Source organism: Malus domestica, chromosome 05, assembly GCF_042453785.1.
Source record: "Malus domestica chromosome 05, GDT2T_hap1".
In the NCBI taxonomy this organism is placed as follows: domain Eukaryota; kingdom Viridiplantae; phylum Streptophyta; class Magnoliopsida; order Rosales; family Rosaceae; genus Malus; species Malus domestica.
Window position 1 is genome coordinate 31951185 of NC_091665.1, and position 71137 is coordinate 32022321.

The 71137-nt window shown below is 35.8% G+C and overlaps 7 protein-coding genes, 1 long non-coding RNA gene and 2 other non-coding genes across 13 annotated transcripts; 5 read left to right on the forward strand and 5 right to left on the reverse strand.

Moving 5' to 3' along the window:
- Positions 1–4482: 4482 nt before the first annotated feature.
- On the reverse strand, positions 4483–7905 carry LOC114824911 (uncharacterized). 2 transcript variants are annotated; one of them, XR_011581499.1, is made up of 3 exons: positions 7004–7312; positions 5129–5295; positions 4483–4913 (listed from the first exon to the last, which is right to left on the reverse strand). It is a non-coding gene; the product is annotated as an uncharacterized lncRNA (long non-coding RNA). The 2 variants fall into 2 exon arrangements; XR_003773493.2 differs by having other exon boundaries at positions 4483–5295; positions 7004–7905.
- A 7847-nt stretch (positions 7906–15752) lies between these two features.
- Positions 15753–21647, forward strand: LOC114824912 (transcription factor bHLH155-like). Of its 2 annotated transcripts, XM_029102618.2 has the most exons (11): positions 15753–16016; positions 16523–17007; positions 17433–17594; positions 17838–17922; positions 18621–18680; positions 18984–19103; positions 19267–20433; positions 20526–20627; positions 20753–20893; positions 21096–21221; positions 21308–21647. In XM_029102618.2, exons 2-11 carry the CDS (start codon positions 16913–16915, stop codon positions 21395–21397), a joined length of 2148 nt encoding a protein of 715 aa, XP_028958451.1. In that variant the 5' UTR covers positions 15753–16016; positions 16523–16912; the 3' UTR covers positions 21398–21647. The 2 variants fall into 2 exon arrangements, with proteins under 2 accessions (XP_028958451.1, XP_028958450.1); XM_029102617.2 differs by lacking the exon at positions 15753–16016 and having other exon boundaries at positions 16057–17007.
- Positions 21648–23226: 1579 nt separating this feature from the next.
- On the reverse strand, positions 23227–25227 carry LOC114824913 (pentatricopeptide repeat-containing protein At1g06143). Its single transcript, XM_029102619.2, has one exon. It carries the CDS (start codon positions 25159–25161, stop codon positions 23413–23415), a length of 1749 nt encoding a protein of 582 aa, XP_028958452.1. The 5' UTR covers positions 25162–25227; the 3' UTR covers positions 23227–23412.
- Positions 25228–27427: 2200 nt separating this feature from the next.
- Positions 27428–28402, forward strand: LOC114824916 (early nodulin-like protein 2). Its single transcript, XM_029102623.2, has 2 exons — positions 27428–27644; positions 27896–28402. Exons 1-2 carry the CDS (start codon positions 27470–27472, stop codon positions 28153–28155), a joined length of 435 nt encoding a protein of 144 aa, XP_028958456.1. The 5' UTR covers positions 27428–27469; the 3' UTR covers positions 28156–28402.
- LOC114824915 (1-aminocyclopropane-1-carboxylate oxidase homolog 3-like) lies at positions 28287–32410 on the reverse strand. The gene is made up of 3 exons (XM_029102622.2): positions 29404–32410; positions 28960–29278; positions 28287–28861 (listed from the first exon to the last, which is right to left on the reverse strand). Exons 1-3 carry the CDS (start codon positions 29910–29912, stop codon positions 28655–28657), a joined length of 1035 nt encoding a protein of 344 aa, XP_028958455.2. The 5' UTR covers positions 29913–32410; the 3' UTR covers positions 28287–28654.
- On the reverse strand, positions 31872–31960 carry LOC114825309 (small nucleolar RNA Z102/R77). Its single transcript, XR_003773951.1, has one exon. It is a non-coding gene; the product is annotated as a small nucleolar RNA Z102/R77 (small nucleolar RNA).
- Positions 32107–32194, reverse strand: LOC114825310 (small nucleolar RNA Z102/R77). Its single transcript, XR_003773952.1, has one exon. It is a non-coding gene; the product is annotated as a small nucleolar RNA Z102/R77 (small nucleolar RNA).
- LOC108174283 (uncharacterized) lies at positions 32336–36458 on the forward strand. 2 transcript variants are annotated; one of them, XM_029102620.2, is made up of 8 exons: positions 32336–32732; positions 32839–33129; positions 33431–33645; positions 33783–34133; positions 34274–34474; positions 34621–34691; positions 35391–35530; positions 35991–36458. In XM_029102620.2, the coding sequence occupies exons 1-8, from the start codon at positions 32687–32689 to the stop codon at positions 36344–36346; spliced, it is 1671 nt and encodes a 556-aa protein (XP_028958453.1). In that variant the 5' UTR covers positions 32336–32686; the 3' UTR covers positions 36347–36458. The 2 variants fall into 2 exon arrangements, with proteins under 2 accessions (XP_028958453.1, XP_028958454.1); XM_029102621.2 differs by having other exon boundaries at positions 33446–33645.
- A 6561-nt stretch (positions 36459–43019) lies between these two features.
- Positions 43020–44186, forward strand: LOC114825240 (LOB domain-containing protein CRL1-like). The gene is made up of 2 exons (XM_029103659.2): positions 43020–43381; positions 43498–44186. The coding sequence occupies exons 1-2, from the start codon at positions 43103–43105 to the stop codon at positions 43801–43803; spliced, it is 585 nt and encodes a 194-aa protein (XP_028959492.1). The 5' UTR covers positions 43020–43102; the 3' UTR covers positions 43804–44186.
- Positions 44187–69884: 25698 nt separating this feature from the next.
- Positions 69885–71035, forward strand: LOC114825241 (LOB domain-containing protein 29-like). Its single transcript, XM_029103660.2, has 2 exons — positions 69885–70205; positions 70332–71035. The coding sequence occupies exons 1-2, from the start codon at positions 69927–69929 to the stop codon at positions 70770–70772; spliced, it is 720 nt and encodes a 239-aa protein (XP_028959493.1). The 5' UTR covers positions 69885–69926; the 3' UTR covers positions 70773–71035.
- The last annotated feature ends 102 nt before the right edge of the window (positions 71036–71137 follow it).

The following is a 71137-nucleotide window of genomic DNA, read 5'->3' on the forward strand; positions in this document are numbered from 1 at the left end:
CTATGAGGCAAAGAGAGATGCTGGAATTTAGGGCACCCCAACACCCGTCGTCATCGGGCTTGGGCACAAACACATGGGGTGGTGCTTCTCCTTTGTTAGCACGAAACATACCGAAAGAGTCGCTTGAACAGAAGTATCTGAGGCTCAACATGATTCGAGTGCGCGACGAGATATTCTCGGCTGAGGATGAGAGCTTCGACAGCTTGCCTAAGACTCCTGTGCATAAACAAGAATGTCCTCCAACGCCGAGCAGAAACAGAAAAGAAAATATAATGAAGCTTTTGTTCACACCAATGAGGAAGAAGAGTACTACTACTACGACGATGACGACGACAAATACTGCTACACTGGGTCGAAATTCGAAGAAGAAGTCGTGGTTTCCTCGAATGGATCCTCAAAAGAGGTGGCCTCAAGGTTGGTGATGATTCCGCCTCAGTCGCGCATGGCAAAGTTGGGAAGAGAAAAATGGAGCGCGGAGGCAAGGCATGTTTATGGTCGGCTGGATTTACTTAAATTATTGTACTTACTAAACAGGTTATTGAATGTGATTTGCATTAAACCTCTATATTTTGGTCCATAGCCGCATAGCTGAGTGAGATCTTACAGTTCCAGTTTATATTTTCTTATTTTTTCAGTGAGGGGGTCACTTGATTGTGTGGTGGATTGCTGAGTAAATGTAAATTGTGATTGTGTAAGGAGACGGCAATTTTCCAGTTAATTTTTGTAGATATCCATATAATCTAATTTAAAGCTCGGTTTTGCTTATGATATCTACTTTGAAAGCAATTTAGAGAACGATTTTAAAAGCTCTTGCCGGAAGTCATTATACAAAGTCCAATCTTCAATAACGTGATATTTTTTTGTTACATTAGAAAGCATCAAATCTGTGACAAATGTAATTTTAACTAGTGTAATTCCAAATCCATTATCCCACATCGATCAAGTCGAGAAGTTTCACACAGTTTATAACATCTTGTTCATCATACAAAGTAAATGGAAAGATAGACCATTTGAAGTAAAATTGAGCTTGAACCTTGAGTTTAAACTTGAGTGTGTGATAGTTAAATATATAAATAATATAAAAATATATCTAACTGTCAAACAATGGCACCAGGCTTGGGCTTTAAAAATTAAATCCATTAATTAATATTTTAATTTTGGAATAATTTTTTTCAGGTTTAAAACTCAATAGTCTCATCATTTCAAATGAAGTTTTAAAATGAGAAATGTTGAAGCCACACATCCTTTTACGTTGAACAGTCACCTCCCAAAATGATACATGTTGTGAATAGGCATATTAGTATTATAAATACATGCATCTGCATATCAACCAAATCACTGAAAATCATCCATCCTTCCATACAAAGCATAGAGAACCACATTGATATTCGCCAGAAATTAAGTTTTCCGGTGCTAGAATTCTAGTTTAGATCGTTGAATCCTAGTAAAGCAGACATCTACAGATCTACAAGCCTAAACCAAGGGTGAATTTCTGTTTTGAGGACATTGCGGTGCGCAAGCCTCAATCTTCATTTTTATCTGTTTAATATTACTTTCGTCAATACAAATTTCTTCCTCCTTATTCTTAGACAAAATTGCACCTACAAAACAAACAACAAAGTCAAGGCCAAGAACCTCACGCACCCACGATGAATAGGGAGGGGGAGATGGCTTTGGCTGAAAAACCTCTTATGCCAAAGTTATAATTTTAAGGGAAAAGTGTTTGGAGAATTTAGAGAATTTAGTAAGAGTGTAGAACTTCGATTTTGGAGAGAACGAGGGTGTTTATATAGGGGTGTGGCCGACCCCTTTGGGAGGAGATGGACCGGCCACTTGGATGGTTTTTTAGGTGAGATTCATGATTTGTTGCTAATTAATAAATTAATTGAATAATAAATCAATTAATTAGCTAATTAATATAATTTGAAGGGAAAGATTTGTAGGTTATCTTGTGGAGAATATTTGATGAGGATGGATGAAATATGTTTTGAATAAATACTTATTTTGGGCACTTTTGACTTGATTGAGGGATGATTGTCCATCACTCATGCGTAGGAGTTTCGGTGTTCCTCGAGAGTAATTTTGTCCTTTTTACCCTAGAATCACGTGTCACCCCTATATTCTCCTTGATTATTTTTGGCTCCACAAATGCCCCCACACCTATTGGGCTGCTCGCTGGAAAAGGCAATAGGTAAAGAGATCTTCATGGTTTAGGAAACATAAAATTGTTTCCTATTTTGATGTACATTCCCTCTTTAATAGGAAATTAGACCCTTCTAGGAAAGGGAAATAAATTTCTCTCAAAGCCTATTTAAGTCCACCTTAAGTGGATTATTAAATCAACTTTGGAGAGTGTTTTATTCTACCCTACAAGAAAGAAAGAGCTTAGAGGATATTTGTATTGGAATAAGTCAATATTTAGAAGAAAAGGAATGTAGATATCTTGTAATCATTAAAGTCATGTTTTAGGAAGAATATTGTGTCCTTTACTTTGTTTCCTTTTGTAACAATGATTGTATGTACTATTTATTCAAAATATGCAATACATGAAAACTAAGCCGTAAAATTCTATTTGGCATCAGAACCTGTGTTGCTGAAACCCTAGTTTTTTCCGCTGTGCTTGGTTGACTGTTTTTCTGCAAATCTTCCGCAGAAAACAGTGTTGTCGTGTGTGTAATCTTGCTGCATGTGCAGCAATGTGGGTGATGCTGTGTTTGGTGGACTATTTTCTGCACATTTTGTCGTGTGTGTGGTATTGATGTGTGTGCAGCAGTGTGGCTGCTGCTGTTTTTTGGTTGACTGGTTCCTGCACTGTTTGTTGCAAAAATTAGTCAAACTGTGTACCCTGTGATTGCAGCACAATATTCTGCTGCTGCCGTGTGTCTTTATTGCAATTGTGTGGGCTGTTTGAGCTCTGTGTGTGTGATAGTGCTGTGTGTGAATAGAAGTATTGATGTGATGAAATATCCCGTGGGTGTGTTGTGCTGCTGTGCTTGCCGATTGACATATTTATGCAACTTCTGCGACAATAAGCCGTGCTGCTTTGTGGAGTGCAATTGTAGAGCCTTGTAGAATATGATTTGTTAGGCAATTGTTGTTGTGCTTAAGAAATTGAAGGAATATTATATTGAAAAGTAGGCCCTGTGTAGGTGCAGTGTGTTAGTGTCGTATATCATATTCTTTCCGTGGGAGTACAAGCCAGATTCTGGCCGTGTATTGGGTTTCTGCTGCTTGTTTTTCTTGTAGTGTGTGGTTCTATAATTGGTGTATTTTTGTGATTGTCGTGTATCAGTGTCTCGTGAGTTATTACAATGGTGAATATAGGTTAGATTTTGGATTCCAGTGCAACCGATCATATGACTTTTGATAAGAATTTATTTACTAGTATGACAACTAGTTCCCGGAAGTGTATTGCAACTGCTAATGGAACAACAACACCAGTTTTGGGGGTTGGCACTGTGAACCTCACGCCAGCCATTCCCTTTCATCACTGCCTGCTTGTTCCCTCGTTGTCTCATAATTTGTTATCTATACCTCAAGTTATTGAGCAATTAGATTGTGTTGTACTTATGTATCCAGTGTTTTGTTTACTTCTATCTATTCAGACCAAGGAGATAATTGGGCGTGGCACTAAGAGAGAGGGGTTATATTATATGGATGACGTCGTTCCTGGCAGAGCTAATGCAGTTCGAGCATCCCGTACCAATAATTTACAGGAAGTTTGATTATTGCATCGTCGGTTAGGACATGCTTCGTTTGGTTATTGCATCGTCGTTCCTGGCAGAGCTAAATGTTGATGTCTTGCATTGTGCATAAATGAGTTTCTTATTGGTATTGGAACTGGTACTATCACAAAAGATGTAGTGAATACCTATTCAGTTGGATGAGAACTAGGCTTTTAAGAGTGTACAAGTTTTGCAGGAAACACTAACTTATCAAACAACACATGTCTTGAAATGATGCACTTCTTTATTCGTAAATTGTAACATATAACCCCTTTGTATCCCATTGCACATCCCAGAAATACACACATGGTAGATCTTGGTTGAAGCTTATGAGCATTATAAGGTCTCAACCATGGAAATACAGCATAACCAAAAATCCTCAAATGTTGTATATCAGGAGCCTTGTTATATAACAACTGATATGGAGATTTGTATGCCAGTGTTTTGCAAGGCATTTTGTTGATTAAAAACACAAAATGAGCACAAGCAAAGTACCAAAACTCAGTTGACAATCCAACAGCATTAAGAATGGTCAAAACAGTTTCAATAATATGTCTATGTTTCCTTTATGCCACTCCATTTTGTTAGGGAGTATAGGGGCATGAAATTAACTGCATAGCACCTTTACTAGCCAGAAATGAAGTGAAACACTTGCTTGTATACTCTCCTACCCCATATGTTTATAAACTCTTGATTGATATCCCAAATTGATGAAGTCAAAGTTGTAAAACTTCACAAATATGGTATACACATCTGATTTATTACTCATGGGAAATATCCACACAAACTTTATATATTCATCCACAAAAGTTACATAGTTTCTATATCCTTCTAAGGACTTTACAGAAGATGAACCCAAATATTAGTGTGTACTTTCTCAAATAGAGACACACACCTATCACTCTTAACTAGAAATGAAATCCTAGACATTTTGCCCTGAATACAAGAACTACAAATAATATATGTATTAGCTGGACTAGATACAATCCCAGATTGTTTTAACATAGAAGACATAATTTCAGTAACAGGGTGTCCTAACCTTTGATGCCAAATGCTAGACTTCACAACCTTGCCCAAGTAAGCTTCTAGAACATTTGAAGTAAACTGTAAACCCCTTGTATGATGCTTTACTGGAATCTGGAATAGTTCTTTAGGTCTACTCTTTCCTTGATACACTATCTCCCTTGTCTTCTTGTCATGCACATAAAACTCAGACTCATCACATATAAACCAACTTTTATTGTCAACACATAACTGTTTCATTGAAAGTAAGCTTCTGGCAATGTTGGGAACATGTAGCACTTTATTGAGAACAAGAGAGTGGTTGTTGTGTTTCAATGTAGTAGAACCAATATTTTGAATTGGCAAACTTGAACCATTACCAATAGTGATTTTCTCAGTACCTTCAAATGGAGTGACTTGTGCCAAAGCATTAATATCAGCTGTCGTGTGATAAGATGCACCATAGTCCACTATCTAAGCATCATGTGGTGTAAACTGGGTTGTTTGTTGTGCATTTATGAAAGAGAGAGATGCTGGTGGTGCCTGACCTTGAAAAGCATAGTTGGCTCTATGAAAACAGTCAAGAGCAACATGTCATCTATTTCCACATATTTGACATTCAACAGCAAAAGCAAGAGTATAAGAGTTTGAGTTTCTATGAAAGTAATTTGCAGTAGTATGGCCTTGTTTGTTGCATATCTGGTATTCAATGACAATATTGGACCTTGTGTTAGTGTTACCAAACCATGAACCATTACCATTTTGAATTTGTATTGATGCCCCAGAGTAATATATTGCAGAATTGTCACCAAATTGATAAGATTTGCCTTTATAGCAACCACTGTTGTTTATGTTATTACCATTATTTTTGAAATTGTTCCCATTATATGGTATATACCCTGCACTATGTTATTGAGGCCTAAAATTTTGCTGATTAGAGAGACTAGTTTGGCCAACAAAACCATATCCATAGTAATCTGGGGGTGATGAAAGATAAGGATAAAACACATGAGGCTGTAACTGAGTGAAATTTTGATGTTGAACACTACTTCCATTAACTGTTAATGAAGGAGTGCCATAAGGTACATGAGTAGGTACACCACCAGTTGTTGCAGGTATATGACTATGACCTTGAGAATTAGAAAATGATGTTGCAGTCATTGAAGCTTCACTAGAATAGCTAGAACCTTGCATATAAAGAGCTCACAAAATATGTGACAGCAAGTTAACTTCCCCTTCAATTTCTTTTTCTGCACCCAACAGTTGTTCTCTGAATTCTTTAAGAGTAATGGTGGATTCTCTAGCCAGAATCACAGTTCTAATCACAAAATATTCCTTAGGCAACCCAGCAAGACCATCAATCATAATGTCATTATCAAAAATAGATTCCCCAACAGCCATCAATTGATCTCTAATGTTTTTAAGCTTTAACAAATACTTGTCAATAATGTCTATCCCTTTCTGAGTATTGTGTAATTCAGTTTTCAAATGATTAACTCTGGACTTAGACACAGATGCATATCGCAAGATTAAACCATGCTTCACTTGCAGTTCTACATCCAAGGACATACTTCATGGCCTCATTAGTCAAGGTTGCAAGAAGTAAACTCAAAATAGCCATATTTGTGGCTTCCCACTCAGTGTATGCAACAGTGACCTCATTTGTTACTCCTGTTTCAGTACTAATAATAAATCTTGGTGGACAGACATTTGTACAATCAAAAAATTCAAACAACTTATATCCCTTGAGAACAGATTGAAACTGAAATGCCCATTTGGAAAAATTATCATCTCTCAGCTTTATTATCAATGTACCCAACAAATTTTCGGACTTTGAATTGAGAAGCCATGGTAGCAACTCAATGTATATCCAAGGATTACAGAGAATTATAGCAAGAATCACAAATCAACTAAGGAGAATATAACACTCCAGCACAAAAAATTTCCCAATGAAAGAATAACACTTTCTAAATCTTTGCACAGACTCCTGAAATCTTGAAAGATTGACACTTTCTTGAACTATAACTACCCTTGATCTTGAATAATCCAAAACACATCAGTTCATCTAAGAAAGAGTGATACTTTCTTTAGCCAAGAAAGATTGACACTTTCTTGAAACTTCAACAATGTAGCCAGAAATGGCAAGAAACTTCAATAATGTAGCCAGAAATGGCAAGAAACTTCAACATATATCTCAAATTGCAGACTAAACCCACCAATTCACAGTTTGCAAGAAACCAAAAAACTTTAGAACGAATATATGATATATGAATCACCTGATAGCAAACCACAAATACGAACACCCGTTCTTCAAAGAACAATCCCGTCTTCAATCTCCGAAGCCCCAAATTGTAGAAACAAAACAGCAATCGCACATAGAAGTGCCCACAGCTTCAGCAGATCGTCAAAGTAGCGAAAGATCACCAGAATCGATGGCAGCAAGCCAAAGACAACGATGATACCATATTAAATAGAAAGACTAAAAGGAATTCTGGAGAAGTCAGAAAGGGTTGAAGAACATCAATGGTAGACAAGAGATAGAATTGTATTGCTTAGAATTTGAATTATTACACAATGAATGATTTAATGAAGGCTACTATAGCTATATGGATAGCCCTCCATACACTTGTCTGAATTACACTTCTACCCCTCTAACTAGATTGATCAATACTAGTTAACTCACTCAATCATCAAGTGACAAATGACATTTCTGTTATCACTGTTATTACCATGATCACTTCATCGTAACCCTTCAAGACATTTATTTTAAGTCACCATTGCAATTCAAAGATAGTTAAAGATGTATTTTCATTTTTGTTTCTGATCTAAATTTCAGAGAAGAGATGGGAAATTATTCGGTGGAGGTGAGGAAACTGGGGCTGTGTCTTCTGGATCTAATTTGTGAAGGGTTAGGACTCGAAACTGGATTTTTTGACGGTGAACTGAGCCAAGTGCAGTTGATGGCTGCAAATTATTACCCACCATGTCCAGAGCCAAGTTTAACCTTGGGATTACCTAACACAGTGATATTAATCTCATAACTATTCTTCTCCAAGAACAAGTTCATGGCCTTCAAGTTTTGAAAGATGATCAATGGCTGGCTGTTGAGCCTGTCCCCATGATGCATTTGTGGTCAATGTAGGTCACATGTTACAGGTACTTCACCCACATATATATACATATGTTTTTCTTAGAAATCTATACAGCAGGTTCTTTCATTATTAAAAACGGATGGTCTGCCGAAAATGTATATGATAACCTGTTGATGCCTTTTGTTTGAGGACAACGATATATATATATATATATATATATATATATATATATATATATATCAACTTACCATCGTTGGCACATCGATAATATAAATAAATAAAAATGAACACCTAATATTAAGATCGCATGCATATTTCATAGCCATATTATATCTAACCAGACTTATATATATATTCTATTCTTAGTAGGAAGTTTCTTTATTAAAAAAATTAGTGTGCATCAATGCCTCGGAAGGTGCATTAATAATATGTTGATATGCTTTGTTGACAATAATATATATACATACACACACATACTATTAATAACATATCAATAGTCCGTTCTTTAACAAACATCTCCTGCATTTTTGCTATGAACACATATTATCAGTAACGGGAATCTGAGCAGTGTTGACCATAGAGTTGTGACAGACAGCAAGGTTTCAAGGACAACAGTCGCAAGCTTCATACATCCTTCTAGCACCTGCCATATTGAACCTGCAAAAGCACTTGTTAAGGACAGTTGCCCACTCCACCCAGCTTTTATATATAAAGATTTTATTAGCACCTACATACAAGATACTCTTGAGAGAGTACCGCCGCTCGATCGTTATAAGCTCCAACCTTAAAGCAACCAACGTCCATTTGGTCTACCGTCATTTAGTTTCCAATTTGTTGACAGAAGTGAAGTCTTTGGATTGGAATCTAATGGACTGGAGTTTGTTATGTCAACTAAAATCAAAGCTCTCCAAGGCTGAAGTGTGCTGTGGTTACAAATTTTCTGTAACGGATCCTTTAAGCACTTTTTCTGATCTTGCGTCAATGCTAATGTCATATCTATTGTTGGAGCAATATTAGAAAACATGATAAATAACAATATAATTCCAATGATAATAATCATAAAGAAATTCATAATATCAATAGTATACAAAATTCATAAACTAGAGATAAAGTTAGAAAAACCGACAAACTTGGAGATTGAGGCTTGCATAAATGCAATGTCCTAAAGATAGAATTTCGCCCATACTCTTGTGCTTGTAGTTCGATAGGCGTCCATCTCCCAGAATTCAACAATCTATAATCCGAAGTTAAAGCACTTCAATCTTTAGACTCTGGCAAACGTTATATATTCCGTACTCTCAAGACACGACTCGGAATTTGGCACACGAAACATGAGAGAAACAAGGTGGGGAAACACTATTTCTCAAGAGTAAAAATTAACTCTAATTTTTCTATATAATACCAATGGTTTCATGGGTTTATATAGAATCCAACTTCTACTTATTAAAGAGATGTAACTTTTCATCTATAAGTATACATCACTTATCAAGAGAATACACCTAAACAACATAACCTTTCTAAGAAATTGATTAACACTATTTTTCATTCAATTATTAAAATTATATTTTACAATATTTTATACTATAATAGGGTTGCATTTATGCAAGCCTCAATCTTCAAGTTTGTCAGTTTTTTTTTAACTTTATCTCTAGTTGTTTACATGAATTTTGTATACTATTGATGTTGTGATTTTCTTTATGATTTTCAAATTTTCTAATATTGCTCCAACATCTTATGCTTAGTGCATCACAACAGTAGAATCTCAGTTTTTTTTTATAACCAAATTCGTCTTTGAAATTGGCATAACTCTTCACTTTGGTTCCTGTCAATGAAAATCGATAGAAATGGTCCATGAGTTCGTCCAATGTAAATCATTTTGATAATTTCATTAAAACCTATCAGTGTCATCGTTATATAGAAGGTTGGTTTTACAAAAATACTCTTGAAAAGGTGATCACGTGGTCGTTCGTGTGACCACGTAACGAAGATATTGACAAATTTTTCACTGTAAAAACTGAAATAATTTACGGTGGACAAACTCAATGACCACTGTTGTTGATTTTCATTTTTAAAATCAAAGTGAGAAGTTATGTCAATTTTAAGAGCTTTTTTAGCTAAAAAATCTTGATGCAAAGACATATATATGCTGTAAAATCTAAATGTAAAGATAAACACTCTTAACCACCTGAAGTACAAGTTGCTTACAAACTTTAGGCCTTAATGAATGACAAATGCCACTAAATCCACCTTATCTTTCAAGTTTCTAAGTGCACAAGTTGGAAAGTTGGATATATCTTTCAAGTCCTAATCTTACCAAAATTTGCTTGTGGTTTGAAGCATTTTGTACCTTCCTTTGGTGAGTGGGAAGTTACTTTTTTAGTACGTAATTACTTATATTTTATTTTACACAAATCGTGTTTGACTGTCCCATATACTAGTATGCTTTAGAATTGCATGATGCCGATATATGCATCTGGTCAATACATCTTTGCTCTTATAATTGGATTTCGAAATATCATTGTCATTTTATTCTTTGAAAGTAACTTTTCCAATATAGGGACTCGATCAAAAATACTTTTAAAATGACTGAAAGTGTTTTTTGGTGAAAAAAATTTTGGATTTCAAAAGTGCTTTTACAAGATCCACTTAAATTTTTACTTAAAATTTGTTTCAAAACTATTTTTACAAAAAGATGATTTCAATCATTTCAAAAACACTTCCAAACGATTCCAATAACTTAAGGTTGGGACTCTACCAATCTTGCTAATTATTTTATTGAATTGTTTTAATGTTCATGTTTATGATCATTGAAATACAGAACAGAACTTCAAAATTTTCAGTAGCAAAAAAAAATATACGCTTTTCAAAGTATGGGGTGTTATGTTCAATAATGAAGAAAAATTATGTCATAACATAATATGATATGTTTCTAAAAAATGACGTGAAGAGAAAATTAAATATATGTTACTATTTTGCATGCTGCTATTCTTTTTTCTTAATCGTTTGGCTTTTAAAAAGTTCAGTTTGATCTATGTAATTATGAATATCCTATTAAAAATATGAAAAATTGATAAATCAAAACGCAAAAATATAAATCGTGATCATCATTGGATTCTCTATCACTTGATTTGTTTGGTCCACAAAGGGTCCACTGGGAGTTTTGCAAATAGAAAAAGATGAACACACATTTCTTTTATCTAGCTGCTCTTGCTTTTTTATTTTTGGAAAATGAAACATTAAATTACGTGGAATATCATGTAATTTATTTATGTAATGGCCACTAGTGTCACACATCCATAATGTAAACATTGAATTCAAATGGATGTTCCACAATCGCCCGTCGATATTGACTTGAGGGGGAGAAGGAAGATCTCAAACTAGTACTCATGACAAGGGAGACTAAGGAGTCACCTTGTTAAGATTACATGTTAGTAAAAAGCTGAGCTACAAGATCTACTTGGGATGATCTTGGTTCCCAACTATGTCGAGTGAGATAAAGAAAGCAATTAAAAGGTCCCTCTTGGAATCTACATATGTATGCAATTTGAAAATTCTAAACACCGCCTCTTCTTTATAATGGCGTGTTTACTTATCAGGGATAAAAAGAGAGAGTAGGAAATCGAGAAACTAAGGAATATGGAATGTAATGAATGAGAATTTGTGAGTATTTGATTACTGATTTTAAGGTGGAATCGACAAATTTTTTTCTCTTAGATTTTATTAAAAAGATGGGAAAGGATTTAGAATGGTCTTCTTTCTTCTGGTACTCATTCATGATAAGATAATGTAATGTCAGTTTCATTATATTATTTGGTTTATAGTCTAATCGAGCAGGTTTTAAGTTTGACTAACACTGTAATATTATTAGAAAATTTATATTAGGATGGTACACAAGCTCTTGGGCACCCTTCCTTATAAGTTGGTCTCTAGTAGCAATGAACACATGAATATGTGGTATCATAGATTGGTTACACCACACAACTATGTCCAAATTTTGGATGATGGTCCGATCTATATGCTGAAGTACGATGACGCATAAATAAAAAGAGAAAAGAATTCGAACTTGACTAAACGTGAATGTAAATACTCTTGACTGTAGAACTACCGAAATCCTATGACATCATAATCTATATGGGATGAGAAAGCAAATAATCATTCTCTTTTGTCTCTTTGTACTCATGATTCTACTCTTTCCTTTCACTATTCTCTATACATGGGAAAATGATATATCCTTTGCATCACTAACTAGAAAAAAAATTTAGTTGTGATTGGAACAAAGGTATTGCATCATATGTTTTTATGTAAATGGTAAAAAAAATTAATTTTTAAGTTATTAACCTTTTAACACACATAATCCACCATTTATATAGTGACACGTGGTATACTATCTCGTGTGACAGTCACATTAAAAAATCTCTCTATTAACTGCGCTTATTCATGCATAAGCTGGCTTAATTAGCTGGTTGACTTGATTATTTCCTTAAATAAATTAATTAATTCATAAAAAATACTTTCATTAAAATCAAGATTTAAATAAGTTAAAAAACCATGATTAAATGGCCATTATATTGTTAGTGAATTAGGTAGGTTAAACCCCCTTTGGATAACTTCCGACAAATTAAATCTGTTGGATTAAAGCGATAAAAAGATAATGTGATTTGATTAGGGAGGGAAAATAAAAAAGGAATTTCAATTGTTAATGATTGATTAGGCAAAAAAAAAAAAAAAAAAACAACCTAGTGAATCATTTTGCTCCTTTATTTTATTTTGTTTGTTTGTCTTCATGACTAGTAAATACAGATTAATTAAATATAATCAAAGCAAAAAATATACAAATTATATATAAAAATTGAGAGAATGATTATAAATCGATGACAAAAATAATCACTGAAGATGGCACTGTTAAAACACAAATCATGGGATTCGAAAATGATGTCCTGCTGGTGCAGTGCAAGAAAGGTTACTTCATGAATATGTCATGAAAACCAAGGAGCTAGCCAACACCTGACCACACCTCCTTAAATCGAAATAAATTGTAGTTCTATCTCTAGATTTATGGAAGCATTATCATCATGCTTGAATGGCACTCGATGAGCATCCAATGGCAATTTTCCCTTTTACTTTTATGTTTCCAATAATACTCGAGTCACAATTTTTATAAATCAATATTTAAGAGTAGATAACGTTTTACCGCACAGGCAGAAAGAAATAATGTATATGCATCTTGGTGTAGGTGAGAAGAAAAATGTATATCCCTATATATTTAACGATTTAATCTATTAACGCTATTACTTGTAAAATTAAAAGTCAATACTTGAGAAGAAAAATCAAACTTAAGACGTTGAGTGCAATAAACATATTGTTAACTACTTGAGCTACAAATTTTTTGTATCATACAAATCTTCTTTACGAACAAATAATAAATTTTCATTTTGATTATTGAAAAAGGTTATTCTGAGTTTTCGGAGGAATGGGACGGAAAGTAAATTGAGCATTTTTCATACACTCGTTTCACATGAAAATAAAGAATAATTTTTTTCTTGTTCATACACTTTTATGACTTCAAAATAGTACGTATAGATGTGTGACTATATAGAACTCACAATTCACACGTGAAGATCAAAATTATATGTGGACTTGTAAGTTTTGAACTGAAGCTCAAATTCATACACCAGAATGTGTGTATGATAAGAGTCACTTAGGGGAAAACGAATGAGGAGAGTAAGGTCATCTCCAACCGAAGGATCCAGAGGACTAAAGGGCTGAAAATAGTCTGAAAACCGTCTCCAACCAAGGGTTAGGCCAGATGGCTCATGGGCCCCACAGAATCTAAAAGGGGCTGGCCATATGCAGCCAGCCAGCCAGCCCGGCTGGCCAGAAAATCAAAGTATAACCGACAGGAATGCTTAAACAAAAATTTAATTGCAATAGCTAGCTGGCTAGCAGTTGTATTCAAATTTTTTTTTTTGGGCCAATTTTTTTTTTAAATTCTTAAAAATTCTAATTTTTGTTTCCTATAAATACCTAAACCATTCATTAAATTTAAGTTCTAATTTTTTGGGTTTTTTGGGCCCGTTATCGTTGTAGCTTTTTAATTTAAGTTGTTGTTGGATTTGAATTTAAGTTGTTGTAGTTTTTAAATTTAAATAATAAATTATGTTTGGCCTTATGACCATTTGGCCCTCGGTTAGAGACGGTTTTTTGTGATAGGGCTAAAACGAGCCCTATGACCCTTTGGCCCTTGGTTGGAGACGGAGGCAAATATGGTCATGTACTGTTCATTAAAATATTAATATCTTGGCGGGCAGAGAGCTAAAACGAGCCATCTGGCAAGCCTTCGGTTGGAGATGGCCTAATGGTGTGGAACAAGAAACAAGTAGAAGATGACCAATATTTTCTTAAGAAAACTAATGAAAATGGTTTGAAAACTTTGAGTTTTAACGAAAATGACAAAATAAAGGGTAAAGTGCATAGTACTATGATTGACTTTTTAGTGTAAAAATGTAGTTTTTCGTTAAAATGAAAAGTACCAGATACTTTCGTTAAAGCTCATTTTTTTTCTCTGGTAGATTAGGAAGAAAGTTTCTTGTGTACAAACTACAAACCGATGTGACCTGTGTATATGAAATGTCAATTAAAGATTTGATCTCATTAAGCTTTAAAAAAGTAACTTTTGTTATTTTATTTGTAATCATTAATAAATTGGGCCTCATGCAAGTAGGAGTTAGGGCAGTTGGCCACAATATTGTGTACTCTTGTATATTTGAAATGTCTTCCCACAAATTAAATTGTTTAAAAAAAAAATCGGGATTGTGAGTCCGCAATCAATTTATTTTCACATCTTTTAGTTGTATCTTAAAAATCTAATAAATTAAACTTCATTTGAGTTAAAAGAAGTTGAGGTTTTACTATAAAACCAAGTGGAATATAGAAAGTAATTTAACTACTTATAAGCACATGCAAGATCTCTCATTTTTTTATGTTCACTCTTAAACGCCCATTTACGTGTGACAAATTTTCAAGCCTAACACGCGGACAACATTAATTGGATGGCGTGGAGCACATGTGACCATTGGCCTTCACATATGGGACAACTTGCTCTAATACTACGAAGAAAATTGAGGTTTCACCATAAAATCAATTGACAATATAAGGAGTATCCCAATTACTTATAAGCACACGCAATATCTCTTATTTCCCTATGTGTGATTCACTTTCCGTCTTTTTCCCGGAAATGAGTTCAATCAGCAAGCTAAGTGCTTAAGCGTGTTTCTTCTCATATCAAAGGATTCTTTCTCTGTAGGGTCAATCCTAATATGGGTGAGGGAGAAATTAGGACCTAAGTTATCTCTCTGCTTGTTGTGTGCTAAGGTTGGGCATGCTAAAACACGTTTGGTTGCTATATCTTTTTCATTAAACATTTTTTACAACGATATTTGGGATCCGACTTTCAGTTGAGTCATGTAGCCACAAAATGGGTTAAGCATAATTAAGTATTGAAGTCATCAATTATGAGAATCAAACTTAAAACCTCCAACTTATATGAATACCAATAAATCGTAAGCTACTAAAATTATTGACTTTTATCGTAATGTTAGAAATAGTATCGAATTCGAATGTTGAAATTCACAAAGATGATTGGCCAGTAACTTAATAAATGTAAGAAAGGGCACATTGGAAAATGAGGGGGTGTAAATTTTCACAACTTAGGGGCAAAAAGATCAAGTTGAGAAAAAAAAGGAGTAGGGAGAGAGGGTAAGTTCATTTGATTTTGTTGTTTTGTTTGGAAAAGAGGTGGGGATTGTTTGTACCCTTGAAAATGGAGGGCAAATTTCCTCACATGGGCATCATGTTGTTTGCCATCAAAGGACACTACCTAGAAAGTGTACTCATACCCCCAAATTTAAGATTAATTTGATTTCAATATAAATATAAAAGAAATCAATGATAAACTCCCCAATTGCTCATCACTCTTCTCTTCCTCCTACGCCTTGAGCCACTATTTTTCCTTAACCCTATCCCATCACTCTCAGAACACAAAGGTGGTACGTGCTAAAGTGCGCAGGATGCGCAGAGTACGATCACATAAAGGGAGATTTTACAGTTTTAGTGGCGAGCGGTCAGTGATCGCAGAAGGATGCGCACTGTAGCTCATCTGGCGCACTGTAAGAAAAGCTAAGATGAACAGCGTGCGAAGGTAACTCCTTATATTAAACAAGTCGCAATTCGCACCAAAAGTGCCTTCTTTTTCACACACACACTCTCTCTCTCACTCTGAAAGAAAAAAAGCCATTGAAGCTTCTCCCTCTCTCTACTTTTTCTCTCTCTAGAAAAAGGAAAAAGCTGCATTATCGTTAAAAATGGCAGCCAATGCAGCTCAAAGCTTTCAAATTTGCTACACTTGATTCATTTCGCAGCTAAAGCTTCAAGCTTTCAGAGCTACTCCACTCTCTCTCTCTCTCTCTCTCTCTCTTCAGCGAGCTGCTGCTGAACTCTCAGATCTTCAGTCTGAACAGTTCAATTGCACAATTCCGAGAAATTAAAATTTTCAAAATTTCTCACCCTTTTAGTTGTTGCTGTGAGAGATCCATGTCGTCGGATATAAGCTAGGTTCAAATCGATCGCGTCTCGTTGAAGTTTCGTCAGGAAGCTGCGGGGGGAGTTTTCAATTTCTCTAATTGTTTGTTCGATTTTATTTTGTAGAATTTTCGAGGTTTCCGTACAAGTTCATGGCTGAATGCAGAGACTGTAACGAGACCTCTGACTCTGTATTTATAGGGTTTGGGATTGAGAGTCTGTGAAGGGGGTTGAGGAAAGCGTGGTGTATTGGCAGCGGAGCACGGAGGTTGCGGTTAAAGAGTGAGGGGGGATGGGGCCGGATCGGTTGCTGTTAGCGGCGGTAGGACCACCGATAAAGCGGCGAGCGGGGCTACGGAGGAAGCAGGCGGGTAGAGGGTCGTATAGGGGAAGTTAGAGCACGAAATTAGGCGCCAAAATTAAAATTTTGGGTTGGGGTTTTGTTTGTTTGGGTGTTTTTTGTTTAGAGGCTGATTAGGAATACAAAAAAAAAAGCTTTGGAGTTGGGAGGAGGAGATGGGGACTGACTTGCACCATATTCTGAGAAGCCTCTGCTTCAATACAGAGTGGAACTTTGCCATTTTCTGGAAACTCAAGCATCGAGCTCGAATGTGAGTTTTCCTACTTGTTTTCTTCTTGTTAGTGATGCACTTTCATTTCAATTCTAATTGTTTGTGTGCGTGTGTGTGTGTGTGTGTTATATGGTTCTTGAATTAAATCCCTTTTGTCTCTGTTTTTTGGTTGAGAGTAAGTGAATTTAGTTCAAACCGAAAAGCGAAAACAAAATAATAGTACTGGAGGAAAGGAACGTCTGAGGAGAAGTAGTTCCTAAGTCATATTATTTTCTCCCATATCTGGTCTTCAGTATAATAAAGTATGGATCTTGCTATCCGTTTCGGCGTGTAATAATTGAATTAGAACTGTGGTTACTGAGAAAATTTTCACTTGCATGTAGATGTCTAGCTCCTTTTAATGAATTATAAGCAGTTACATGTCCCTCGTAATATTTTGACATGGGGTGTGCTGCATTATGCAGGGTACTGACTTGTGAAGATGCTTACTATGACAACTATGAGCAACATGATTCTTCCGAGAATAGGAAGACTCTGGATAAATTGCATGATAGCGATTATTCCCACGATCCCCTTGGGCTAGCTGTGGCAAAAATGTCGAATCACGTATATACTCTGGGGGAAGGGTAATTACTCTTGTCACTTTCTAGTTACCATAATGCCTATTCTCAAAGCTTTGGTTGAAGAACTGTAAATTCATAAACCATTGCCAGTATTTTTGTACTAAGCTTATCCTCAACTTCTGTCTTTCCTGTTTACATCTATCTGATTACTGTAGCTGATACTGATAGCATGAAGAAAAAAACAAAAGGAAAAGAATAAAAACTTCATAATTTGCATTAATCCTTTCCTTTATTCTTTCCCTTCAGGATTGTTGGACAAGTGGCGGTTACTGGGGAGCATCAGTGGATTTATGCTGATAATCTTGTGAAGAATAACTATTCACCATTTCAGGTAAATGGTTTATTACTTTTCAGTAATGGTACTGATTAGCATAGTTTTACTTTGAAATGTGTGCATCGATTAACCGTTGCAGTCGTTTATTGTTTATCAATTTTATGTTTTCGGCAATTTCCAGCTGGCATAAGGGTATGCCTGTTCTCTCTCTCTCTCTCTCTCTCTCTCTCTCTCTCTCTCTCTCTCACTCTGTGTTTTGATTTGTTTGAAGTTGTGATAATTGATGAGATACTATACTACAAAGAAGATAAAATGGAAACAAATTAAGGATAGATGAGGGTATTGTTTATGTGATACACTTGGTAATTACTGTTATTTCTTCTGGGCCTATCCATATTAAGAGAAAAGATGAAAATTATGGCACTGCCTGCAATATTGTTTTATTTGTTTATTAGTTTGATTTAGGCTTCCGTTTCACACATAGAAACCTTATGCTCCGTTCTTGACCAGAATGATAATAGTCATAAACTTTCGTTTCTGGTAAGTTCTTTCTTAGGAAAGAGATGGATTTAAATTTGTCTTGATGTACGCGACTGGTAGATTGATGGCTGGATGCAAGTTTGTTTGGGGTTTTGACACTTTCACTGACAAATTCTTTTCTTATATAAGCATTTTACTTTGATATGATTATATAAACATTTCTACCAGATATTCTGGATGTCATGCTGAATTAAACCGTTTTCTATATCCTGTAGACCATTGTTGTTGTGGCTGTTGTTCCGCATGGAGTTATACAGCTTGGTTCTTTAAATAAAGTAAGTTCTTTGTTTTTGGTGAATAATGAATACTCAATCGTTCTAGTCCACAGGATAGCATGTGGTTGTTTCTTAATTCTGTTGGGGTGTTATAACTATGAAGATAATGTTGTGTACTTTACCGTTCTAGTCTATGCAACTTTGTTATTTAATTCTGTGGTGACCATAGTGGTTGACATTTTGAAACTCTGTGCATAATAATTATGGTTTGCATTTCGACCACCACAAATAAGTTATTTATGGTTGCAAATTATATATTTCAAATTTATACTCATTTTCCCTTCCTTTGTTTGAGAGGTGCAGGTGGCTGAAAATGTGAAGCTGATTTCTCAAATCACAGATGTTTTTAGGACTCTTCAAGATTCCCCAGTAGAGGATATCCGTAATCCAAAGCAATCTAGCATAAACAGTTCAGTATGCTCGGTAACTCTCTATCTCTCTCTCTCTCTCTCTCTCTGTGTTGTGTGTGCATGCAGCGATCTGGTTTATACGTGTACACATGTGAAGCAATTTATTTTTGAATTTTTTTGTGCACAGATAGGTTAGGTCATTGACACCTGGTATCCTTTTTTTCCCTTTTTCTCAGACAAATATATCTCCGGAAGGTTTGGCTTCAGGGGTTCTTGATTGCGTAAATAATTTAGATACAGCCACAAACAGAGAAAGCTCAGATATTTGGTCGTCCATTTTTCCACATCTTGGGAAAGACAGTGATAGTTCTTACGTTTTTCCACTGCCTGAAAATTGTCTGAAAAAGGCAGTTGAATTGGCTAATAACCATGGAGGACTTGAGTCTTCGAACTTAGGGTGTCGGTCAAAATCAAGCACTCTCAGTATGGAGCATTGCAAACTAGTAGGTGTAGAATTACTTGATAGCAGGAAGCGTAAAGGGGAGACTAGTGGCTGCAAAGATACTGGAATGGCCTCGATGATCTATGCCCATCCATTATCACATGATCCTGTCAAAGAAATTGTTAATTTAGGTGATTTTGCAGACTTACCCACAACATTTCTCAACACTGCTGGACATGAAAGGAGTAATGTGGACATGGTAGATCTTCACCATAATGAGGTGTTGCATGTAAGTGAACCCTCAGTCGTTAAGTTTCAGAAGGGCCTGGAAAACTTGGAGTTTCAAACTGAATCAGGTCACATGGACACATCTAGTACATCAATGACCTTCCCTGCTGGCTGTGAGCTGCATGAAGCACTTGGACCAGGTTTTCTGAATAAGGGTAACTATTTTGATTGGGTAGCGGGGAAGAATGGAGATAGAATTACTCCTGAGATGCCTGAGGGGATGAACACTAGCCAGTTGACATCTGATGCTTGTCAAGAGCACCTTCTTGAAGCAGTAGTGGCTAATGTTAGCCAAAGTGGCAGTGTTCAAAATGAAAAACCATTCTGTAAATCAATGCAGTCTCTTTTGACAACTGAAAAATATCCTGAGCCTTCTAGCCGTACCACCCATACAGTTGATTCAGAAAACTATTCCGTTGATCAGCCCTCTCTTATGGCAGAGGACACACAACAATGCTTGAGCTCTTCAGGGGTATGCGGGGTGATATCCCCAAAATGGTTTTCATCACCTTGTCCTAGTGCTTGTAGTGAGCAGCTGGAAAGGTCTTCTGGACCATCTAAAAATAGCAAGAGGGCAAGACCTGGTGAGAATTCTAGACCTAGGCCAAGGGACAGGCAATTGATCCAAGATCGTATTAAGGAACTGCGGGAGATAATACCTGCTGGAGCAAAGGTGACTTTCCAAACTGTTGTCTGGCTTCTGGCCTTGTAAAAGTTGTCCTTATTCATTCTATATGTGCTAAACGTTTCATGTTAACCATACAGTGTAGTATTGATTCACTGCTGGAGCGCACAATCAAGCACATGGTCTTTCTACAAAGCGTCACTAAGCATGCAGACAAACTGAATAAATGTACTGATGCAAAGGTAAATGTTTTGGTTAAAAGTATATTATGGCCTGGCATTATTTGTCAACTTGCAACCATCATTTTTGTTTACCAAGCATTACCAAGAATATACAATGTTTATTGATCGTCATGCTTAATTCACAGATGTGTCCAAAGGAAACAAGCATGCTAGGATCCTCCAATTATGAACATGGATCAAGCTGGGCAGTGGAGGTGGGTGGCAATCTGAAAGTTTGTTCAATAATAGTGGAGAATCTCAACAGGAATGGCCAGATGGTTGTAGAGGTATGTAATACTTCAGAGTGAGTGTTATACATAAACTCCTGGAGATGTGCTTGATCATGTCTAGTTCAGTCCGATTATGGATGTGCTTGATCGTGTCTAGTTCAGTCCGATTATGAAGCTTATTGATGTGTTTCTTTTTCCGACATGATTTTTTTGTCTTTATCAAATTCTTAGTATCCTAAAGAAATTCTTCCCTGTGCAGCTGATGTGCGAAGAATGCAGTCATTTTCTAGAGATAGCTGAAGCTATCAGGAGCTTAGGTCTGACGATCTTAAAAGGCGTGACAGAAGCCCGTGGTGACAAGACATGGATATGTTTTGTGGTTGAGGTAGGATCAGTAAAATGTAGACACTTATAAAATGGACTGGCTTTTTGACTTACCATGAACTAAATTCGAATTCCGAATGACTGCAGGGGCAGAACAACAGAAGCATACACAGAATGGATATCCTGTGGTCCCTTGTCCAGATATTGCAGCCCAAGAATCCTGCGCAACAGTTATAGCTTTTCTCGCTCTCGGAGTCTCTGTAGGTTATTTTGTAAATTATCGTGAGTCTTTTGTGATTTCTGATTGCCAATTACGGTTTTCTTCTTCATTTGTTTGAACACACCTTTTAATTGTAAAGAACAAGAGTGAAAAGCCCTTGGAGCAATTTTCCCCCATTACTTGTAGACAGGGAAGGTGCCATTATTATTTTCCGTCTCCTGTTGTACTTTCTGTGCCATTTGTTGAAAACAACACTGCATTCGTGTGTGTGTGTGTGTATTTATCCAGAAAATTGCAGAGAAATAAGCGACAGACTGATTCCTTTATGGTCTTAATAGCACGAAACCGTGCTCTGATATCATTAAAACGCAATGAATCAACAAACTCGGAATGAATTTTATTGAATAGAAATAGAGTGAAAACACCTTAAATGTAAAAGTCTTAAAAGCTTCAAGAAAGTCACTCGTCTCTCCAAAATCGCGTAAGAGTAGAATAGGGCCGGCCACAATGACTTATTTATACAACATAGAATATCAAATCTTTCCTAGAAAAGGTTTTAGAGCTTATTTGGATGTGCTTTTAAAATGATTGAAAGCGTTTTTGGTGAAAATGTTTTTTTAGAACCAATCCTTAGTAAAAATGCAAGTAAATCCTGAAAAAACACTTAAAGTGCTTCATGAAAGAAGCACATAATTGGTGTTTCTTACAGAAAACACTTAAAAGTGCTTATCCAAAAACATTTTCTCTAAAAGCTTTCAATCATTTTAAAAGCATATCCAAACGAGTCCTTACAAAATGACTCCAAAGTAATGAGGAAAATCTGCCCATAATCTGATCAGCCACGTTTTAGATCCAAATCTCTTTCAAAATCTGCCCAAGATAGCTGGGTTTAAAGCTTCAAACATTTTAAACACTTCTCCAGAAAGGCTTGAACCCAAAAGAGGCCGTCTTGGAATCCAAAAATCACAATTAAGCCAAAAAACGTTATTTTTTCAGTGCCTCACACTTCTCATTTATTTAATCGTCAGAAAATAACTACTTAACAGAAAAATCTGAGACTTTGATACTCAAGCTAAAGACTCACCAACGTCCTCCGAGGCCGAGAAGAACGAGTAAGACGAGTCCGATTTGGCCAACCTTTAAAAGGAAAAAGATGAAGAAAAGGCACTGAAGGAGCTAGGGAGGGTAGGGTTTAGGGATGAAGGTGGAGATGGTGGGACGGCGGGAGGAAGAACTCTGGGGCGTAGGGCTGGGGAGGGTTTAGGGTTTTCTCCTTTTTTTCTTTTCAAAATTTTAAGTTTTTAATTTTTTTAATGTTGAATTCATTTATTTTTAATATTTTCTTTTTCTAATATGTTTTTTTATTATTTAATTAATTAGTTATAAGGGTAAAGTTGTCAATTTATTAGCATAATTTTGATTGAATGGGTTATGTGAAAGTGAATTAAAACATGAATATGTGTTAGTATAACGTCTCATATATGAGGAGGTTTTGTGAAATCTCGATGAATTGAGATATTAGTGTAATTAACCCCTACTTTTGGTAGTTTACAGAAATACCCATGGATTTTTATTTTTCTCAGAAGCTTATGAAAGTAACGGCTTAATTTCAAAACAAGACTCCTCTATATCTCATAGTCTATTTTTTTTGGGAATTATTATTGGCACTCTAAAAATCTCATTCTACACTCCAAACTTTTAATATTTGGAAAGAAAAATACATTTGTGAAGAGTGTAGAATGAGATTTTTAAAGTGACAATAACATTTTTTTTTTCTTTTTAGTTTTTGGATTGAATAATTAAAGCGGAAATATAAATAATGAGTTTGTGCGGCCCAAGAAGAAAATAGAAGTATAAAAAAACTATCCTCCGCAGCCCCTGACGGGCGATTTGGGGGTTATTTTGTCCAGTCACTGAGTCAATTTATGCACGAACGAGAAAACAACATTTGCAAGCAGCAGACGAGATTTGGGGGTTATTCAGGGCAAACCAACTTCCTTGTGACTCAGAGCCAAGTTCAGGAACATAAACATCAAGTTTCAGGAACACAAACATCAAGTTCAGGAACATAAACATCAAGTTTCAGCTGCACATATAATTCCGCCAGCAACGAGTAAATTTCAGCAGAAGCTGAATGAGATTCATCAGACGCTGCAAACTGATGAACTTTCCTTTCCATTTCTATCCAACTGGACCCAGGACATCCCTTTTCAACTCCGAGTTCCTTCATGGTGGCTCGAATATCCGCAACTTCTCCCCATCGTTTTGCATCAGCACACATGTTCACCAAAAGGTTGAAATACCCGCTACTATTTGGCTCCAACACCATCAACCCCTCGACACAAACTTGAGCAATCTCCAAGTTTTTATGAAGCTTGCATCCACCTAACAATGCACCCCATATAACAGAGTTCGGTTCAAACTCCATGCTTCTTATCAACCCTAGTGCATTTTCAAGCAGGCCGGCTTTGCTCAACAGATCCACCATGCATCCATAGTGCTCAACTTCGGGACGGATGGAATAATCCTGGATCATGCTTGAAAATCTCCTGTGGCCTTCTTCTACAAGTCCTGCATGAGTGCAGGCACTTAAGACACTTACAAAAGTAACCCCATTTGGCTTGATCTCCTCTCTCTCCATCTTGCTGAACATTGCTAGTGCTTCTTTTGCATATCCGTGAACTGCGAGCCCTTCGATCGCTGCATTCCAGCAGAACAGGTTCTTATCCCGCAATTTAAAGAAAACCAAAAGAGACCTCTCCAATGTGCCACACTTAGCATACATATCAATCAGTGCAGATCCGATATAAACATCGAGATCAAATCTGTTCTCCATTGCGTAAAGATGTATCTCTTTTCCCAAGTCAAGAGCTCCGAGATGGGCACAAGCCGAAATAACAGTTGCCAAGGTCACTTCATCAGAGCCGATCCCATTTGTCCTCATGTCATCGAAAACTGCTAACGCTTCTCGAAATTTCTTGTTCTGAGAATAGCAATCAATCATAGTAGTCCATGATATTATATCCCTAGTTGGCATCTGATTAAACAACAACTCTGCAGACTCCACATCGCCTACTCTTGCGTAGCCATCAATCATTGTATTCCAAGTAGCTGCATTCCTCTCCGTCATCTCATCAAATAATATCCTCGCCGAACTCATATCCCCCACTCGAGAATGAGACGAAACCATTGTAGTCCATGCAAAAGCGTCTCTGTCAGGCATTTCATCAAACACCCTTCTGGATTCACTTATTCGGCGCAACTTCGAGTAAAAATCAATCAAAGCAGTCTGAACAAACACATGTGAGCCAAACCCATTTCTCCAAATGTGACAATGAACAGACTCTCCAACCCGCAATGCAGACAGAGAGGTGCAGGCCTTGATCAATGGCGAAAACGTATAACTGCTAGGCAAAACCATGTCCCTCAACATATTGATGTAACAATTCAAAGCCTGAAACGGGTGGTCGCAATGAACAAAGCCTCTGATCATCGCATTGTAGACGAAAACATTCGGATTTTCCATCTGGGTGAAGGCTAAAACTGCATAATCTAGGCGGGAAAAGGTCGAAAAGGCGGTGATGAGTTGGTTCGTAAAGAAAGAGTCTTGGATGGCATTGGTCTTGATCATTGAGGCACATAAACTTTCTAGCTCCGTTGGAGTCGAACATTTCTTTAATTTTTCAACTATGGATGGTGGGTTCTGAGGGTTTTGGGTTTTGGGCGGTTGGAGAAGACGTTTTGGGTTTGAAAAACAGTTAAAGTTCGTTGGGCATTTCATCCGCACAAGTTGTGGCGCCTCCTAGAAGTTTTGCAATTTTCTTCCACCTATTTGTTAGCAAATTTGTCGATGTGGTATATGTGTAATCTTACCCGAACGAGAATGGGTGACACATTGACACGGATACCGGGATTTTACATGTAATATCGATGCATTTATTCATATTTAACAAAATCATAACCATTCGATTAATATAATGAATTCAACTATTATGTACGTTAAGTGTGAATTTAACTATCGATTTCAGGAACTATTTATGATAAAAAAAAAAACTCTTAAATCTTGTGAAACCTATTTATGTGTCACATCACTATATAATAGAATTTTTGACAAAATTGTAACGGCATGACCACTTGATTTGAGACACCTATTTCTAGGACTACATTGCTTGATGTTTTATTTCAAGGACCATCTTGGTGTGGTCAATTTTAGGGATCATTTGTGATAAAAAAATAATAAAAAAAAGACTTGCGGGATCCATTTATGTCCCAAATCTGCCCATAACATAACTTTAATGCTATTGATCCTTTGTGTGTATATATACTTGAGGGATTTCTCAATAGGAGGGGATTGATATATATATATATATATATAAACAATAGTGTCAGTAGGGTAAATAGTTAGTTATTATAGGAGGAAAGATCAGTGGAACGCCATCATCTGTAGTAAAATGCCATCTGCAAGATTGAAATACAGTAAAACCTTTCTAAAGTTAAATACAATTGGGACCAGACCATTTACACTTTAGGGAGTTATTACTTAATAGAGGTGTAATTAATGAAAATTATTTATTGACTTATTTATTCGGAATGAATTGTATTTTCTAAAGAGGATACCTTGGACATCAAGTGTTTTATTTCTTGCATATTTGTTTACTTAATACAATTATAATTATGTGGAGGTGTATTTCTTTAAGATGAGACCAAGAAAAAGTACAACTTATTACAATATGGAGTTTATTCCAATACATAACTAAAATATTATTGATTGACTTATTTATCATTAATGAATGTTGTATTTTATAAATCGGATTTCTTGTGTGCCAAATATTCTATTTCTTGCTTATTTTTGGACTTGGATCCTCTCCTGAGCTCAAGGAGGGATCATCCTGACCAAAGAACTTGGACAGTTGGATTTTCATCCAACGGCTATAATTATTATAACTTTAGACGGACCTCCTGTTTGTAGCCGTTGAATTTTCATCAAACGGCTCAAGTCCTTTGGTCAGCATCCAACGGCTATAATTATTATAACTTTAAAGGGACATCTTGTTTGTAGCCGTTGAATTTTTATTTAACGGTTCAAGTTCTTTGGTCAGGAGGATCCTCTCATTGGGCTCAGGAGAGGATCCAAGTTCCTTATTTTTGTACTCATTGACAATATAATTATATAGAGATGTGTTTCCTTTAGATAGGACAAGAAAAATTATAACTTATTATAATATGAAGTTTATTCCAATTCGCAGGACGAGGCACTGCCCCTATCCCGCCTAAATTCATTTTGCATTATGGATGAAATACAACCTCATCTTTTCATTCCTAACCACCGTAAGCCGAGTTGACCCACCAAAAGTATATACCAAGTAAAAAAATTTATGACTTTAAAAGGTTTTTCATTATAGAATAATTTTTTAGTACAAAAATATATTTTATACCAAGGAAAGAGAGGAGTTCGGATAAATCATAAAATGAGCAACATAATTAAATACTGAATTCACTATCTACGATCTTCAAACCTAAAACCTCTCATTTACAAGTGAAGAGGAATACCATCAAACCGTAATATCATTATAGAATATTTCGTTGAATTCTCGTCTCAAAACATACCCACGCTTTGCCTTCCGTTGCCTTGGTTGACCTTTCAAATGTCTCTAAACTGTTAATGCGCCACTAATCATAGCAATCACATGAAATTCTTGCTCTTCATGGATAATTACCAAATTTACGATGACCAGAATCACTTGTCATCAGCCAATCAATTTTACTCTTTTACCCCTCCAGTTTTCCGGTTTATGTTAACACACAACCAGTTAATTAACGAGAAAAACTCATGATGCAATCTGAAAGTTGGCAATTCAGTAATTTCCAAATGAGAAAAAGGGTTTTAAAATTCAGCTTCTGGAGCTTGGAAATGTGAAAATGCTGAATTAGTTGAATCAAAAGCCTCACATTTTTACCAACCAAAGAGAGAGAAGCAGTACTAGTCACTTTTGATTTCCTATATAAACCCCACGACCCTCTCATTTTTTTCATCACCTTCTCACACATTCAAGTTTATATACTTTTCGTACATTACTGAAGGTGTAACAATGGCTTTGAGTTCTAACGCACAAGGTTTCATCCTCCTCCTTGCTGCTGCCTCTCTATTGGCAGTGAGCGAGGCCAGAACCGTCATCGTTGGAGGGTCCGAAGGCTGGCGTTTCGGGTTCAACTACACTGATTGGGCTCTCCAAAACAGCCCCTTTAACAAAAATGACCAATTAGGTTAGCACGTTCTAACGATTTATGTGCGTTAAAATCTTTTTGTATGACAACCATTCTTTCATTACAAATTTAGAGTAGTCAATAGCATATTGATACTGTATCGATAATGCATCGGTATGTTATATTTTGTTTGCAACAATAATATCAACATATTATCAATGCCATATCGAAATCAGTTTTTTAAGTAAAAGAGCAGATGTCATAGCTCGATTATTACGTGCATGCGTCAATTATTGTTGTTTATTTTGCAGTGTTCAAATATGATCCACCTAGCGAGGCAAATTCCGGCTACAGCGTATACCAACTGCCTAACCTGTGGAGCTACATAACCTGCGACTTCAGCAAAGCCAAGCTGCTGGCGAGTCAGACGGAGGGAGGTGGCGACGGCTTCAAGGTCGAGCTGACTCAGTGGAGGCCTTACTACTTTGCCAGCGGTGAAAAAGATGGCAAGAACTGCAAGGATGGTCTGATGAAGTTGTTTGCTGTCCCACTGCCACGTTGGAATAATTAAACACAGTTCGAAAACACACAAATAAAAACGTCCGGGAAGAAGAGACGCTATACAAAATACATTTATACACACATGCACCAGATTGATTATGTATTTTCAATAATTTTGGAGGGTTTTGAGTCTTATAGGGGGAAATGTGTCCGAATAATTCGTCTTGCTTCCGAACAGTTACTCTAAAAATAGCCATGTATTGCCTTCTTTTTTGTAGTGTCTTGATCCTGATTCAACAATATATTCATACTCGAAATTTCGGATGTAGAAGTACACGTTCTTAGTTGTATTGTCCTCTAATACAATGGAGAGAGGAAATGATCAGAAGATCATCCGTACCGAACTTCAGAAAAAAAGGAAAATTACAATATTACTACAAGAACCGAAAAGTGAAAAGAAACATAGCAACATAACCATAACACTTCCAAGGTTCGTGACATAACTAGCATAGTCTCAGAGAAACTCTGAAGTGAGGAAGCACAAAGTTACCATCCTTATCCCTTCGAACCTATAGTTTGTAACGTTTCACGTACTCTCCAAAAACGACTTCTTTGTAAATTGGTGGATTGTTTTCGGATATAAGCTCCTTTAACGGCCCGTATGGTTTTTGGAGGTCGTCTGTGCCAATGAAACATGCAATTGATGTAAGGGCATCGAGGGTCGGTGGAATTATTACTCTGTGCTCTGCACTCTTGAACTTGCCATTAGTAATGATCTGTACAGCAAATAAACATTTAGATGGACCTATTAGTACTCTATCACGCACACGGGCTATAAAAGAGAAGGAAAAGATAGCTATATTAGTTACAGTACCTGCAGCATATCAGATACATTGGCAAGCAAAGCTCCCTCCACTGGGTGAATGTCAATCCAAACATTTTGATGAAGTACCTGTAGGCCTTCACTAGCTCGTAAGAGCAAGGTGATGAAGCCGAGGTCAGAATGCTTGTGTCCGCCGAGAGTCAAATGGGGCTCTGGGCAAACTGGATAATAGTGGCATGCCAATGACCTCGATTCGAAGCACCTTAGGTTGTCAAGGTAATCGCTGCTTAGACCTAAAGATTCCGAAATTAATTTGGAAAGCTTATCCTTCACTTGAACAAGGTATTTCATATACTCTTTTATTTCCGCCCTGCAAAATAAATAATTTAGTGTTTAAACAGCTTTCAGAGTTTGCTCAGATTTGAGTGATACAAGGAGATATAAGTTGGTGAACAGAAGTTAATATAATTGGTGAGTGTAGCATTACTTATTTACCTGCAGATTTCAGGGATTGCCTCGAAGTTATGCTCATCTTCTAGGACCTTGCAAGATAATGTGTCTCTCCAACAAGCTGGAAGAGACACCTTGAATTCTGCATTGCTAACGAAGTTGACCTTCTTCGTGAAATCGCGTGAATACCACACCTCCTTGGCTTCCTGGGGCTGCTCATGAAATCGTCGAATGCCCTTCAGCACATCATCCATCACACCAAGTGGAACTGAATGGTTCACAATCTGAAAGAAACCCCATTCCTCAGCTGCCTTTCTGAGGTCATTGATGATTTTGCTCCGCATTTCGCTGTCCTCGACATCTTCGAGATCAATGACAGGAACTTGGCGGTTGCTAATGCCATTGTTATGGTTAGGGGACGGTAGATCCTCTGGAGGGTGTTTGAACATTCTTGGGAGCTTGGTCACCCCCGAATCTACAAGGCCTTTCACACCAGCTTTTGTTTCGTCGAATTTTTTCATTTCTTCCTCCAGCTCATGATCCAACCCAGGCATCTTGAAGTAAATCTTTTTGATTAGTGAAAAGTTTAAGTGACAACTTTATTGATCCTAGCTTGGTTTTTGGAGTCCAAGTTTAAAGAGCGTAGTTTTCTACTTTATATAGAATTGAGAGAACGAAAGGAAATACTTTCTTTGTTTAATTTAGAAAAGATGGAGATCATGATCAAGAAATGTGGATAGAAAACTCACGAGTCTTATTGCACAAGCAAACGGCAATGAATTGTCTGATTAATCTGCAAAGATTCAAAAGAGACAAAGTGAAGCTAACATGACTAATGTTAATGAAATAGACAGAAGCGGCCATGTTTACTCTTTTCGTTGGTTCTGTTTGTGATGAGTGACAAAATGGGGAGGTTTCAGTCATCTTTTTATAAGAAAATAATGCCGTGGGGAAGTTGGTGTGAAAACATTGCCGACTGCTTTGGCAGATTATAGAGGTGTTTAGCTAGTTGTCTCATGCTAAATTATGTGGATATAATTATTAATATTCATCTTCCACTCATTTATAACATGTGGATTAGTAATATTATGCGGTGGTGTGATGGTTTCCAAAAAAAGAGATGATAGAAAATAAGTGAAACTCATAGAAGAAGACAATAGGCAGATGGGGTTGCGAGACCCAGGCGCATGCATTGGATCATTTCTTATATTCTAAAAAAAAAAACCACTCGTTTCAGTAGTCATACTAAAAACTTTCTTGATCAAATACTTATTTTACAAGTGAATTAGTAATACCATAGCGATGTGACCTGAAAACTTTTTGATTAATGAGGATTATTTTTCAATGGATTCCTCTTCAATTCAAGTACCTTAAATTAACTTAAAGTTTACAAGTATTGATGCAAGTTACTATTACAAATTGGTACGACCCCGCCGGTTGGTGCAGAAGCCATCGGAAACTTTATATCATTAGCCTCTGTGGTGGATTGTAGGTCAGATGGAGAGAGGAGAGCGTAGGGGAACAAACTCGGAGAGACAGGTTGTGTTAAAGTTATGTTTTCTTCGTTAAATTGATGACGTAGTGAGAGTAAAATCTGTAATTGAGTTGTCGTATGGAAGCCACATTTGTAGTCTAAAAACTCATCATTTTAATGAATTATTAGACGTTCAAATATAGAAAGGATAAAATTGATACAATTTCAATACCTTAAGAAGCAATTTGAAAAAATTAAAACCTCATGAACGATTTAAATCACCTCAAATTTTAAGGATGTAAAATGTAGGTAGTCTTAAACTTTTCTACCAAACGATGATACTTTTAAGCGGAGCAATGCCAAAACAACACCTAGAAGTAAGATATGGGCAACTTCATAAACCTTTTCCTATTGAACATAATCTTTACCCACCAATTGAAAAGACCTAAATAACACGTCCTTAAATCCCACTTGGAATTTAGCCCCGGTTATGATTTCATATAATTAACATAAAATTAAAAATGAGGGTTATGATTTTATATATGATTTTATACAAGACATTTGCCAATGCCTTCGAGATTTTGTATTGAATCTCTCTTCTATTAATTTAAAACAAAATTAGTCTTGATTATATCCAAAATTTAAAGGGTTAAAATTTGAAGACACACTCCGACATTCTTTGTGAGAAACATTTTGTTGGGTCCAAACATATTCATTTTTATAATTACGAATAAATGTCTTAATAATTTTAAATTTATCTATTTTTTTTTTGTCAAAAATAATCTATAAATGATTTAACCAACGGGAAGCAAACAGAGTCTCGATACCAATGTCGAAATCAAAGGCTTCGCAGCAATCCTGTCAAAATACAAGTGTCGAAGCATGTCGTGGATCCCAACTCAAATTTAAAGTTGGTCAAAACAACATATATTTATGTTGTCTTGGACTTGTCCAATTAAGAACACATCCGAAACATTTTTAGGTAATTGATTACATTTGAATTGCTTTTTCAAGTTCTTTGAGAAGTTGGAAGGATTGAGAATGATCAGATAGAGCTAATACATTGATGCCATCATTGCGGCAAATCAAACCAATAGGGAACACAAAGTTCAAATCATCACCTCATTCTCAATTCCTCCAATTTCCCTTCAATTCCTTCAAAATTCGGATCAAAATTCATACAAAACTACAAAAATTGTAAATTGAAAAAATAAAAAAAAACACAACAATTGATGAATAAAATCAAATAGCAGATTTAGGGTTTTGTGGGGGGAGAAAGATCAGATAGAGCTAATACATAGTTTCGCCATCATCACGGCGTTCAAACCAATAGGGATACGAAATCTAATCCTCATCTCAATTCTCCCCGACGCACAATTTCAAATCAAAAGCTACACAAAAATATTTCTAGGGTTCTAAGCAGAAGGAGAGATTAGGGTTTTCACCAGCATTAGCAGAACAAACGAAAATAAAGAAACAGAAGATTTCTAGGGTTTAAGCAGAAAGGAAGACCAGGGCTGTTCGGTAGCAGAGCGGCTCCCGCCACTGCTATCGCAGAGAATGAAATGGTGATGCCAGAGAAACCCTAAAGATTGGATATTTATGGTGAAAGCTTGGGCCTTTAGGGCAACATTTGGGTTAAGAGCCTGGAGTCTCTTTACGGGCCTGACCTTTTTTCTCAACCTGGCCCAACCCATATTGATTTACCCGGAAAAAACCTGAAACTACTCGAAGCTGGTTCAACCGACTTGCTCTTCTTCTTCCGTACATTGCTCCTCCGCGGCCACCGCCACAGCCATTGCCAACCGCCTTAAATCTCCGACCCGTCTCCCTCTCTATCTCTTTCTGTTAGTTATGGAATTCGCTAAGCGTTTCTCCAAGCGGCTCTTCCACAGCTTGTGTAAGCACTTTTAGCCCAAAAGCGCTTTTGCTTTGTTCTTTTATTCATTTCAACCTGCAAGATTGAATGTTTGCTTATATTTTATTTTGGATAACGAAATGTGTAGATTTTACGCAAAGCTGTGTGAAGAGGGAGGAATTTTACCAGCGGTTTGTATACAGCTACGTGAATCGGTTTCAATCGCAGCACTCGAAGGCAGAGAAAGGAGGAGAATCGGACACATCGAAAAAGCTGAAAGCTGTTGTTCCTCCGCAAGCTGCTGATGGCATTAGCAGCTATTCGAGTGAGGATGAAGGTTTGGTGGATGGTAAGGAGAAAAGGTTGGAGCTTGCTTGGCTGCCCAGAGTTCTCGAGCCAGCTCTTCAATTGTGCAGGTGGGCTCTGCCAACCCCAGCAGGTACCCGAGTTCAAATCCCTTTTCCGTAAATTAGAGTAGTTTAGAATATCGTTTTTGTTAAAAAAGATAAAAACTTGTCATGTTTGGGCAATTGGGTAGTCATTGTTTTGAATGAATTTGTAATTTGGAAGTTGCAGTATTAGCTGTGCATGAGAAAAATATTGTGTAATTTAAAAGATGCGGTTTGGCATGGTTGAAAAGAATCAAAATTTATCATTTGGAACTTGGGTAGTCATTGCTTTTGATTGAATTTGTTTAATTTGGAATCTTTCAGTTTGAGTTGTGAGTGAAGATTGTTCAGTTTCGAAAATTGCAGGAAATGGAGTGGGAAACAAAACCCCATCCACAACTCGATCAGTCTCAGAGATCATTGCAAACATCCAACGGAGTAAGATAGGAATTGAGGATTGGAGTTTGAGTGATCTCACCATTGGTTTGTTTCTTATTTATCTTCGTCAAGCTTCTGTAAATCCGTTTGAGGATGTTAATGGTGTTCAGGTCTCCTCAGATTCAATGGTAACACTAATTACATGACCTTTTTAATTCTGAAAATGCTTCTTTACTTTGTATAAACACATAATATTTTGTGGCAAGTTTGATTGTGGTAAAAATGTTGTTGTCATTAGTTATTTGGCATTTGCTTTGTGTTTTAGGTGCAAGATCTCATCTACCACTCTGAGTTAGCGAAAGGTTCTTATAAGGATAATACTGCAGCTCTTGCAAGGAACACCATGCTTCGTGAAAGCAATGTCTTGAAATTTGTCAAAGATTCCAGTGTCATGAGGCCTGGATATTATATAGGGATAGATCCTCGTAAAAAACTTGTGATTTTAGGAATCCGTGGTACTCATACTGTATATGACCTTATAACTGATGTTGTTTCTTCAAGCGATGATGAAGTCACGTTTGAGGGTTATTCAACCCATTTTGGCACTGCGGAAGCTGCTCGCTGGTTTCTTAGTCACGAGATGGGAAATATAAGGAAGTGCTTGGAGAAATATAAGGTGGTGAATCTTTTTACTCTCACTTTTCCTTGTTATTGTTTTTTTGGGTGATGTAATCTTGTTCGTGGGTTTTATGTTTTTTTCTCCCGACCATATTTTTTTGTCATTGTTGGTTGTAGTTGAGCCCAATTCATTAACAGGGATTTAAGTTAAGACTAGTTGGTCATTCTCTCGGAGGTTCTACAGCTGCTTTACTTGCAATAATGCTCCGTAAAATGTCAGTTAAGGAGCTGGGGTTCAACCCAGAGATTGTCTCTGCCGTGGGGTATGCAACGCCACCTTGTGTCTCCAAAGAACTTGCTGAAAGCTGCTCCAGTTATGTCACAACTGTTGTGATGCAGGTGGGAAGATGCATTTAATTATTCTCTACTTAGAAAAAGCATTTTCAATCTAATTATATCTACTCGTTGCAGTTATATTTCTTTGGTTTTATTTGTTATTTTGCCCTTCTTAAATTCTTACAAACTTAAGACGTCTTTTTATGCAGGATGATATTATACCTAGGCTAAGTCCAGCATCTCTAACGAGGTTGAGGAGTGAAATTCTTAAAACCGATTGGTAAGTAAATGTGCTTCTTCATAATTTCTTGTCACCTCTTTTTCAAGATATGTTGAGAAAAAATAAGCTCACTAGTCGTTTGAATTGAGACCGAATTGCGTCATATACCAAATGATTAAGAACTCAAAGAAGACGTTGAACTAGTTTTTGTCTATCAATTGCTTGCAATTGATACTTTCTACTTTCATGGTACTTTGCCTGCACTGTCTATTATCAGAAATTTCTAAGTTTCAAGAATTCAGAGAATCGGGATCTTGAACTTGCATATTGGGGTAAATGCTGCATGGAAATTTGGAAATCTATGGATTTTTGGTGATTCTAGAAATATAAGCCTTTCGATTCTTTTGGTAGAAAAGACTACGTATGTGCGCTTCTTTTGGTAAGGTCTATGCTATGCCTGTTTTACTGCTTGGAATTAAAATTATTGTGCACCTTTATTTGTTTGTGTCTATTTCTCTTGCTTGGATTGTTGTGGATAAGCTAAGAATTTGGCCATGAATAATTCTGGCACCAAATCGGATGAAAATTTGACAAATTTATGTTAACTGGGAAGCATCATTCATCAATTCATGGAAAATGGAAAGCGGAAAAGTTGCTTCTTTTGTGAGCATCAATTTGTTTGCACTAGTGGCAATTTAATGAAGGCTTTATCAAAATTTCACAGTTCATAATTATTTGTTTCTACGTTACGTTTTGCAGGATGAGTGTGATTGAGAAGGAAGATTGGAAAAGTGTCATAGATTTGGTTACAAATGCAAAGCAGGTTGTGTCTTCGGTGCAAGATGTTGCTCGGAAGCTTTCTGATTATGCAAAGTTTGGGAGCAGTAAACATTCTTCTGGTAATCCCACCCTGCTCTGTGCCTAGTGTGTCAATGCTAGTGTATTTTAGCTCAGTCAATTGTATCTTTATGCATTGCTGTGTCATGACATGCACTTTGTAACAAAAGTGCTATATATTTGTACTGTCATTGATAAATATTTATGCTGCAATTGTTGGGCATATGTGGATTTGATCTTCAAAACAATCTCAGGCTGCATTTTTCGCACCTTCAATTGTATAATTGTTGGCTTATCTGTATGTTGTGTGAATGATTTTCATCATATTGGAGTAAGGGGTGTGAATGCACTAGAAATTTCTTGTTCTTCTCTGCTTGATGGTGTTTGTTTTGTTGGGGAAGGATCAAATCTCAACAGTTGGGTCGTTATACCTCATCAATCGTTAATGAATAATTTAAGCTTTAACATGCTCGACACCACATGATCTTCCCTTCACCAAATTATCTTATGGTGTCTGAACAGATGGTCCCATCATAAAGAAAATTCCTACTCCTCCCGGGGTCCCTTTAAATGAAAGAGAAGTAACAGAAAATGCTGGTGCTATTAAAAGTGGAGGAGCTGCCTGTAAAGTGCCTGAGGAATTATTTGTACCAGGTACCGTCTACTGCCTAAAGAGGAATGTGGATGCTCGTACCAGCAGCGGCGGCAGCAGAAGGGAGTATTTTACACTTTGGAAGAGGCATCCGGGTGAGCATTTTCAGAGGATTGTGCTTTCAAGCAACATAATAACTGACCACAAGTGTGTGAGCCATTACTATGCATTAAGAGATGTTCTCAAAGGTTTGCCGGCCTCCGATGATGAAGACGAATTTTCTTAAATAATCAAAACAAACTGCTCTGAGTTTACCTCTGTAAAAACGTAGCTCGTATATAAGGTTGTTGTAACTTGAATTTTGCATTTAATAAAATTTAGCAATTTTGATTAACCAATGTTCATCCAGTGTCTTGCTACAATATTTGGTGTACAGAGTGATGATCTGCTACTTCTATGTGCTTATCAGTTTGGAATGGTTGCCAACAACTAGATTGAACAATAAGCAACCCCGTTGGGAGAAGAACGAACTTATAACTATGACGCAAGTGTGGAGTAAACTAACCCAATTAATTATTGTCATGTATTTTAACTTTCTCCACGTGACAGTGCTTGGTGGGTTTGATTTCTTCCAACAATGACGTCCCAATTGTTTCTTACATCTCCACCATAAGTCTGTGACATTCTAAACTAAAAATCCGATGTCATGTGAAAATATTAAAACACATGTCATCACGTTTGAAGGACCTCTTCTTTTACTTGCTGCTTAAAACATTTTTCTAGTTTTACAACTGCCAGGTTGATTGCAAATCCTAGCTGGCATGAGTAACCCTTTTTAATCCTTTGAGTGGTGGGATTTTTCCAACTTCTTATCTTCATTGTCTAATATTTGTCTTTACTTCCTTTGAGTTTTGATGTTTTGTGATTGTGAGTGGCATAGTTTAATACTAGATAATAAACTCCAGTTTAGACGGTAATATTAATTCTTGTAAGCTTTTTGGGTAAGTAATGATCGGGTTCCCCACCATTTACCTGCCATGAAAGCTTAGGTTATATTAACAATAGCCATACCTAGTCTGCTACTGCTAGGCAGATAGAGCTATATTTAGGATCCCACCCTAGGTAAAGCTAAAAAGCACTTCTACCCCCACGAAAAAAAATAATATGACAAAAACACCCAAAAGTGTGATATATTAGGGTTTGCTTTGCTGCTTAATGTTGTTAATAATCAATAATAAAATACTTCTTGTAAAACTATCAATGATCCGTTGGTTTCACGGTTCTTAATAGGAATACTTTTCTACAATTCATCAGAAGGAATTACAGTTGTGCCGAAACCATCAATGCGATTTGATGATTCGAACCCTTTTGTTTTCCGAATTTTATCTAAGAAACATGATTACAGAAATAATGCAATCTGAAACCATTGAATCGTATAACAATTGCACAACAATGTGAAGAGGCGAAGTGCTGATAATCACGATCGAACGGTTAAATAACTTCAGACTTTTCCCATTTTCTGCAAAATATAAAATAACAAGGCAGTTACTACTTTTGCCATTTTCTGCAAAATATAATATAACAAGGCAGTTACTATCATTGAATCACATCGCAAAGTGATTCCAACAACACGAAGGCGGTGATTTTAATAAAAATATATAGTTGGGGCAAAGAAGTGAAAACGTTGATCAAGAAAGGATGTTTTCATGGTGGTAATAGGTGGCACATATCCGACCAGATTGGGAGACATGTGCAATGAGGTATTGTATATTGGCGGATTTTCCACAAATTCAAAGTTCAAAAGGGTCATGACAAAACAGCAGTCTACAGAAAATTACTTTGAACTTAAGCCATAATTGTAATTTCCATTGAACTTCATAGACTCTCTTAGCTTCTCCTAGTTTGTCTCACTATCTTAGAAGTCATGGTCTATCATGATTAAAAAAAAAACCTTCATTATCACTAATTAAGCTATCATTCATTAACCCTAAGAGAAGTTACATCCTATATTTGTCCTCATTGTTCTTACTAGAAGACCATATGTGACACCCCCTTATATTAGGGTTTGGACTTTGAACAATTGCCCTCTATTCAAACCACATGATTTCTGTTTTTATTTAAGTAGAGCTGTAAGCAAATTAAGACATGTAAGATGGCCAAAGAGACAAAGATGATGTAATGTTAATACATGACCAGCAAGATTATTGCTGTCTAATTGCCTCCACGCAACCTTTTGAAAATGAACATTCTATTGATGTTGTACTTATGAGTCATCATCGATTCGTTAAGATTATCAGAAAAACTCTTATGTAATGGGGATACGTTCCATGTACTCTCTCTATCTTACGTAGTACTTTATAAGTTAAATGATAAGTATAAAAAGATACATAAAAGATACATCGCTAGAACAGGAAAAATATTTCTTCAATGTTGTTAGGTTATGAAGGTCGAACTACTACAATTAGGATTATGTTTATATGGAGGCTTAATGTAAGTAATTAACGTTTCATTTTTAATTGCAATTTGATCATCTTCTTATGCTTTGGATCAATGACACAATCATGCTGGATTCTTTAGGAACGTTGGTGAAGTTGTGTTGTAGTCTTCTGCTTCTAGATTGATAATTGGAACAAGGAAAACTGAAGCAATCACCCCTACACGTGCACTTGGCCCCCTATGCTACTTGGGTGTCGGATTTGACTGGTCAATCGTACACAGGTCAGCATCATTTTTTTACATCTTATATACAGCCTAAAAATAAGCAAGTTTTTTCCAGCAAAAATAAAAGAAGCAAGTTGGCCTATAACAAGATTATAACATAAAATAAAAAAAGAAAAACTATTGAATTAATTATTCACAATTAAAAAAGAGGAATTCATACAAAAGAAGACATGGATCTGTTTTTGGAGAAGAAATGAAATGTGCATATAATCACCAACTAATTAACCATCATTTTTCATATTAATTTTATGAGTAGGGGTTAACAATTTTATGCGCAAATAGAAGAACCAGTTACATAATTTTTTATTTTTATTTTTTCCTATCCTACAAACCCTACTCAGAATCTTCGCTCAAAGTTTCTTTCTTCCTCCTAGTTGAAGAAAAATACTCTAAAACTCTCTTTAAAGTACAATAAGGTTTTCATCTAAGAGCATCCTTTATTATATTTCAAAGCCCAAATATATTATGTTAGACAGAAGAGTTTATGATGCTTTATTTTGGTAGAATATATAATTACTAATAGGGACATAAGAACTTTTACCTATAACATTTGTCAATCTTATCAAACAATTAATTAATTAAGGAAATAGTTCAAACTTTTTTCTAACAATTAAAGACACAGTCCATGTGGATAAGTTTGCAAGAAAGAGATCATCTCCGAATCCCTTTTACCAAGTTCTAGGGATCCATCAATCCGGGCTTTTAAAATTTGATCAAACAGTTAAAATTATTATAACCTTTAAAGTGAACCTATATTTGTAACCGTTTGATCAAATTTCAAGGATCCAAATTGTTGGATCCCTAAAACTTGGTGGAAGGAATCAAGAGAGGATCGCTTTCCAAGTTTGCAAGTCATGTAGCAACAATTGAGCTATATTTTTAATGAGTTTTATCATTAGTAAGGATAAATTCGCTACAAGGTTTGGAGAAAGTTAAAGTTTTGCAAAAGGCCTATATGTATATGTCAAACAACTTTCTTTTAATCTAATAACTTCACTAACTAATCACTACAGAGTGACTTAGTGGTTTGTGATGAAATCCAGGCCCATATATCACATAGCACGTCCTTCGTTCGATTCCTAAGACTAGTGAATTGCACGATGATGGCCAGGAAGAGATTGAAAGCCTTTGTGAATCTTCTCGATTCCGAAAGGATAGACCATTGTGGCAAAGACACCAGCTAACCTCCTTTAATAAAATAAAAAAATAACTTTACTAATTAATTAATTATAATATCTTCTTGTCTCCAAGACTATTCCTCCCTTTCCATTCTTTAAGTGGCCAACAATTACACATGGCTCTTATTTTAAGATTTACGGTTTATACCAGCTCAATAAGCCCCTTCGTTTATAAATTCGCCAATCTGGTTTATACCAGCTCAATAAGCCCCTTCGTTCATATAAGCTCAACTGTGCAGTACTAGTTCCAACTTGTAATTTATAAATTCGACCAGAAAAACAAACTTGTAATCTATAATTAAATTAAAAACTTCAATTTCATCAACCAAAGTAAATTTAAAATTTTAATTCTTGCTACATAAATGAAAGAACTAGCTTAACTTATGATTACCATTTGATTAGTTGGGGTGTGGGACCTCGATTAGAGCACCATTAGTTGTGCAAATGTCTGAATATTGGTGCTTAAGTTGAGTTAATGACATTAGCACACTACTACTTTCTCGACAAGTCGTGACATGAAATGCTAGAAAGGCAAAATTGTCCCTCTTCCTCTCACCTCCTGAAGTGTTTGTATTCCAATGGCACTATCTTTTGTTTCATTCATTTGTACAATATATTCTTCTTTTTCTATACCTTTATTGCCTCCTTTAAACTTTAAACATTGATTATCTGTACTTGATGAGTATTAGTATCCCCACAAGTACAGATTAACATTGTAATCCTCCATTGAATCGACCATTGTCGGTCTGATCTATGCCATTCTGCATTATTTAGTTAGTAATCTGTCCGTTGCTCCTATTTAAAAACTCAAGGACTCTTGCCTGGTTCCATAAGCTAACTAACAAGTGGATTTCAATAACAGATCAAGGGTTACAAATGTTCATTATCTTTCTATATTGTAATTCAACTTTTCAGCTTTAGTCTGTAGTTGGCGCAGATTGAGTTGTCGCACATACATAAATCCTTAATGTAAAGATAATTAATAAGATAGATATATTCTCTTCCGTTATATTATGTTCTCAATCTGTCCAATATTTAGAACCATCTATATGATGTTTTAAGTTACACCATACTTTTAGATTGTTATTTTTTGTTAACTGCTTATATCAATGTGAATCAGGACATGGGGAGGATCAGCTGGTTCATGAACCTTCTCTAATATTGTAGAAAGATGAAATGTGATGATTAATCAATTGTTCAATGGAATCCCAAATCCATTGCCAGCAGCCAGCATTTCTAGTTCATGCAATGTAGTATATAGTTTATGCCATTTGGCCTGCCATTGAAGTTAATTGATTTACAAATTTAGCAGGAAAAAAACAAAGAAGGGATCCAATCAAATATAAAAGAAAATGAAGGGGTGTGGCTTAAATAAAAATAGAAGATTAGGCAATTTTAGCTTCTCAGAGTAGGATGTGAAAAACGTCTACCCTCAACAAAAAACATAGTCCTACACACTTAAGGAGCCCACCGCCCGTCCTTCCATTTCAAATTTATTAAAAAAAGAAAAATAATACAAACGAAGATCAGAGGGTGAACCGTACCCTCGCAGAAAATTTATGCTTGGTGAGCCAATACAGAGAAAATTTGACAAACGTATTAGTGCTAAATGTTATAAAAGAAAAATGAAGACCAACCAACATTCTCTCAACAAAAAGCAACCGAACTAGCAAAACCTGTAATTAGGTCGCGAAGAAAGGTTGTGAACATAAGCCAAAGCTGCACACCGGGTGGGGGCGCGAATCCCAAAATAAACTCACATAATGATTCACACCGAAGTTGGTCAAATTATCAGCAACTTGATGTTCCTCTCGAAAAAATGAGTGACACAGAACATGCATGCGAGAGAGAGAGAAGAGTTAGACAATTAACCCAGCGAATCCGTAGACGCCATGGAATCCTATCACAAGGAGAAGGCAGAAAAATACTGTTAAAGAAGGGTCACATTCAATTCACAACTTTGTCAACCTTTGCCCAGGCCAAATCCTCAGCATGAATAACCGCATACAACGCCACTTCAAAAAAAGAAGCAATTCCAATACAAGTCGCCAAACAACCTAAGCAACAACCAAAGTGATCTCAGAAAATACCCCCAATTCCTGCCAAATTAACCAGGAGCACTACAAGCCGCACCATGAAATAGGAATAGGTAACCATAAAACCTCAAGAATACCCCCTTAACCCCAATGACACGAAGAATACAATGTTCTGATACTATGTGTCGCATGGAAGTTGTGCTAAGGGGTGTGGCTTAAATGTTATGTAGCTCTCAGGTGTGTTAGTCGTTAAATTTAATTTCCACAACCCAAGATTTTTATTTTTAATTTTAATTATTGATTTCTTGTACTACTCAGTATAAAGTACAATTAAAGAAAAATTGTGAATGAAGATATATATGGGTTTGGTTTGTGAAAGCTGATAGGCTCTTTTGTCATTTAAGGAATCTTATTTGAGAGCATGAAAATTTATAGGGGTGTATTCAATTAGGATTTTGAGAGATTTTAATTCTTTTAATGAATCTAGGAGTATTTAATCAGAATTTTAAGTGATTCTCTAAAATTCAATGTGTATTCAATCAGGATTTTAAGATATTTTATTAAAATCCTTATAAATCTGGGTGTATTCAATTAGAATTTTAAAGAGGTTTATAACATTTAAGGTGTATTCAATTAGAATGTGATTTTAAAGAGTTTGAAAAAATTGAGGAATTAGAGGGAATTGATGAGATTTCGTAGTGTATTTTAAGCATCTACAAATCTCATCTCTCCCCATGAGATTTCGAGGGAATTGAATTAAAATTTTACATGTAATTTCTATAAATTAATTAGACTCCATAAAAACCCATGAATTTATAAATCCATTGAAATCTCTCAAATTTCCAATTGAATACATCCCCATTAGTATTGTCTGGCGAGAGAATTGAAAGAATAATCGTGAAGCGTTGTAGCCCATAAAGGAAACCTATTCTAATTAAATATTCATTGTAATATGATTAACACTGCCCCCACTCTCTAACTTTCTAAGTTCTCACAGTATTTATAAGCGTGGAGTGATGCTATGCGCATAGCAGAAATTAAGAGTTAAACACATTCTAATTCAAGCATAAACCAGATTAATTAAACTCTCTTAAAACATCATTTAGTATGACAGGTTCTGGTTCTCCTTGTGGAGCCTGCAAGTTCTTGAGAAGAAAATGTATTAGGGGTTGCATTTTTGCACCTTACTTCTGCCATGAACAAGGCGCCACCCACTTCGCGGCCATCCACAAGGTTTTCGGGGCAAGCAATGTGGCGAAATTGCTTGCTCAACTCCCCTTGAGTGATCGATGCAGAGCCGCGCTTACAATCTCATACGAAGCTCAAGCTAGGGTTCAAGATCCTATTTATGGCTGTGTTTCCCATATTTTTTCTCTCCAACAACAGGTTAGTTTAATTAATTAACTACTTAATCATTGGAACTATATCCCCTAATTAATTAACTTCTACTTCATTAATTTCAATAGATCGTGATGATTAATCTTATTTTTTGACTCTTGCAGGTTATCAGTTTAGAAGCACAACTAGCTTCAGTCAAGGAACAAGCAGCTAAAGGCTACTCCAGCAGTAACTTCCAAGGTTGGCATCAGTCGGAAAATTCCAACATACTGATGCCACAAAGTGTGATTAATGAATCAATGACACCATTATACTCCGGAAACAAGAATCCTAACTCTTTCGGGGCAAACGCAAATTTCATGATTCCAGAAGTACTTGATGACATGTACGGAGATCCTTCTAATTCCATGTGCTCATTAGACATGCAGATGAGCAATATGTCATGGGGTTTTGATCAAGATCATGACTGACGACGGATCGTGAACTTCAGTCATCAGCAGCACTCGCCGGAATATTAATTAATGCAACAAATGTGAAGAGGGTTTTGCAAATTTTTATTGAGACATAAGCTAGCTGACTAAGAACCCTAGGAGTGCTCATACAGCACTCACAAATATTTTTTCTAAAACATGCTGTACGGTATTTTTCTCACCCTAATAATGTGATATGGCCAGTACTATATGTATGTCCTTAGCGGTTTTCAGGGTCCAATGAAGATCAAGGCATTGTTCTAATTATACCATCCCTATATTTCTCCATCTGCTTTCATGTTGTATTTGTTGGAGAATAGGATCTCATGACATCAGTCATATGACAAAATATATAATATACAATTAATCTATTCCACCTGCAATATATCATCCAGGTCTTTTGTGATAAAACCAAACATCAAGTAATAAGTGATTAAGTTAGAACAATATCGATAACGTTGGTGGTGAACCACCTATAAGTTTATCAATATATAATTAGTTAATGGTAATTCCAAATAGAATCCAATTTTCAATAATGAAGTAGGTGCTGATTAATATATCCATGAGACCTTGCTTCTCTTAACTCAAGTCTCTCAACGATTAAAGATCGAGCTCCCCCACCATCACTCACCCTTTGATAGGTATGTTGAAGCGACATTAGGCTGTATTCATGGCCTAGGCCAACCCTAGGCGCATAATATATATAGCATCCAAGGTTAATGACAAATAATTGTCTAGGCGTTGGAAAATTTTGCAGCACCAACTAATTCAACTCGAACAATCGTACATGTGAGTCCCATTATGATATAAACCTAATTCCTCTTGACTTTAGAAAAAGTTACTTGTGAATGCGTTGCATTACAAGTGAGATGCCAAGATAAAAGGAACAAAGGGGTATAATGGACAAGGAATTAATAACATAAAATCATCTGCATCTATTGTCAATTGATTTTGAGTTGGATATTCTGATTATACCATTTTACCACATTATGCAATTAAGTCACGAATTTTCATGTAAATTGGGTGTATACACCCTTTTTCAGGCTTCTCTATATTTTGATCCTTACCTCACTTAAGTGTCATAAAGGCCAATTCCACAAGTAGCATTAAAAAAAATGTTTCACTTTAAAGTTAAGTAGTAAAACGTTTTCTCATTTAGTACTATAGTCTAGTGGTATTCCTATTCACTAGGAAGTGAGAGCTCTTAGATTCGAATCTCGTGGATGGTGAATTCGATACCAAATTAGGTTGCCCATTATATGGCTTAGCCGAACTCCCCCTTTTCTTAGTGTACAAAATATCGATGTACTAAAAATTAAGAGCAGTAACACCACTGCAAGTACCACCATCACCATCACAATCACACCATCAGTGCCACCAAGCCCCCCTTCCCCCCACAAAAACCATTACCATAAATGCAAGTCCTTTTACTAAACTGATTAATACATAACTATTTGACATCATGTTCATTTTAGACATTTCAGGCAGCTACAAAAGTTCTACATCAAATTTACTAAATGATGTGACACTATTTTTCATATTCACATAACTTTTGAAATACAATTTGCTAAATGCTTAACTATATTTTTAACTTTACAAACTTATTAATTTCAAAACCCAAGTAGTTTTATAAAATATAAAAAATAAAAACTACAACAATACCGAATTGACCCTTAGTCTTATTGTGATGGGAACTTTAGAACTGTAAATACAACTACAATGAACACATCTAGTCAGTGTGGGGAAGAGAAGTGAATTTAATAGAAAGAAATCCTTAAGGTTTTCAAGGTTCAATATAGTCAAGGCCAAAGGGAATAATCCAGAGAAAGAATCATGTTAAGATCCGTCAAAGTTCAAACTAAGCTTGACCCCATGGTCCCTTGCTAAACTCACAAGTTACAATTAAAACAACGTTTTGTAGGACCTTATTATCTCCTAACATAATTACTGCCATAGGCTAATTAGTTGGTCAAAAGATCTTCCAAATGACGCAATCAAGTTAACTTTCTGTATATGTATCTTTAGATTCATCTAATCTGTTGGTTTCTCCCAGGTTGTATCCACCTGTGATTAGCTTCCTTAGTAGCCCAAGTCATTGAAAAGGCTCTCCGTCGTGATCACCACTTTATTTTATCACCACCATATATATTTTATTTTATTTTTATTTTTATTTTTATAGACAGAAACAAACCCATCCTCCTCATAATCTTCTCTGCTGTCAATAACCATTGAATGAAACGACAACGTAGAGTACTGTTTCTACTTAACTCATTGTATAATATATATTTCATGGCTCATCCCTTATAACACGTTGGACTTTGAATGATTGCCCCCTATTCCAACTACAATTAATTTTAATATAAACTCAAAGTTAATTACCCCTAAAGCATTATATAATTTTTGTGTGTGTGTGTATATATATATATATTCTTAATTAATTTAAATTCTTGTTTTGAAGCTTTGGACGTAATTTTGCTTCTCAACCATCAAACAAGAGTACTGTTTTCATATGTCAGATACATCTCAATAATCCAAAGAAATATGACTTCTTAATCAATTATATATATAGTTAATTAATTAATAATATATGAAGTTAAGTATTTATTGTGGTTCTTTTTTTTAGTTGAATTTAACATGGTTCTTTGAGTTCCGACTTCGATGTAAGTAGAAGATATTTGATTGCAGAAAACCATGTAAGGGATGAACTACAATTGTATGTTATTATGACTTTACTATTTACCACCCAAAACCTCTCAACCTTCCACCACGTTTCCTACCAGACCATCTATGGAAGTTGCAGCTGAACTCACTAATTTGGTTTCATTATCTTTCAAGTTTATTTGTTTTTGAAAATATCGATGAGAGGTTAAAATACACGGTAAGTTCATTTGATAAAATATTGGGTATATTTGAAGTTATATATGTTTCATTAAATATGATTTTTTGAGTTCTAATACATCCCAAATATTTGAAGTTAAGTATGAACACGGTTTGTTTGTTGTTGTTCAATTTAACATGGTTCTTTGAGTTCCAATTTTGACGTAAGTAGAAGATATTTAATTGCAAGATGTCATAGTAAGTGACGAGCAATTGTATGTTATTCTGACTTCGACGATTTTTGTGGTTTTGACAAACATATTGTATTTCAGTTTCATTTTAATTCATACTAAACGTTATTGATCATGAGACCTTTCTTCCTCACACTCATATCCTAAACGTTCCTCATCATTGGATTGTCAATTGGGCATTGCCAACCCAGTAAAATCGGGTTAACTATCTCCCATCTCCTCGAGACCTTTTGCTCGTTGATGCAATGCAAGACAATAAATATGGTCCCTATATTAAACATGTTTGTCGGTGGCTTCATCTTTCAAAGTCATATTTTTTAATTAGATGCTTAGTAACTATAATCTTAGTATTAATTAAGTATCTATCATGGCAGTGTATTGTGATTTCTCTATTTAAAGACTACATATGTATGTTTAAGGTAGAATGAAAATAAGATATTTGCCTTGTGCAGTTGAAGTCAATATTTTCTCTTTCTAAAATCAAGCGTTTGACTTAGTCGTATTGAGTCACTACTAAGAAAAACAGTTTGGGCGACAAAGGGGAAAGCGATGCACAAAGGCCAATACCATCCCCGGAAACATTGGGCGGCGAAGAGAGCGTCGTGCAAAGCTCGTGACATCAGTCATTGCGCGATGCAGGAAAGGTCTTTGTTGCACAAAATGAAGATTGCATTGAGAAATTGGTGGTCGTTGCGTGTACCAAGCAACGAAACTAGGGTTTGACCCCCAAACTCTTACGCGATGGACGTAGATGTTCGACCCCTAAACTCTTGCGCGACGAACATAGAGGTTCGACCCACAAAATCTTGCGCGACAGATATAGAGTCTGTCGCAGTAAGATTTTAAAATTAGTTTTTTAAAATAATTTATTTATTTTTTCCTTTTAATTGTTGCTAATATTGTTTTATGTGAACATTAATTTAATGAAATTAAAAATAGAAAAATGTAAGAAGAATATTGAATTAAAAAATTATTGAAAATGTACATACAATGGAAAAAAGTATTTTTAAATTTGAAAACAATTTAAAACAAAACTAAAATGGGTAGTCCTCGACGTCACAATTGCCGGCTGGTGGTGTTGCTGTTGCGTCGGGGGGCTGGGAGGTCGTTTATGGAGGTGGTTTAATGTTGGGGAAGTGAATGCCAGAGATTTGAAGTGTGCGGCAAATTTGGTTCATCAAATTGTTTTGGGTCATAATCTGAGACTACTGGGCATCACTTCAGGTCCACCACTTCAGATGTCAGCGTTTCGACCTCTTTTGTTCTTTGCCTGGAGGATGAGGCAGACGAGTCCAAAAGGTGGGCTTTCCCAAGCCCCCGGTGAACATTCCCATGCCGATGACCGAGGGTCTGATCGAGTGTGTCTGTCATGATTTGAAAACCAGCATCCTCTAGGGGAAACACCTCCTCGATCGAGGTCTCTAGGGGAAGCTGGGAAGCCACTTCCTCCAAAACGGTTTGGCCCTTCTCCACTATGGTGGACTAGAAAAATGAAATAAACAAATTAATTTGAATATACATGTAATTAATAATAATACTAATTGAATATTAGAAAATTGAAATAACTTACATGAGGCTGCTTTGTCAGCTCATCCCCAAGCCGAATGTACACCTCCTTAAACATGTCAATTTCAGGAAACTTTGACCCCCTAAAATAATTTAAAAAGTGTTAACATAGATTACCAATTGTGTAATAAAGAGTAAAAAGATTGAAAACTTAAAATAAATATACGATTACCTTACGTCGCTCCTCCAACCTATGAGAAGCATCATGAGCCGGATCGGTGAAGAAGTTTCTTCTTCGACCGATTGATCAAGTTTGCCTTCACTTTTTTCTGTTGAATTAAAAAAAAACGTAGTAGTTTAGATATTTATAACAAATGAATGAAAAAATGAAATTTTTATTTAAAATTGTAAATTTTTTTATTAATATATTATTGAAATATATATTATACGTACGAGGTATTTCTCTTCTTGAAAATGGTCGCAAATCCACTCCTATTCATCCCGACGGTCCACCAACTTTATAGGGCACCCAACTGCTAGAGCGACCTTCGGACCATCATATAGCTCATAATGCTTGTGAAGGTCGCTCTTCCATTTAGTGAACCTACCGAAGCAAAGGTCGTTGATGTACTGCATTTGATTGGCATTGAGGTTGGAGAGCTCATAATGATGCTGCAAAACTCAACAAATAAATAGTAGTTAAAATTTAAAATCTTTGTATACCTTAATAAAAATTTAGTATTTGAGGTTAAAAATACTTATTGATAATTCATGAAAAAAGGCTTCCTTGACTTCATGTGGGACAACTTTCCATGACTCCCATATGAGGGGGCAATGGTTCCTGATAACCGAGCCAATGTCGATGGCCAAAGCATTGTGCTGCTCCTTTATTGTAGCTGCACAATGTCAAGGATCCCACGTAATGATGATCTTCTTGGTCGTGGTGCGAGTGGTCTGTGACATCTTAAGTAGTCTGCAAAGGCCCCTGGTTTTTTTTTTTTTTTTGAACTACCAAACAAACAAAGTAAACATTAGACGAATTCTATTTTCTACCGAAAATTTGGCAGAACCTCCCCCTAAAACTATAACATTTCCTAAAACCCGCAAACAATATAACAACAAAAACAACACATCCACCCAACAATTCATATAGTTTATACCAATGGGGGACGTTAAAACAAAATTTACAACTTGTTCATATGACTTCACACTGCAAGTCTGCAACAAGTTTTGGCTTCTAAGGTCAGGTGTGCCAACTTAAATCGTTTACAATAGTGGTTCTACTAATATAGAGAGCATCTTTTTGTGGGATTACACGAATTGACAATAATAGATGCAAAGCACTCAAAGCGAAGTTCTTAGTAAGTTTGTTCTAATTAATGGGAATGTGATAGTTTTGAAGGTTCAAGCATGCCTACAGACTAATGTCAATGTTGCTTTGACCATCATGAAACCATAAGCAAGCTTACCTATCTGGGACCCCTCTCCATGGACAGAGGAAGCCTCACTAGACTGCTGAGCCTTCTTAGAACTCTGGGGCCGTCGATGAGTCCGCTGGCCGCTTAGTACATGATGCATCACCGAAGAAGTCGATGACGCAGAAGCCGTAGACACCGTTGGCCCCAAAGGCGTGACTTGAGAGACACCCGTCGTGCCCATATCAGGTGTGGAGGTGGTAGCAGAACTACCTCATGGAGATGGTGTCTGACTGCCCTTACTAGTTGCCCATCGGTTTGATATTAAGTTTGATATCTACAAAAACAATTAATAAAAAAGTTACATTCCACTACTTTAATCTGGTTTGGATATGCTAAAAAATATCCTAACCCTGCAGCAAAATAAGATATATCTTTAATTTCATTAATACCATTAAAGAAGGAATCGAATTATTAAATTACCCATACAACCGCAAAATATATATTCATGCACTATGGTACCGTTTGGTACGTGGGCCGGGATGAAACGGAGTGGGACGAGGCGTTCCGTCCCACGTTTGGTGCGCCTAAAATGGGTGGAACATGCTATTCCACGGGATGAATTTTGGGTGAATTTTCGTTCCTCCTCACCCCCTGGAACGACTTGTTCCACATATTTGGAACACAAAATTACAACCTCTCCGTCTCCTTCTTCTTCCTCCTTGTTTCCATCCGATAGCATCTTTGTTCCTTCTCCGTTCCGTCCTGTCCCGTCTACATACCAAACGATACCTATAGGAACATTATAGTATCCCACATGCCTATATGTTTAACCTATTTACATGCCTTATGCAAACCTATATAATAAACATGAAAAAGAAAAGTTAAAAGGACAAAACAGTTTGCAAGACAATGCAACTTGTAAGGAATTGATGAATGATGGAAGAGGGCAAGCATGTACTTATTCAGGCTGAAGGTAAGGATGAATATGTGTGTGTTCAGGCTGAAGGTAAGGATGAATGTGTGTGTGTGTGTGTGTGTGTGTATCATATTCATGACTTGGACAAATGGAGATGCGGACAATCCACATCTCCATATATGAATCAAGTTTTGTTCAGCAGTTGTAAACAAAGTTCGAAAAAGAAAAAAACAATCTTGAATCTGTTTAGATATCATCTTATTATATGCATTTCATTTCACATATATAAGGTGAATGAAAACATGAGATACAAATAAAAAAAAATATTGCAAGGAACAAGTTTATTCATAAAAACAAACAAACAAATTGACCCATCTACAATGACATATATAATGCAACAAATGTATTGAAGGGAAATCAAACGATAACCTTAAGGTAGAATCCATTAGCAAACCCTAGAATCCACTAAGAATAATTAAGAGAAAACTCACGGTTGTCATGAAAAAGGTCTTAATGATCAAATAGGAAATAAATAAATAAAATCGTAAACAAAGTTCCAAATACATTCCTAAGTTACAAAACTTGTACAAATTATGAATGGAGGACAGTTACAAAACTTGAACAAATTGACAGCAACTGGTACCATGACAGTAACAAAACTTGTTGCATCCCTAATGTGTAATGCAAATGTGAATAAGGGTAGAATGTGTGATGTAGTAGCTCAATGTCTTAGCGAATGGGATGACTGTGGTTAAACACGAAGCTCATTTGCCAGCCACCAAATAAAATGAGAACTTAGAGCAAAACCATTTTTAAAATGACATGATGATTAATTCCAACTAATATCAAATGCATGCCATGACAAAGTTAAAACCAACATATTATCAAATCAATAATCTTCGAACACTTTTGGGCATACAACATTTTTATTCCTAAAGAAAAAAAATAGAATGAATAATTCCTTAGACTGATATTACAGTATTTTTGCAGGAATGAATGAAGAACTAAACCTACATTAGATCCAGGTGCTTTATTTCATGTCCACTCCGAATGGTTAGTTTCACTAAACTTCCTTTAGATCCCCCCTGTAACAATTAGGAAAAACGGTATAAATGAAAATAAATAAAAATTTACTAGAAAAAACGAATCATGATTCTGAAACACTTGTTACAAGTCACTAGCCAACTCACAAGTTCAAAGGGCCCAAGATAGAGAGCTACTCTAGGCTTTTAAATGATATGGCTCCCAACTAGAAATTTTGTGAACAATCCCTAGAATATCCTAGCATTAATGGATAGTTACTACTACAGTTATTTAGATATCAGAAATGACTCGACTAGAAAACTGCAATTTGTCTTTAGGGTTGCAAAGTAATAGTTGACTTGAAGCATAATTCTAAACATTTTCAAAACCTTCTTTTTTTTTGGTTTTTATGTCATACAGTTTTAGATCGTCTTCATTATCAGTTTGGTCCTGATTGACCTCCAGGTTGGACATGAAGATGAATACTTACTTTGTTTGCTCTGGTTAAGGATAATCCCAACAATGTAATTGTTACTATATTGTTATAATGTTTCATGGAAAAACAATGATAAAGGAATGACAACTAAGTGCTAGCTAGATGCACCTAAGAACTTATGATTCCATGACACGCCCCGATCCCGATATTTTCCGAACACCAGGATAGGCACGTGCTGACCGACACCCGAAGGTGAAAAAAGCCATTTATTGAATGCAAATGTTGAGAATAAGGAATAAATAAGACTTATAAATTTAAATATAATGAATATGCATTTAAGGAGCGTGTTTAGAGCATACAACTAACTTGAATACTATAAGAAATAATATGAAATTGAATGAATAAAAGAATGGTCCTACACCGAGAGGACTCAAAGATGCCGATGTGGAAGTACCTTGATGCCGGGATTGTATGCCTCGATTCTAAATCCTGAAGGGGGCGCAAAACAAACATGAGTGGACCAAGTTGATATATATATATATATATATATATATATATATATATAATAAAACAGTTATCAACATACTAACCCCTACCCAAGTTTTATGAAAACACAAATAGCATGATAAATAAAATAGGTTTTCCAAAACCTAGCATGTCGTGCAATGTCTCAAATCATAGCTCATATATATAATAATCACTAGTGAATGTCCAACATCCCTCCAGGCCCCATGCCAGCTCCCCGTCTCTATGCCAATTACCAGAGAAAAATCACCTCCAGGCCTCGTGCCAGCTCCCCGTCCCTGTGCTAATAGCCAGAGGAAAACCATCTTCAGGCCCTATGCCAACACCATACCCTCACTTGTTATAGAATCTATCCCTCGCCCCGTAGCGGAATAGGGACCACTAGGTAAGTACAAAACTATTGAACATACATTTATTTGAAAATGCAACTTCATAGTATAAAGTCATCCATCATCTATACTATAAAGAGGTGTTCGAAACATGTTCTAAATATTATATCATCATCCATCAGATATTCTATAAAGAACACAGGTTATAGGAAAAATAGTAGTAATTCAAACTAGCCTCAATAAACATGTTATCTTGTAAAACGTTTCATAAAACGTAATTATTAAATCATGCTTTTCATGTATGCATTTCTACTGTTAAAACATGCATTTTTAGAACGGGTCCACTCACCGTACATCGTTGGTGCAAAGCTGTACCAAAAAGGAATAACGGAATCGTCACTATTAATTGCACCTATGCATATAAATGGTATATTTAGTAAAACTCTACTCAAACGAATTAATTTGGGAAAACGGATATCGAAAATGGGTTCAGGACGTTGAAATTAGCCTAAGAGGGGTCCGGACGAAAACCTAAAAAGTTAACAGTCAAAGTCAATATTGACCGTTGACCGGTCAAAGTCAAAGTCAAAGTCAACGGGTCAACCGGTTTGGTCAAATCGGGTCAGCCCGATTTAGGGTTTAGGTAACTAGGTGGGCTAGATTTAGGGAAAATGGCTTAAGGAATTTGGGCTTAGGGCTTGGCCCCAAAGGCGAAGGGTCTGTGGGGAACATAAATGACCCGAAGGCCTTGAGCCTTTAAAGGATTGGGTTTAAAGTGCACAAGCCTAAGGCCCTAAAGGAAATGGCCCAAATTCCTTAAGGTTTTTCGAAAATTAAAATAAAAATAAAAACGAAACGGGAAAGGGTTTTGGGCTGGGTTCTTAACAGGCCTAAGGCCCGAGGGTTTGGAACGGCCTGAAGGGCCTGGGTTTCATTGGAGGAGCAACGTTGGAGCTTCCCCAACTCCGGCCGATGGCAACGATTAGTCATAGGGTCTGATCTAGGTACCAAAAGGAAGCACAAGGTGAGAGGAGTGAAATGGTACCTGTTCCATGACAAGTGTAGCCGAGAAGTGGCCGAATTTCCTCACTACACCCACGGCTCACCGGAGTTGGGTTTTTCTATTCTTGTGTTATATCAACACTAAAACAACAATCCACAAGTATATTCTAGTTTAGAATTAAGCCACAAGGACGAAAAGGAAGAGTTCTCAAGTGTTCTGAGGCTTACCCAACTCGGAGGGACAAAAAACATCATCGGAGTGTTTTCTGGGCTTCGCCACTGATAAGAGCATATTTATGCGACTTTGTTACCTTATTTCTTTGCATTTATTTCGTTAATTTCCATTTATTTTGGTAATTTATGTTATTTGCGTATTATTGTAGGTCCAGTTGGTAAAGATGACAATAAATAGCTAAATGGAGCAATTTGGAGCAGTTTTGGACTTGGATTGGATAGCATGCGTGGATAGCATATGGGCTGGACATTTTTTGTGTTTAAATGGTGTTAGACATGTGCTAGAATCTGGAGAAATTAAAGTTGAGGCTTGGAAGGCAAGGAATTACACAAGAAAGAGGAATCCTAATTGGAGAGGAACATTATCTTATCTTATCCTATCGTATCCAACATTATCTTATCTTATCTCTAGCTGCAAGGAGGAATCCTAATCACATTCCAACACTCTCTACCTGATTTTTAGAGTCCTAAAATAACTCAAAATACCTAATCCCTTTTCTCCTTGGATTCATCCATTCCCCTTATATATATGAATTCCTATAGCGATTTAGGGTGTGCCGCGCCTACCATTCATCCATTGAAGTTACTGGAATTTTTAGAGTTCTTTCTATCTTTGTTTTAAGTTTCAATGTTTATTTTAGATTATTTTTTAGTTATGATGAACATGTGTAACTAAGTTTCTTTTTAGCTAGAGTTGAATTCGAAGCCATGATCATATGTTTTATATAAATTGATTACATCCAGTTATTGTTTCAGAAGTCATGAATGTGATTTACTTATCTACTTTATAGAGAACTTATTCTTGTATGTTTATTAAGGGTGCACACTTAGTTTGCATGCAGGGATTTGGTGTTAGAATACAAGGGAATTTCACCTAATCGTTATGAACTTATATTTGCAAGTAGTAAAAGTTACTAGTCAAGATTGAGTTAAGTAAATTTTTGGCAAAAGTATCATGCTTTCCATAATTACAAATGTTTGTCAATGCTTATGATTTTCACAGAACTTAATGATCTTTAAGATGTATCTCTATCATGCTTTTCATAGTTAGGGAACTTGAGAATAATAATTTGGTTGCGTCGCTGAGTCCAATTCAATGAACTTAAGAAAATCTGAGAGTTAATTAGTGCTGTTCACAATTAATTTGGGGCATTGTCATTTATGGTTTATAGGAAGAATAACTGGAAATCGATTTATATACATATGATTCATGTGTGGAGAGGAATCTTTTAGCTATCCTTTCATCCATATTTCATTCACAACTTAATTTACTTGCTACCCTTCACTTTTGTTTTAATTAAATTCGTCCAAAATTTCCCCCTCATTGTTTAATGTTAGTTTAATTTAGTTTTCAGTTTTATAAGTTTAGTTTGTGTTGATTAGTATCCCTTCTAATCCCCATAATAGAACGATCCTTACTTACTTGTACTACGATTGCATAATTTATAGGGTTTAATTTTTGTGTTAGTTTATACCACATTAGCCACGCCTTGCAGCGACGAGAGAGAGAGAGAGAGAGAGAGAGAGAGAGATGACGGCGTGATGATGATGATGATGATGATGCCGTTGACGTCGGGAAGGGTGTAGATGCTCTCAAATGTGGGTCGAGGGGAGAGAAAGTGAGAGGGTTTCGAGAGAGGGAGAGTGAGAGCTGAATGAGGGAAAGAGAGCTTGGGGAGAACAAAGAGGAGAGATACCGGGGGACACAAAAAAACAAGGTGGGCCCTTTGGGCACACCTATTAAGGCCCTAAAAGCAATTTTTAAATAAAAACCCAAAACTACATTTAAAATCGGGGGTGGGGTGTAACATTCCATATGCAAGATGCAATGAATTAAAGGCTCATATACAAACATGTCAATCTTAGGTTTGTTTGATTGACTTCGCTCCGAACTCCATGTGTTTGTTAATTTTACCATCCTTTCAATGTGCTGCATATATACACTCGAAAGTTTCTCGTATATATATTGGGGTTTAGGGTTCATTAACCTTCTTAGGAAAAGGAAGTAATTAAGCCACTTAATTATTTTGTCAAAGAAACAAGAACTAGCCAGTCACTTTAGTCATTAAACTTTTAGTATGTCCATGTTACATTAATTTTATGAACATAATTTCTATGAAAATTCCAGCTACGAAATGCATAATATTGTAAGTGTAGGGAAATATTTATGAGATAAATCGTTGAGATATATCTCCCCTTACGAGAGCAAGAGTTCCATTCCGTATCCAAGAGAATGGAAGGTCGAAATCTCATCTCAATTCGAAAACCCTAACCCAAGATTCCCAATTCCAACCCTAAATCCCTAACCCATGATTCCCAATTCCAACCCTAAATCCCTAAATGTTGTAATTAAAACAATTCAATAGAAAAATTGAGAAAATTCCACTTATAAATAATTGAATTAAAGGAGACTGGGTGCTTACCTAGTAATGTTGCTGCGGCGGGGAGAAAGTGTGGTGTTGGAGTGCGGTGGATACGAGAGGGAGAGTGATAGAGAGACAGAGAAACAGAGAGAGTGCGAGGGAGGGAGAGAGGGAGACATTGAGATAGTGAGTGATGAAAGCGAGGAGCTTGAGAGAATCGAGAAAGAGATGAGAGTGAATTCGGACAGAATTAAGAGAAAGATATAGTGAGTATGAGATTGAGCTTTTCGCATGCAGAGAATGAGAGAGAGATATAGTGAGTCTAAGATAGAGAGCGATAGAGTGAAGGCGTCGAAATAAAAACGCGCCAATTTTGGCAAAAAAAATAAAATCAAATTTTTACATGTTTGCGCGACAATGGTGTATAAATTTTCGGCGCGCCACCAATTTAAAAAAAAAACGAATTTTTAAATATTTGCACAACAAACATTTCTAAAACATCGTCACACATATTTGTAAATTTAATTTATTTCTTGGTTTAAATAAATAAATATTTTTTTGTTTAATTAATTTTATTACAAAATTTAAAGGAAACTTTTATTTGTATACAAAATAAATGCCATTCAATAAATATCATTACATTTACATCATAATTTTTCATTAATTCTTGTCTGAACTAGAATAAATATCATCACTATTGTTAGATTCAGACTCCTATTCCTCCTCGTCTGTAAGCACGTCAACATCATCGTTCACGTGCTCGGGTGCATTGTATCGCGGTAGATCCCTGAGGTCAATCATAATGGAGTCGATCGGTATTTTGATTTCAGGACATTTGACTACCTAATATGGTTCTTATACAATAGTTATTTCTCACAGTGTATATGCACCAAGTTCCATTGAAGTCTCCAATTGTTGGTCAACAACATCACCATAATGGTCATCTGTAGTAGGATCTCGGTCCGGAATATCATACAGCTCTATGTGCTCAATCTTCTGAACTACTTTCCATCCCCTCCTACCTTTAGGGTCATCTATATAGAAAATTTGTTTGGCTATCGTTGCCAAAATGTAGGGGTCGTCATTATACCAACATCTGTTAGTGTTGACTGATAGTAAACCATTGTCTCACTTAACACCTTCAACCCTACGTGGGTTTATATCAAACCAGTGACACTTAAACATGATAACTTGACAGTGGTATTTGTAAAGCAATTACACAACACTTGTCAGTTTTCTATAGAAATCAATGTCTGCAATGTCGTCCGCACCCGGGACATGTACCCCATTATTTTGCGCACAAAGCTTGTCATCAAGATCAGCTGCCAAAAATTTGATGCCATTTACATAACCGGAGTACAATTTTACGCTTAGGGGCCCAATAGTCAAGTTGTACAATGCTTCAATGTAAGTGGGCGAATCTATTTCCTTCAATTTCTTCACCTAAATAAATGAGAAAAAGTTGTCGTGTTAGTTTAACATTTACAATTATGCAAATAACCCAAAACACGAACAACTTACATTTTCACAAAACCATTGAGGAAATAATTCACGATACTTTTTGGCATATAAATGTGAAGGATGTTCCCGCTTCATCAACTCTTCATGCTCATCTAGGTAGGTAATTGTCTCGTCACGATTGTTAAGTACAAACCAATGTGCTACCTCTAGGTCCATTTTGTTAAACAACTGCCCTCTGATTGGTTCGCCAAAGGGTTGTGCAATTTGGGCAAAAACATAAAGTTTTTCACTTCTCACACCATCGTCATTATTGTGTTGTTGTCGGTTGAACGTAGTCTCAACGTCTTGTAGGTACATTGCACAAAATGTAACCGACTCAAATGCGACCCATGCCACCATGATTGATCATTCGGGCTTTGCCCTGTTCCATACACTATTTTTTTAATTCACATTGTAGTCTGCATTAATAAACAAAATATCGTATAAAATTAGTCAAATCGTACATACATCACGAACTAAAGTATTTATGGCGATTATATACCTTTCTATCAAATACATCAATCGATAGTTGACGGGTACGGCTAGAAATGCCTCATCTGGCAAGTGAATCATGATGTGGATCATGCTTGTGAATAAAGCTGGAAGGAATATCTGTTCAAAATTGCATAGCAATTCAATAATATCGTCGCACAACTGTTTAACATCGGACTTTTGCAAAGATCTTGTAGTTAATTGAGAAAAATATCTCGCCAACAATATAATCAGTTTCACCAAGTCTTTGGGCAAGAGGTGTCGAATTCCCACTGAGAGAAGACGTTGAAGTATGACATGACAATCATGACTCTTGAGGTCGGAAAATTTGCCTCCAGCCACGTTTGCACAACAACCAATGTTTGAAACATACCTATCTGGAAACTTTACAGAAGATAGAAACTGCAAAAACTCTTTCCTTTTATCCGATTTCACCGAAAATGATTCAAGCTTCTTTCTGGCTATGTCTCCGTCCCTTGTCATCCATAAACTTGGCTTAATGCCCATTTTTTCCAGACCGATCCGAGCTTTTATTATGGCTTTTGTTTTTCCCTCGATGTCTAATATAGTTCCGACCAGTGTATTAAACACATTTTTCTCAACATGCACTACATCAATGTTATGTCTCAATTTTAATTTAGACCAGTACGGGAGATCAAACAACCTCGTCATGTGTGTCCAGTTTAGATGTGTGTTTGGTTTTGTCCTATTTACAAATTTGCCCAACGGAGCAAAATTCAACCAATTCACCTGAGCCAAAATTTTATCTCCGAACCATTCTCTGGGTTTTGGTTGAAGCTTTGTGTCATTGAAGAAGGTTGTCTCATTCTGATGCCACTCGTGGTCCCATGACAACCATCTACAATGCAATAAGTAACAATCTTGTTCCACGTGCCAACTAGACGTTGTGTTCTCTTTGCAAAATGGGCATGCATAATAACCCTTAGTGCTCTACCCAAACATCATAGCGTTCGTAGGAAATTTTTTTATACTCCACATCATTGCTTCTCTCAAAGTGAACATCTTCCCGGTAGATTTATCGTACGTGGGAGCACCGTTTTCCCATAATTCTTTTAGTTCATCGACCAACGGTTGTAAATACATATCAATAGACGTGCCCGGATCTTCAGTTATCAACAACGTCATCATCATATATTCTTTTTTCATGCACTTCCATTGTGGCAAATTATACGAAATTGCGAAGATTGGCCAAGTGCTATGGTTTTGGTTTACAACCCCGAACGGATTAAACCCGTCTGTCGCAAGTCCCAATCTCACGTTCCTGGGCTCACGTGCAATATTGAGGTACAACCGATCAAACTCTTTCCAAGCCTCTCCATCTACAGGATGTCTCATAACATCGTCATCCAATTGTATGTCCTTATGCCACCTCATGTCACTTGCAGTGTGCATCGACATATACAATCGCTGCAACCTGGGCTTTAATGGGAGATAACGCATAACTTTGTGTAGATTCTTGGTTGTTCTATTCTGAAAGGTCATTTTAAACCACGACTCATTACATCAAGGCATTTATCCAATGATTTATTCTCTTTGTAGAACAAAATGCAATTATTTTTACACATGAATTTTTTCATATCCCAATCCAAGACCACTCAGCACTTTCTTTGCACTTTTAAGATCTTTAAGAAGGCAACTATCATTTGGAAGCATCCTCTTGAAAACCCCTAAAAAGTAATCAAAACACTGGTTCGACACATGAAACTTTATTTTGCCATGCATCAACTCAACAATGGTCGTGAGCACCGAAAATCCTTCGTAACCAGGGTACAATTCCTGCTTGGCACTTTTTAATAGTTTTTCATATTTTTCGAATGTTTCATTGTCCATGGTGGGAGGGACATCATCTTCCACTTCCTCATTCGTATTCAAACTAGTGGTTGGAAAAACATCATTGATAATGTCCATAATTTGGTCATTTGGGTCCACAACAGATTCAACTATATCCACTGCTCAGGTAATGTGGGAGAATGAAGCATACTGCATTTGTTCTCCATGATGATTCCACATAGTATAGGTTTCCATCATCCCATTTCTGACTAAATGATATCGAACAATTTCAAAATATCCAATCATTAAGTTGTTATACTTTTTACAAAGACACCGAATTTGAGTTGAATCACGTTTGTTTGCAATTGCGAAATCAATGAACTGATTTATTCCATCCAAATAATCATCAACACATCTGTTAGGATTATGTATTCACTATTCGTCCATTTCACCAGCAAACAAAAAAAAAATTACAAGGGTTACAACAACTTCAATTATGACATGCCACATTATGTCTCCGGTATGAGTCCTATCTCATTCGAGAATGCACAATTACGTGCTGTAATTTACGGTTCCAACACATTAGAGTTCGATCGTGGGAAAATTTTGGCAGCATTTCCTTGTAGTATTTCAAGTGCACGACATAGATACAAAAAACTACAATGCACCCGAAGAATACAAAGAGATGCTACCACATTTTCCACGTTCAAATTCTAATGCGTGAATCGCAAAATACAACATGTAACTGTGCATTCTCAAACTATCCAAAATTTTGGGAGAATTCAAGAATTAATTGGACCGCAGTCACGCTTTCGCATCTATTTGCGAAATCCAACTAATTCCCAAACAAGAAACTAAGCTCATATGAACATTGCAAACCATTTTTTGTACATCCATACAAAAATGTTTGCATACAAATACATAAACTCACACCTATAAACTACATACAACATAAGTTAAATGAATGTAAATTAAATAAGTTAATTAAGAAAAATTATACCTCTGAGACTAACGACAATCCCGATAGTTGGAAATTCTAGCAGGTGAAGGGAGTTGCTGCAATTATTTTGCAACTTCTGCCTTCTTGCATTCTGGTTAAGTTTAGTAAAGTGAAAGACTTTGTGCGACGAAAGCATCGTCGCGCAAAACCTTGCGCTTCAACTTTTTGGTGTCATCCAACTATGCTTTGCCATGTTTTTATAACACATTGCGCGACGAAACATAGTTCGTCGCGCATTACTTTTTTTTTTTTAATGTTCATTTTAAAAAAAAATTATTTTTTCATTCACTCTTCTAATTTTTTCAAACCACATAAATACTTAATAAATCAAACTTATTTCATTATACCATTTGTGCATAATTAATTAATATACATATTTATTAAAATGCATTAATTTTAGGGAGCTTTAATGAAAAGGGTTTGGGCCAACAAATATTTAAGTAAAAACTATCCTAAAATGTTATTTAACCAAAATGGCTCAAAGTTTAATAAAAAATCATCAAAAACTATTGTTTACCTTTTTCATGCCCTTATCCTCATCTTCCTCATCCTCATCCTCTTATTTGCACCACGAACAATTTATAGTGTTAGTATTTTATTCCAATCAAATCCAATAAGGACCTACGGTCCTGGTGATGTACGAACATGTCAGACGTCTGTAAATAGGGAAAAAAAAGAACCAAAACATAAAACTATTTCTTGAGAACCCAAAACATAACACTGTTTTTGGAAAAAAAAAAATCAGATACAATGTTTGTTTTTTCTGTGCACAAACAAACACTGTATCTAAAAAGACAAAAACCAAAATCCAGAAATAGTGACTTAAATTCCAGAAACAGTGACTTAGATTCCAGAAACAGTCTATGTTTTAACCTTTGATTGTTTCTTTTCTTTCATGCATTAGTTGATTATATTTAATAAACAAGATGTTTATTTTGCTTTAAATCCAAATACAATGAATTTCACTATTTCTTTTCTAGCTTACATTTAAGAAACAATGTATCTATTTCATTTGGATCCAGAAACAGTGACTTAGATTCCAGAAATAGTAACTTAGATTCCAGAAATAGTGTTACTTAAAATCTAGAAACAATATATTTTTACAGTCCAGAAACAGTGACCCGTCGTTATTATTGAATTAAATGCAGATCTCAAATTTATTTTCTGGAGAAACAAACGATGAACTCCACTAACGAAGAAAAATTGAAAACAATACCTCAAATACTTTATGAATAATAACAACGATCACATTTCAACGAAATAATACAAAATATAAATTAAATAGCATGAAGATCTATATTTTTGCTTGAAAGAAAAAGAAGAAGGTCTGCAAAACAACGAAGAACTCCATTAACGACGAAAATCTGGAACTCAACCTAAAAAAGTTAGGGGTAAAATTAACAAAATCATAATTTATTATAGTTAGGCCATTTTTAGTTGGATTACTTTAATATGGGCCTTGTACTAATCATTAAACAAAACTTATAACATGTTTTTTTTTTTATATTAAAACTAAAATTTTTCAAGCCATTTTTATTAGTTTTCCTTTAATTTTATTCATAATAAACATTAAGTACATATTTAATTAAACTCTTCTTACTAAAAAAACTTAAAATTCAGATCTAATTATTAAATAAGCAATACAAAAAAACAAAAAAAAACCTTATTCTACTTATCCGCCAGTAGTTCTGGTTCTTGCTATAGTTCTATCGTACGTTGATTATCAAACTTCCACTCTCAGAAATGTAACTTGAACCTGTTGTCGATAGCCTTCATCATATTTGGGTCACTTTTGTCAATGTTCCAATTGGGATGTCTTGCAAAAATTAATAAATTAAAAGCTCACTATTATATTATATTTAACAAACATTATTATTTAACTAATAAAATTAACACATACTGTTAGCTCATCAATCATGTGCATCTTTAGCTCCTCAGGGGTGGCTCTCCAAGACTCCCAATCCACAATACATTTGGTACGCACCAATGCTCCAACGTCGGACCAAAAGCTGGCACGCTGTTCTGACTTCACAACCCCTATTACTTTGTCAGTAGTGATTCGGTAACGACTGTGACCATAAGTGTGTTGGACCCATACCGCAGCAAATTTCTTCTTGTCTATCCACAAAATATATTTTCATAATATTGAAGATAAATAAAAAATTTATATCAAATGCAAAATTTACAACAGAAACCTTTCCGGAACCTTCGCCATCCGTTGTCTTTGACGAACAAGCATCATTGTCGGCCATCGTACCAACAATCAAAGAACAAACTGATTATAATCTGTAGACTTGGTAAGCGTTTCTGAAACAAATTGTGAAGAATGAGGAGAGCATAAGCGCATATTTATAGGATGGTTAGGGACTTTGCGCGACGAAGACTTTGTTACGCAAACATCTGCACTAAATATGGTATTGATTTCTCTTATTCAAATGCACCAAATATGCTGACCTAAAACTGAACACCATTTGTGCGACGAAGGCTTTGTCGCGCAAGGTTTTACACATCGACAGCCTTTGTCGCGCAAGCTTTTGTACAACAACAACTTTTGTTGCGCAAACGTTTTAGTGATGAACGTGATCGATTGTAATTATGAAGTTTACGTAAACATAGATATCTATGTTTACGTAAACTTCATAATTACAAACAAATTTTCAGTTGTAATATTTATTCTAAAAATAATAAAAACCTTAAATAAATTGATATTATATTTCATTCAATTATTTAAAAAACCAAACAGGAATTAAAGCCTAATTAAGTACAAATACATAACTTATAAAAAACCTTAAATTTAAATATTGTCCTAAAAAACATAGATTTAACATTACTATTTTGAGGGTCATCCATTCCGCTCGACATTATAACGTCACCGCTTGTAACCTCCCTTTAGTGCCGCCTCCATCAACTCTTCGTTTGTATCATCATCAAGAGTATACTTACACTGTTACACATATATGCAAATAATTAATTCCAACATATAACAACAAATTTCACAAAATTAATTATTGATCCACCAACAGTAGACTAACTACTAATTCATCCATCACCGCATTTTTCACATTCTCAGGCACATATTTCCAAGAACACCACTCAGTAGTAGGACAATTATTCCGCATGGCTACACCAATCGCATGCGCAAACTCCACATGTTTGTTGCCTCAAATCATACGGGTTGGCATACACACTCTAATCCTTGTTCTTATCCTCCATCCCAGCATGAACAGATTTGTGAAGAATAAGGAGAACATAATTGTGAAGAATAAGGAGATCATAAGCGTATATTTATAAGAAGGTTAGGGCCTTTGCGCAACGAAGGCTTTGTGGCGCAAGTTACAGTCAATTTTGAGTCACAACATTCGTTGCATGTGAATCAGAGAAGAATCTACACTGTATTTAGTGTGGGTCCTTGCGCGACGAAGCCTTTGTCGCACAAGTGTTCCTTTGATTGCCATGCGTTGAATGCTCTGGCCCAAAAACTGAACGAGCTTTGCGCGACAAAGACTTTGCCGCGCAAAGGTTCCATGGGAAAATCTTCGTTGCGCGTTTATTTTCACGCCAAAAAAAAAATACCCGCAGTTTTCTTACTCACTTTGCGCGAAGAACATCTTTTTTTCGTTGTGCAAACATTGTTGTGTAACGAAGTTCTTTGTTGCACAAAGTTCACCAACCTTGCGCTATGAAGATATTATTTTTGTTGCACAAAACGTCCTTGCGCGACGGATTTTGCTTTGTCGCACAAATAGTTTTTCCTACTAGTGAGTGATCTATGATTAGCGATCTCTGTTGTCCCTGGTTGAGTGATTCTCAAATTATTTATTTCCTGTCCCTTTGAGACCCTTGGCTTACCCTACGTCAATTCCCTAACACAAGGTTTAGGGTTGAAATCATTCTCCTTAGTATAACTTGTATATAAAAGTCGAAAAAAAAAAACTAAAATCTTAATACAAGATTATACTTTGTACATATTAAAAAATTTGTTATTATTTTAAACGTTGCCGTACACGATGTGTGTAAATTTCTCTTTATCAAATTCAATTAGAAGTAATGCAAGATTGCAAGATTACAAGATTACAAGATTGCAAAGTACCAAAGAGTATACCATAGTTAACATTATTGGCAAAATATGTTGTTACCAATGCAGTTTTGACACAACAATTGGGCACGACATTGAAATAACCAATTGGCTGATAATTTATTTGATCGGGCATGAAATCAAAAAGACTTTTAGGATTACAAGGTGTGCGATATGAGCTAAGTAGGGGTAATCTTCGATACACAATTGAAAAACAAGCAATCTATTTCCGAACTCAATACGGCAAGAGATATTTTAGTGTGTCGGAACACGGGCATATACATTATATATCTTTATATAAGTAGAGAGACATTTTAAAGAAAAAAATTTTCTCGACTAATATAATAACATATAATATTTTGTCAATATTGAAAAATCTTTTCAATAAAAAAAGACTCATTGTAACAAATTTTCAATGCAGAACAACTTCTCTCGTAACTTACACCACACGCCGACCATGCATGATACAATAATATATGTACAAGAGGTTGTTATTCCATTCACAATAAGAATCGATGTATCACTATTTAGATCAAAATTACTATACCTCTAAATAAATATTTTGGTCTTAAATTCGTATGTGCCAAGTCTAAGACCTTTTCAAATCAAATGAAGGACAAATCTTGCTAAATTAACAAAGTGTTAAGTGAAGTTTTCTTTATAGTGATGATTTAAGGCTTAACACGAATGGTTAATAAAATAAGAGATCCCGCGTAATAATTATTTGCAAGTTATTGACCAAAGAATATAGCACTTGGAAATAGCATGACTGAGGACTCTAATTTTATCGTCTTGCCATTCCTCTAGCTGGTAGTGACGTGGCAATTGGTAGCTGTGGGGCCTTCAGGTCTGGGAAAACAGTGCCATTCGTGCGGCGTGTCAACATCATAATTGAAGTAGATTCCATTCGCCATTTTCTTATTCACCACGTGCACTGCAATCCCCAGGAATATTAACCCCGCTGTCCCCTCATCCTTTTTCATCTTCTTATTTTCTTTTGGTTAAGTTCAATTTAACAATTTTCCTGGTTTAAAATATTAGTTAAATTTATCACTTAATATTATAGTTTAATAATATTTTTTTATTTGTAAATGAAAGATTTTAAGTTTGATTATCTCCAAATACGAATTTGAACTACTTTATTACTATCAAATTCTTAGGCCAAGTTCATCAATTTTCCTTTACGGTAAAAAATATCATTTGTTAAAAATATACTAATTAAAGTTAAAAGACAAAGCTGATTTTTTTTTTAATTTAACATTCTTCTTGATAGTGGGCTAGATGTGCGAATCTACTTTTTACACAATATTTTACGATACATGAAAATACTTATAGCAATTGATTATACGTGAAAAGTTCTTTATTTATAACGGTTTAGCAAGAGTCAAAATTCTTTCTTGACTATCATTTTTCACTTGTGAAAATACTATTGCCTTTGTTATAAGTGTGAATCATGTGTGAAATTTCTCTCTCAATCATATTGAGACCATTTTTCTTTGCATAAAACTTTTTTTTTAACAAGCGTTTGACGTGCATTGTAAGTTTTTTCAGACCAGAGTAAGATGTCTCTGGTCATCTTGGCGAACTCTATACCATGGTCTGCTCTCTTTAATCGTCAAAGCGAAACTGTCAAAGCTAATTGTTTACTAAGAAAAAGTTACTGCCAAAGCTTAAAATTTCTCTCTCTTATTGGAATTTACTTGAAAATGAATTCTACTATTCCAAAATTCTAGTAGTCAATTTATCCTTAAGTATCTGTGGTGTTTTGCAGAAAGTCATTTCCTTTCCTATGTTCTCATCCCTCTCTTTTTCGTCAGCCACATTCTCTCTCAATGGTTACTGGCTAAGGTAAATTTAGTTATATTGTTTAAAAAAAAATTTGCAAGCATAAATTTTTTTGTTTTAAAGATTTTTTTAATCAAAATATAATGTAAATTTTAAAAGATTAAAACTCAGTGGAGGTTAGAATAAAACTATTATGAAGTTTTTTTTTTTACACAATCGATAGAAAAAGAAACTGAACATAGAACCTCGAGTGCATTAGAGCCTTGTAAAAATTTCGAAACATTTGAAGAGAGGTGGTCTAATGAACACAAAATCTAATGGGGCGCAAGTAAAGTACATAATGTAACATTTCGCATCCCATGAAATGAAACATGCATGCATTCAGTTCAGTATTTCTTTAACTATCCCTAAAAAGTTTTAAGACAAAGTTTAGACAGGTGTGTACGTTATTGGTGTTCTCTTTTAAGGGTTAGTTGAATCCCTACTGTACATCATATATATATATATATATATCCCAAAAGGCAATTAATTTATCTTCTATTCATTCGTAACCTTTCTTGTCGCCAACATATCCTTCTGCACTTTATTTCCATGCCCAAGTGGCCAACAAATATAAATGATCACAAACTCATTCCGCCATTGTCTTAACGATTGCCAATGAGGTCCATATGGCTCCATTGCCATGCACAAACTCCTTCTAATGACGTCCACAAGTGTCATACTTAGCTATTTACATATAAGGAGTTGAACTGTTCTCTGTATTGTTAATTGAAATTTCGATGTCCGTGAAATAGTGTTTCCAAGTTAGAAACTTTCACCATTATCCGGTCATAAACCGGTCATGCACGTGTGCTGGCATAGCTCCAATGTCTGCATATACACAACTTAAGATTTTAACTAGTACAAATTAGAAACAAACAATTACATCCTTGCTAAACTTTATATCCCTTATTACATGATCATCCCAAAAATAAAATTGATCAAAACCGAATTGAAAAAAGGGGAGCTGGAAAGGGAAGGTATATACTTAAAGTTAGGGTGTCATGATTAAGTTAGGGATGTAGGGCCTAATCGCACGTCTACATGTTTGTAGCTGTGGGTGACAAAGCAAAAGAGATCATGATTAATATAAGATTAGTTAATTAATATACACTGTATTGCTCAGACAAACCGTGACTCCATACCTTAAACAAATAAAATTAAGAGAAGGGAAGGAGGACATTTTCGAACGTTTGTGCTTACCTGGGCAGCAAGTGTTGCGTTCCAATGTCATGATCTCTTGTTTCATTCAGTTTCGAATATGCTTCATTTCTTTTCTTCTATATCTTTATGCTTCTTGCACGTACGGTTTGGGATTATCTATAGATTATGCCCACTGAATCCAAGAACCACATTGGCAGATTCCACCAAATATGTTTAACGTTCAATAAATTGATCACACTAATTAATTGAATCTGATTAAAAATGTTCTCCCATTTGTGCAACTTCCTACTAATTAAACTATTGAATACATATATATATATATATATATATATGTATATGTATATGTATATACTCGTGTCTCCCATTTCTATGAATTAAGGGGCCAGCAGTTCCCTAACCTGGGCTGATTACTTTAAGTAATTCTTCTCCAGCTAATTAAATAGCTAGTTAGTGATGTGAGCTTGTCTCATGACCACAATTTTGTCGGGGGCAAGAGTTAATTAGTTCAAATGTAAATACAATCCCTTCGCGGGTCCAAAATTTACCTTCAGTGCAATGTTTTTGGAACCCAATTTAGTATAATTTTCTCCCCTGTAACTCCACTTTTTCACTATCTCTTTTGTAACTCAAATAATTATGTTCCACATTGCTTATATCTCGTGAAACATCCATTTAGGTTCTCTCATGTGACATGAGCGACCCCCAATTATTGTTGATGTGATTATCAGATTATTGCCACATGCATCAACTTAAAAAATATAATTTAATATACCTGACATCTATATAATTAGAGTGGTGGGTTTCAAACGTGTCGCTACAAGTCACATAAGCAAACCTAACGGATATTTCAAGAACTTAGTTGTATGAGGAAAAAATTGAAATTAGAATTGAGTTTTAAGGGCCCATTGAAAAAAATTGGGAACTTTAACGAAAAAATCTTAGTATTGTTCACTTTAACGAAAAATCAAATTTTTACACTAAAAAATCAATCCTGGTACTATTCACTTTACCCTTTATTTTGTCAATTTCGTTAAAACTCAAAGTTTTCAAACTCTTTTTATTAGTTTTCCTAAAAAATAAACCACATTTGTTGGAAGTACATATATTTCTACCCAACTATAAAAAATGAAACTAAAGTTGATCTGTTCAACAAAAGGATAGAAATGAGTTTGGTTTGTGGTAACTAGCTCCTTTTGTCGTATAAGGATGTAGATGTACAGTGGAATCAAATATGAGACTGCATAGAAATTTAAGATGGAAGGTAAAGGGGAAAAAATAATGAAGTATGTACCCCATTAAGGGAACCTAAAGCTATTAATTATTGATTATTTTATAATCAACTCCACTCTCCCTATAGTGTTTATAAACGTATGGTGATAAATAATGCTGAGCACAAACTATAAGCTAACAGAGCAGATATCACCAAAAAACCCTAAATTAAAACATTAATTGAAATCATGACTGGTTCTGGTTCTCCTTGCGGAGCCTGCAAGTTCTTGAGAAGAAAATGTGTAAGAGGGTGTATTTTTGCACCTTACTTCTGCCATGAACAAGGTGCTACCCATTTCTCGGCCATCCACAAGGTTTTTGGCGCAAGCAATGCGTCGAAGCTGCTTGCTCACCTTCCGGTGGGTGATCGTTGTGAAGCCGCCATGACAATATCATATGAAGCTCAAGCCAGGCTTCAAGATCCCATTTATGGTTGTGTTTCTCATATTTTTTCTCTCCAACAGCAGGTTTGTATCGTTTGACCAGCTCGAACTTGTGGATAACAATAGAAAACCTAATTCTGTTTAATTACCTTACAGATATTATATATCCAATTGATTGATGAATATATGCTTTTGCTTTGAAATCTTCAGGTGGTCAGCTTACAAGCACAATTAGATTCCCTCAAGGATCAAGCAGCTCAAAGCTTTCTCAAGGGCTCTGCTGTAGCAAACCCTAATGAGAAATTTTATGGGAAAGCTCCTTCTCATACAGAAGTTCATAGTTGGTTCCATGAGCTAGAAAGTTCTTCAAACACTTTTCCACAATTCAATTCAAATCAAACCAATGATGCTGGAACCACATCATACTATGAGAATGGAATGATGAACTCAAATAACTCTGTTAATGGGAGTCATGAAAATTCAGTGAATATCCCAGATGAAAATGTCTCCTCATATGGCAGCTTTGAAGAGGGCACTTCTCATTCCATGTCTTCTTTTGACGTGCAAACCAATTTCAACAAGCAATGGGGTTTTCATGATGCTAATGAGCTTCAATCAGTGGCTTTCAGCTACATTGACCAGCATTCATGAATCATGATAAGGTGACCGGTGATGAGTATACCGATGCACGAGTTCTATTATCTCATCAGTTAAATTTACTTTCTCAGTTTTGAATTGCAGCCCTGCATACTTTGAAACATGCACTTTAAATGTTGTTGCTATGGTTAAGTTAGGAAGTATAATGAACCCTAGAAATGTTCATACAAGTGGAAACCCTACCTAGCTACCATAGATATGTTTAAGCTAGTGTAATTTTTTTATATTAGTAAAATAATATAAGGTCATTTCTCTAATCGATCTCTGACAGAACTAGATAGATCTCATGAATTCTGATTGACCTAATTTACTTTGTTTATTGGACCTCATGTAGACCTAAATTTTTTACCTAGTTTTTC

Coding starts and splice junctions, on each gene's coding strand:
- LOC114825241 (XM_029103660.2), top strand. CDS start 69,927: ATGACTGGTTCTGGTTCTCCTTGCGGAGCCTGCAAGTTCTTGAGAAGA. Junction 70,206..70,331: donor TTTTTTCTCTCCAACAGCAG/GTTTGTATCGTT, acceptor TGAAATCTTCAG/GTGGTCAGCTTACAAGCACA.
- LOC114825240 (XM_029103659.2), top strand. CDS start 43,103: ATGACAGGTTCTGGTTCTCCTTGTGGAGCCTGCAAGTTCTTGAGAAGA. Junction 43,382..43,497: donor TTTTTTCTCTCCAACAACAG/GTTAGTTTAATT, acceptor TGACTCTTGCAG/GTTATCAGTTTAGAAGCACA.
- LOC114824912 (XM_029102618.2), top strand. CDS start 16,913: ATGGGGACTGACTTGCACCATATTCTGAGAAGCCTCTGCTTCAATACA. Junction 18,681..18,983: donor AGCTTGGTTCTTTAAATAAA/GTAAGTTCTTTG, acceptor TGAGAGGTGCAG/GTGGCTGAAAATGTGAAGCT. Junction 19,104..19,266: donor TAAACAGTTCAGTATGCTCG/GTAACTCTCTAT, acceptor CCTTTTTCTCAG/ACAAATATATCTCCGGAAGG.
- LOC114824915 (XM_029102622.2), bottom strand. CDS start 29,912: ATGCCTGGGTTGGATCATGAGCTGGAGGAAGAAATGAAAAAATTCGAC. Junction 29,279..29,403: donor GCAATCCCTGAAATCTGCAG/GTAAATAAGTAA, acceptor TTTATTTTGCAG/GGCGGAAATAAAAGAGTATA. Junction 28,862..28,959: donor ATGTATCTGATATGCTGCAG/GTACTGTAACTA, acceptor TTTGCTGTACAG/ATCATTACTAATGGCAAGTT.
- LOC108174283 (XM_029102620.2), top strand. CDS start 32,687: ATGGAATTCGCTAAGCGTTTCTCCAAGCGGCTCTTCCACAGCTTGT. Junction 32,733..32,838: donor GCGGCTCTTCCACAGCTTGT/GTAAGCACTTTT, acceptor CGAAATGTGTAG/ATTTTACGCAAAGCTGTGTG. Junction 34,692..35,390: donor GAAATTCTTAAAACCGATTG/GTAAGTAAATGT, acceptor TACGTTTTGCAG/GATGAGTGTGATTGAGAAGG.
- LOC114824916 (XM_029102623.2), top strand. CDS start 27,470: ATGGCTTTGAGTTCTAACGCACAAGGTTTCATCCTCCTCCTTGCTGCT. Junction 27,645..27,895: donor TAACAAAAATGACCAATTAG/GTTAGCACGTTC, acceptor TTTATTTTGCAG/TGTTCAAATATGATCCACCT.
- LOC114824913 (XM_029102619.2), bottom strand. CDS start 25,161: ATGAAATGCCCAACGAACTTTAACTGTTTTTCAAACCCAAAACGTCTT.